Source organism: Monodelphis domestica, chromosome 1 (genome assembly GCF_027887165.1).
Source record: "Monodelphis domestica isolate mMonDom1 chromosome 1, mMonDom1.pri, whole genome shotgun sequence".
NCBI classification, from domain to species: Eukaryota; Metazoa; Chordata; class Mammalia; order Didelphimorphia; family Didelphidae; genus Monodelphis; species Monodelphis domestica.
This window is the reverse complement of record NC_077227.1, coordinates 439,232,370-439,304,458: the sequence shown is the minus strand read 5'-3', so window position 1 is coordinate 439,304,458 and position 72,089 is coordinate 439,232,370. Positions and strand designations below refer to the sequence as shown.

The following is a 72,089-nucleotide window of genomic DNA, read 5'->3' as shown; positions in this document are numbered from 1 at the left end:
GGAAAAGCACAACTTTATAGCAAACAAACATAGTCAACCAAAACAAATCCACACATTTTTTTCCATGTCTAAATATGTATAATCATTCTCTACCTTGAGTCCATCAACTCTGTCAAGAGGTAAGTAGCATATTTCACCAAAAAGTCTCTGAAGTTATGGTTGGTCATTGTATTGATGCAAATTCTTAAATCTTTCAAAGTTTGTCTTTATAATGTTGTTGTTACTATATAAATTATTTTCTTGGTTCTTCTTAATTCACTTTGTATTCATAGTAGTCTTCCTAGGATTCTCTAAAACTACCCCCTTATTATTTTCTTATAGTACACTACTGTTCCATCATATTAATGTCATACTTTGCTTGGTCCCTCTCCAATTAATAGGCAACCCTTAGTCCTTTGATATAACAAAAATAATTCTTATAATTTTTTTTATTTACATAGGAATCTTTTTCCTCTTTCTTTGACTCTTTTCAGGTAGAAGGCTAGAAGTAATATAGTTGAGTCAAAGGATCCATACAGTTTGGTGACTTTGGGGGAACATACCCAAATTGCTTTTCAGAATAGTTTGATCAGTTCACATCCCCACCAACAATGTGCCAGGGTGCTTGACTTCCTGAAAATCCTCCAACAACTGACATTTCCTTTTCTGTCATCTCTAAAATCTGATAGGTATGAGGTAGAACCTGAGTTGTTTTAGTTTGCATTTCCCTAATTATTAATGATTTATCGATTTTAATAGCTATTCATAGTTTTTATTTTTTCCTTTTAAAACTTCTATCTTATTTATTGAGGAATAACTCATTCTTATATATATGTGTGTGTGTCATATGTGTGTGTGTATGAATTAGTTTATCATCTATCTTAGATACCAGACTTTTATCACAAAAACTTATTGAAAAGACTTTCCTCCAGGTAACTGTGTCTCTTCTTATTTTAACTGCTTTGATTTCATTTGTGTAAAACTTTTTCAATTTTATGTATTCAAAATTTTCCATTTTGTCTTCTATAATCCTTTTTATCCCTTTTTTGATCATGAATCATAATCTAACCATAGTTTCAACAGGCATTCTATTCCTTGCTCCTCCAATTTGCTTAATTTCCTAGTTTCTTTACACATCAATCCTCCCCTCTTAATGTTTGATCCAGCCATGTTGGACTAGCTCTTGTTCCACATGAATGGCATTCTCCACCTCCGTTCCCTTTTGCCCCTATGCAAAATATAGTCCCTTCTCTCTTCTGCCCTTTGGAGTGCTGAGAAATAGATGTTTACAGACCAGAAGCTACCTCATGATTTTGGGAGGTCAGGAATTCCAGAAATGGGGGGTGGTAGCTTGGCCAGAGGTGATTCTTGAAGCTACACAGCTTATTAAAGGAGGTGACAACCATTTACCTGATCTTTTTTGCAGCTGGAACAATTCAGAAAGCCGAAAATATGCCCTGGCTAGCCAGAAACTCTGACTTAGATTAGATGTTCAGACAGCACAGATTGAAAGGAAAGTGAAATCTGTTCAATCGTCTCACAAGTCTCCTGGGAATCTTTCCTGCCTCCCTGGAGAACAGAGTAAAAGGGATGGGTTACAGATTATGTTTTAAGTATGTGCTTAAGCATGTTTTTATTAAGTCTCTGCTCAAATGCCACCTTCAATAAGAAACCTTTGCTGTTCCTTCCAGGTGCTAATGTACTCCCTCTCAAAATCAACTTGCATTTATTTCTATTATAATATGTGTATATTTACATATGTTTGTGTCCTCTCATCCATTAGAACTCTAGCTCCTTAAGGGGAGTGCCCGTTTCACTTATGTCTTCCTATTTTCAGTGCCTGGCACAGTTCCAGGTCAAACTCCTCTTATATGCACAAGAGATCCAATTCTATCCGGTCTCCTCCAAAAGATTGTCCTTGCCCTTCTCCCTCACCTATTTTCAGTCTTTCCCCATCTACTATCTTCTTCCCTACTGCCTCTAACTATGCTCATGTCTCCCTCATTATCAAAAAATATTTCCTTGATCCCCACCATCATCCCATATGTTTCCTGCCTTTTGTGGCTAAACTCCTTGAAAAGTGTAAGGATGATATTAGAAAATAAGTACTGTTTTATTAGTTTAGGGATAAGAAGTAAAGTGGCTGCTTGAGACAAGAACTGGAGTTTGAAGCAGAGCTGAGAGAGTATGCTAATTTTAGATGTGACAGTTATAACTTTTTCTATGTCAATTACTCTCTCTGGCTGTTGGCAGAGATACATTCACTCAGAGACTCTCTTTCAGGGCTGGAGGAGGTAACATCTTTACCTTTCTCTCTCTGTCTAAGGAAAAGATCTGAAGGAGCTCACAGTTTTCCTTTACCAACTTGGGAAACACTATTGAATACGTATTGTGGTTTTTATAGATTGTTTACCTCTGAGCTGACCAAAGGAAAACCTGGTCTTGTTGAGACTCAACCAGTTAGCCTTTACTATTTTATAATTTGAAGGCAAAGTTAAGATTTATAAGGATAATAGCAATAATTTTTATTTAGATAGTATAAATTTGAGTTAATCAGATCAGGGAGGATTAATGTAGCCTGTGAAACACAGGAGAAGCAGTTCCTTGAAGAACCTGTGAGTTTATTTGGATGGATTTAGAATCCCTTAGAAATAGAAATCCTTAACACAGGATCTAGATGAACACAACTACAAAACACTTTCCACACAACTAAAACTAGACTTGAACAATTGGAAGAACATTAACTGCTCATGGGTAGGACGAGCCAATATAATAAAAATGACCATCCTACCCAAACTCATCTATCTATCTAGTGCCAAACCATGGAACTTCCAAAAAATTTTTTTACTGATTTAGAAAAAACCATAACAAAGTTCATTTGGAAGAACAAAAGATCAAGGATATCCAGGGAAATAATGAAAAAAATACAAAGGAAGGGGGTCTTGCAGTCCCAGATCTCAGACTATATTATAAAGCAGCGGTCATCAAAACAATTTGGTACTGGCTAAGAGACAGAAAGGAGGATCAGTAGAATAGACTGGGGGCAAGCAACCTCAACAATACAGTATATGACAAACCCAAAGATCCCAGCTTTTGGGACAAAAATCCACTATTTCATAAAAACTGCTGGGAAAATTGGAGGACAGTGTGGGAAAGATTAGGTTTAGATCAACACCTCACACCCTACACCAAGATAAATTCAAAATGGGAATGACTTGAACATAAAGAAGGAAACTATAAGAAAATTAGGTGAACACAGAATAGCATACATGTCAGACCTTTGGGAAGGGAAAGACTTCAAAACCAAGCAAGACATAGAAAGAGTTACAAAATGCAAAATAAATAATCTGGAATACATCAAATTAAAAAGTTTTTGTACAAACAAAACCAATGTAACCAAAATCAGAAGGGTAGCAACAAATTGGGAAACAATCTTCATAAAAACCTCTGACAAAGGTTTAATTACTCAAATTTACAAAGAACTAAATCAATTGTACAAAAAAATCAAGCCATTCTCCAATTGACAAATGGGCAAGGGACATGAACAGGCAGTTCTCAGCCAAAGAAATCAAAACTATTAATAAGCACATGAAAAAGTGCTCTACATCTCTTATAATCAGAGAGATGCAAATCAAAACAACTCTGAGGTATCACCTCACACCTAGCAGATTGGCTAACATGACAGGTATGGAAAGTAATGAATGCTGGAGGGGATGTGGCAAAGTGGGGACATTAATTCATTGCTGGTGGAGTTGTGAATTGATCCAGCCATTCTGGAGGGCAATTTCGAACTATGCCCAAAGGGTGATAAAAGACTGTCTGCCCTTTGACCCAGCTATAGCACTGCTGGGTTTGTACCCCAAAGAGATAAAAAGGAAAAAGACTTGTACAAGAATATTCATAGCTTTGCTCTTTGTGGTGGCCAAAAATTGGAAAACAAGGGGATGCCCATCAATTGGGGAATGGCTGAACAAATTGTGGTATATGTTGGTGATGGAATACTATTGTGCTAAAAGGAATAATAAAGTAGAGGAATTCCATGGAGACTGGAACAACCTCCAGAAAGTGATGCAGAGCGAAAGGAGCAGAACCAGGAAAACATTGTACACAGAGACTGATACATTGTGGTACAATCGAAGGTGATGGACTTCTCCATTAGGGACAATGCAATGTCCCCGAACAATCTGCAGGGATCTAAAAAATACTATCCACAAGCAGAGGATAAACTGTGGGAGTAAAAACACCAATGAAAAGCAACTGCTTGACTACAGGGGTTGAGGGGACATGACTGAGGAGAGACTCTAAATGAACACTCTAATGCAAATACCAACAACAGGGAAATGGGTTTGAATCAAGAACACATGTGATACCCAGTGGAATCGTGCATCGGCTATGGGAGAGGGAAAGGTGGTGGGAGGGGGGGAGGGGAGGAAAAGAAAATGATCTTTGTTTCCAGTGAATAATGTTTGGAAATGACCAAATAAAATAATGTTTAAAATTAAAATAAATAAATAAATAAATAATAAAAGAAAAAGAAATAGAAATCCTTTATTTATCCATATATATTTAAATAAATACTTTATTTTTATAAGTCTCTTTAGCATCCTTGCACCTGGCCCTGAAGGGAAGTTCACATTTGAGCTTTGATTCATCACTGAGGTTACTTTTGATTATCTCTATCAAAAGTATCCAAACAGTTTTGAAAAGTTTTGAACCTATATTAAACAGTTTTTCTATTTTATGTAACTCGCCAAATTTATTTTTACAAAAGACTATCTATAACTAGTTATTCCACCACCTTTCTCCCTACTTTCTTCTTAAATTTCTATAGCCTAGCTTACGACCTCATCATTCCATCAAAACTACTTTTTCCAGAGTTAACAAATGACCTCTTAATTACCAGATCTAATGGCCTTTTTCAGTCTTCATCTTTGACTTCTCTGCAACCTTTGACACTTTAGACACCTACTTCTCCTTGAAATTGTCTACTAGTTCTTAGTATTTCTAAGACATAAATCTATTCTGGTTCTCCTTTCTTCCGTTTATTCCTTCCTAGTCTCCTTTGTTGGATCTTTCTCCACGTCACATTGACCAAAGATGATTGTCCCACTGGCCATACTTCTTTTTTCTCTATATACTTTTTCATTTAGTGGTCTCATTAGCTCTAATGGATTTAAATATCACCTATATGCTGATTATTATCAAATATATCTATCCAGCTCTAACCTGTGTTCTAACCTTCAGACTTGTATTTTCAACTGCCTAGTATAAGAATTTAAGTTTAGGTTTTATGCTAAATATGAGAATTCTAAAATAATAATGTGGTTGCCCATTTAAAAATATTACAGCTTGCCAAAATGACTTTTAGCAGCTTTATTTACAAAGAGGTGGAAAGAATGAAAGTAGAAAAATGTAGTCAAAGAGACAGAAAGTACTGCCTAGCTACCAATACCCTGAGTTTAATCCTAATGTCTCCAGACAGCAAATGAAAATCCAAAAGTGAATCTCACCAGAATCCAAAGTCCTAATTAGGAAGCCAAAATCTGAAGAGCCAGGAAGAATCCTCCTAGAAACTTCAATGCACACAATGCTAAGACCACCAGGAATCTGACCAGAACTCAGGCTGAAGGGAGTGTCCCACCTAAGCGCCAATGAGCAGAGAGGGTCTCCTCACCAAAGAACTAAGGAAAGAATCATTCACTCACCACCTCAAACGAATGCAGCATCCAGAGAAAGAGTCTCCTCCAGTCTGGCTCACCGACACAGAGTCTGAAATTGAATCCTCCAGTTGGTCTTTATAAAGCAGTTTTCTCAGTCACTGTCTGTCGCTACCCCACTTTACGGGAACCAATCACAGGTTTTCAATTTGCCTTGAACTGTCCAAGGTGTGGGGGGGGGGGGGGGGACATTGGCCTCTGGAGTTGTCACCCACTCTAGCAAGTGATTTGTGAACACTCATACTTAGTGACTAGTAAGATACTAAGTAGGGATACTTACGTTTTTGATAGATTAACTTAAAAGTTGCTGATTGATAGACAAAGAGAGTTTGATTCACTCTTCACACTACTGATCATCTTGACTTGGAAGAACCATAGACATCTTAAACTCAACATAAATATAACTGAATTCATTTTACTCAGCAAGCCCTCCTCTCTTCCTAATTTCCCTATAGTAAAGTACCACCACCTCTTTAGTCACCCAAGTTGTCATCCTTGATTCCTTACTCTCTCTCACCTATATTGATATGAACCCTAAAAGGAGTTCACTCTCCTTCCTTCAAAGCAACTAATTTCAATTTTGGATAATTTGAATTCAGGGATTTTCAAACAGGGGCCATGAATATTTTTTTGTTAAATTTTGATAGCTCCATTTCAAGATATTTGACATCCTTTTGTGTAATTGTCATAAAATTCTAGTTTTATAAAAGTTAAGAAACTTGCAACCTCCCAGAATCCAGGAAGTGAACTATTTGAAGAAGGTACCATGAAAAGACCTGAAGAAAACTCCACAGCATCAGAAGATCCAGAATGAACCACGGAGTATAATTGATTGCACTGTGGGGGGTTGTCAACATTTATTTTGTATGTATACTCATATGCCAAAAGGAACTGCTCCCTAACTGGCTTTTTGTCAATGCACCTCTCAACCATTAGTTTCCTTTTCTTTCCCTTTTATCCCCAAATTATTGTAATTTATAAGTTGGTTATGTTTACATGATCCATTAGGGATACTAGTCTCCCAAAGGATCTCAGGGGTGATTATGTAATTAAAATCTGTTACCCTAAAAATTATGATCCCCAACAAAACTACGATTCCCAGCACTCTTTTCATTTCCTTTCATTTACATGCTGATGTAGACAGGATATAAATTTGCTATAGATTCGCCTCTTGCTCTCTTTCCTTCCTGTTGAGGCTTTGGTGGAGCAGGGATTTTTTTTTAAGCAGGTAAAAAAAACTTAGTCACATGGTTCTATTTTGTCAGATCATAAACTTTATAAAAATAATACCTGAAATATTGCACATTAATTTAAATCCTACATTTTTATATTAGTAGGTATTTTATCCATTTAAACTATTATTATGAGAAGGGGTGTATAGTGTCAGACTACCAAAGTTGAGGAGTAGGGTCCATCACACATAAAAAAAAAAGTTAAGATCCTCTGCTCTAACCTCTGTTAAGAAATTTCTCCTTTTTTAGGCTGAAATCTGCCTCTGCATCTTCCCCCTGGTTCCTAGTTCTACACTTTGAGGTCAAGTAGAAGTTATTCTCTCTTCTACTTGAGAATCCTTTAAAAACTCTGAGAGAGCTATCATGTCATGAAGTCTGTTCTTTACTAGGCCAAACATCCTAGGCTCCTTCAACATCCTGGTATTGCATACTATCCAGGCCCCCTCCCAACTTTTCCCCTTTTCTATGGATGTTCTCTAACTTAACAATAACCCTCCTAAATGCAGTGTCCAAAGCTGAAGATGACACAAGATGTGGTCTGATTAAGGCAGAAAATGATGGCTATCAGCTCTGTTCTGGGCACTGGGGCCCTCTTTATGCAAACTGGAATTGCATGAGATTTTTTTTTGGCTGTCACATCACATTGTTGACCCATATTAATCCAATGATTAATTAACTCAATGAACAAACCCTTGTTGATATTTTACTACGTGCTGAGCTAGGCAATTGATCTTAGAATCCACTAAACCCCAAGATCTTTTTGAGACACATTATTATCTAGCCCAGGTCACATGGTGAGAGAAATATTACTTTTAAGAAGTCACATCAATCTTTGTTCTCTTCCCATTAGAGTCTTTGATAAAGGTTGGTTTGAGGATGGAGAGCAATGATGGCGATGGAGATTGTGTTGTGAAAAAGGCCTCTCTCCTCCCCAGAAGCCCAAATCTGCTTCAACCCCTGTCCCTCTCTTACTGCAACCTAGGAAGGTCCAGCCACAGACTTCAGCCAGAGAGCCGTTTGGGGAGGGAAATCAAGGTGGAGATAGCTTGGGCAAACATTCTATTAAAAATGAGTATTTGAGTATATCTGCAGGGCATGAGGAATATGACTTTGACCTGTAGGAAATCAAAAGAGAGAAGGGAAATCCAGAGGTAATATTTTTCTGCCTGTTATGCTTTCACTAAAGGCTACAGAGGACTCATAGCCATGTAGGAGCAGTAAAAAGTAATCCCATTTGTCCACAGCTTTCATGGGCCAGGAACTTAGGCCATTAGCCAATGTACCTGAAAGCTGCTCCATCAAAACAGAAGATGGGGGAGGGGAGAGCAACTGGGTGGCTCAGTAGTTTGAGAGTCAGACCTAGAGATGGGAGGTCTTGGGTTCAAATTTGACCCCAGACACTTCCTAGCTGTTTGACCCTGGGCAAGTCACTTAACCCCCATTGCCTAGTCATCACCACTCTTCTGCCTTGGAACCAATACCTAGTATTGATTCTAAGATGAAAAGTAAAGGTTAAAAATATATATATAGATAGATAGATATAGATATATATATATAAACACATGGGTTCCTAATGCCCCAAGTAGTATGGCACATTTTTTTTAACCCTTACCTTCTGTCTTAGAGTCAATACTGTGTATTGGTTATAAGGCAGAAGAGAAGTAAGCACTAGCCAATGGGGGTCAAGTGACTTGTCCAGGGTCACACAGTTAGAAAGGGTTTGAGGTCAAATTTGAACCCAGGGCCTCCCATCTCTAGGCCTGGCCACTGATTGAGCCACCCAGGTGCCCCTGGTATGGCACATTCTAAAAAAAAAATGGCAACCAAATGATAAAGAACATGTATACATATGTGAATGTACTATTCACATATAGCTAGAATGCTGAATTTGTTATCAGGAAGATCTTTCCTCAAATGCTAATTAGTTGTTTGAAACTGGGCAAGTCACTTAATCTATCTGTTTCAGTTTTCTTGTCTATAATATGGGCATAATAATGATAGTATCTAACTCCCCCCTTGTTAAAAGGATTAAATGATGTAATATTTGCAAATCTTAAAATGCTATTCAAATGCTCACTTTTATTAATACATGAATATGGTATGCTATATTTTATATCCTGAATAAAAATTATTTTTTATTTATAGTACCTAGAATAATTTTAGGGTCCTGCAAATGTTTTGATATAAGGTGAGCTAGAATTGTAGATCCTTCCCCTTCTGGTTTCTCATTTGAATAACTATAGGTAATCTTGTTACTTACCCACTATCCCTCTCTTTCTCCTCACCTGGAATATAAGCCATCAGAGATCATACCCCCTTCCCTGGAGGAACTTAATTTGCTCAGTTTTGGAACTAAGATGTCTTCTTCAGCTAGCCACCCTGACATCCTATTATCTGTCCTTACTCTGTGTCCATACCAAGCCCTGCACTGCTGTGTCCAACTCCCTCACCCACCCACCCATCATTCTTTACCTCTTTTGGGGGGAATAGTAATCAAATCAATACTTTTATTTCTGGAAAGGGCAAGTGCCCTATATTAACTCCATTCATCATCATCTTGACTCCCTAAACCAAAACTCCTTTTTCTGAAATCCATAGGTAATGTTTCCACTCCATCTCCCACTGGAATTTGAGCGCCATCAAAATAGTTTAGCACATAGAAAGCACATAAATTTTTTCCCCAATCATTTGGAATATTGTCTCATTTTTAGTCATAATTTCCTCTTTTCCAGCAGAAACAAGACAAGATGAAGATGTGATTTTTCTGTCTTTGTAGACTAAATCAAAAAAGTTTCCTAGTATTCCTAAGGGAATATGTAATGAAAATTTAGAAAACTATTTGGTTTTTCCTTTATCTTATAAAAATTAAAGGTAAAAAGAAAATGTTTTTTGTCATGCCATTTTGCTTGCCTGGTGTTGTGGGTCTGCAGGTCAAGTAAGTTGTCTAATATTTTCAGAACTTATGTTTTTGTTCTATAAATAAGGGTCTACTAATGTAACTTGTAGGGCTTACAATTTTTTTAACTGAGAGGGAGCCAGAAATGTCAAAAATGTTGGAATATTTGCCCTTCTCCCTCCTTTTCCATTTGAGTAACTAGAGAATATAAAACCATACCAAAAACTATGCATAGTAATTAATAAAGTTCATTTCTTTTATTGTCATAGCTATAGGAACCACCAGAGACTGCCTTATTTCTGTTCGTGGAAAGACTCTTTGCCTCCTCTTACCTAAGGATTACAACAATATTTGCCACTGTGTTTCCATTTTGGGGTGCTTTTTTCCCTCAATAATATCCTTATTATTTTGGTTTCTATGAGCTCTGGTAAGAACAACATGTTGATATCAAAGAACACAAAATGATGAATGATAAATATAGTGCCCCCATTGACAAAAAAAAGAATAAATATTGATGTTGTTATAATAGTATAGATTATGGACCAGTGGGTATGTTAATGTATTGAGGCTTGAAAAATGAAGTGACTTGCTCTAGCTCATATAGCCATTAAAAACCAAAGCCGGGGCACTGAACTCAGGTCTCCTGACTCTAAGTCTAGGATTATTTATTTCCCCTATGTCCCCCCAACAGTATGGTATAGTAGAAAGGAAATGAAAAGGGATTTGGCAGTAGGGGAGGGAAAAGGAGGAAGGAAGAAATCATTGTGGTTTCAGTATTAAGCAGAGTGAAGTGAGAAAAAGATTTCCAAATTGGGTAAAACTATAACTACCTAGAAATGATTTCACTTCATCTAGCCCTGCCTGACGATTTACCCAGAAATAGTCTTAGCACATTCTAATGGCGTGAGATTCACAAAATCATAGAATGTGGAAGACACTGGAAATTTCTTTAGAAACCATCTCTCTTGGTGGGAGGTCCTAGGTTCAAATATGGCCTCAAAGACTTCCTAGCTATATGTCCCTGGGCAAATCACTTAATCCCTATTGCCTAGCTCTTAACACTCTGCTGCCATGGAATTAATATATGGGAAAGAAAGAAATAAGGAAGGAGAAAGAAAGAAAGAAAGAAAGAAAGAAAGAAAGAAAGAAAGAAAGAAAGAAAGAAAGAAAGAAAGAAAGAAAGAAAGAAAGAAAGAAAGAAAGAAAGAAAGAAAGAAAGAAAGAAAGAAAGAAAGAAAGAAAGAAAGAAAGAAAGAAAGAAAGAAAGAAAGAAAGAAAGAAAGAAAGAGAGAGAGAAAGAAAGAAAGAAAAAAGAAAGAAAGAAGAAAGAAAGAAAAAAGAGAGAGAGAAAAAAGAAAGAGAGAGAGTGAGAGAGAAAGAGAAAGAGAGAGAAGGAGAGGAGAGAAAGGGAGAAATGGAGGGAGAGAGGAAGGAAGGAAGGAAGGAAGGAAGGAAGCAAGGAAGGAACAAAACAAAAGAGAAGAAAGAAAGCAATCATTACCCTCATTTTACAGATGGGAAAACTGAATCCCAACAGAGCAACCTACCCAAGATCATAGAGACAGAGTTTCCAGGAGCCTTGTAAAGCTGTAATTTGTATTCTTTTAGGAAAGGAAGTGAAGAGGAAGAGGAAGCATAACCTGCCTTCCCTTCTAATCACTGGTTCTAATACCCCACAGTTAGCAGGTTTGGGGGTTTCTGAGCTGGTTCTCCATTGGCATTATCAGGATTAATTTTACACTTTTTTAGGACATAGCTGAAGAATTTTTTTTGGCCCCTAGATCCTAAAGAAATTTTTCTACAAAAAAAGTTTTCTCACAAAGGGGTAAAAGAAGATGGGGAGACTTCATTTTTTCCAAAGCTTGTGGTTGAGGCTGACTCATCCCCTGACTTTTCTGAAGTCATGAGATTTTGCTCCTTAATTTGGATCTGACACCAGCCCCTATACTAAGGTCAGCTTCCAACCTACAGACTATCCTTTCCCAGCATGTAGTGAGGGTTAACATACTTGTTATCATTTTAAGTAGATACTGATAGCCTCCAGCCAATAGTTCATCAAGCCCTAGCCCCCTTTAAAAAACATCCTGTTCATTATACCTTAGAGGATTCCATCAGGAATTTAAACACTGCAGAAGTTGCTAGGGCAGAAATTATACTTAAACCTCTTGGTTAATCTCTAGATCAGATAAGTCTAGTTTTAGTTTTCTAGATCCACTCCTTGAAGCAGCTCCTATTCTCTAGCCCTCTCTCCTAATACAGAGGAACAATGACATCAAATCACCACTTATATGGCACTGTTATCATCTCACATTAAGCATCATTCAAGACTACTAGTCCTGCTTCCAGGCCAGCCCTTGCAGCAATCATCTGGGGAGGTGTCTCCTGTGAAAAAGGGGGTGGCCATCCCCACCAGCTCCTAACCAACTGCCCCTCATGGGGCAAATGATCCAGCTTAACTGAAGCAACAGGATACCCTGAGGGGTGATGGGAGAGAGTATGTGCCAGGCAAGTCAAACCACCACCATCTTGTCCATCACCTCCTCTCGAACTTTGATAGAGACAAACCAGTACCCTAAACCCAAGAGTCTTTGGAATAATGATGCTTCCAGCCCAGTGCCCTGAGCTATCATCCCTGGAAAATGTGGAGATACAGCCTGGCAACTGCTCCTGCAGGTGCTTCAATCACAGCTACTGAAGACCCTAGGGGGGCAGGGGGTGGGGAATCAAAATTCTTGGCACCACAGTACTTGGCACTGTCAAATGATTCTACATCAGAAAATGAAATCATTTCATCCATGGAAATGACATTATAGAAAAGACATCACCATCTGCTTTGCTTATGCACACTAAGGAATATGGGACTTTTCCATCTGATTTACAACTGAAACGTTTCATGTGTGTTGTGTCTCCCATTAGAATATGAGCTTCTTGAGAGCAAGAACTGTCTTATTTTTCTATTTGTGTCCCCAGGGATTAACAAAGTAAGCACTTAATAGACGCTTCATTTATTCTTTCATTCAAGGTTTAGCTTAAATCCTATGAAGTCGTCCCTGACTAGTCCCAAATGAATTAATTCTTTGTTTCCTCCAAACTCCTATAGCACTTATTGGCTATACCCATCATTTGGCACTTAGAATTGACACTGCCTGGTATTTTAGGTACTTTCACACGGAATTAAAATGTGTTTATTTCTTGATCTCCCAAATAGAAAGAAGGTTCACTCTTGAGAGATGGTGCCCACAGGCATGGTCTGATCACAGAGAAGCTTCTGTACCTTTTTCTTTTTTTAAACCCTTACCTTCTGCCTTAGAATCAATACTATGTATTGGTTCCAAGGCAGAAGAGTTAGGCAATGGGGGTTAAGTGACTTGTCCAGGGTCACACAGCTAAGAAGTGTCTGAGGCCAAATTTGAACCAAGGATCTCCTGTCTCTAGGCCTGGCTCTCAATCCACTGAGCCACCCATTTGCCCCCCTCCCCAATTATCTGCTTTGATGGAGCAGCTTTCAGGTACATTGGCCAGTGGCCTAAATTCCTGGTCCATGAAAGCTGTGGACAAATGGGATTACTTTTTACTGCTCCTACATGGCTATGTAGCCTTAATGAAAGTATAACCCTCCACAGACTCTAGCTATTTAGTCCCAAGTCACATGATCCTTTTTCTGGGTCCTTGTTTCCTCATTCGTAAAATTATGGAGTTGACCACAGGGGTGGCTAAGGTCCATCCCAGCTCTAAGTCTATGATCCTATGATACCAAGATGCACAGGCCTTGCTCTCAAGGATTGTATGATCTAATGTAGTTGGGGAATGTTACATAAATGCAAAGGAAATTCTAAATATTCTAGGTCCTAGGAATGACAAATTTGGAGGGAAGAAGAGGGGAAATTCCTTTTCTCATCTACCCTTTTATTCAACTCCTTTTCTTCCTCTGCCCTGTCTATGCCAAAAGCCCATGGGGAGCAGAGACATCACAGAATAACAGAAAGAGACTTAGATATGGAGTCAAGAGGGTCTAAGCTATAATTAAGCCTCTGTTATGATCTTGGGCAAGTCATTTAAACTCCTGGACCTCAGTTTCATCACCTGTAAAAAGGTAAGGAGGGATTGGCAAGAGGAAATAGGGCACAATAGGAGAAATTTGAAGACAGAAGACCAGGGTTCAAATTCTGCTTCTTTCCTTCCTTTTTTTTGCTTACTAACAACATAATTTCCTTGGTTTCAGTTTCCTCATCTGCAATAAGAGGAGGTAAGACTAGATGACCTCGGGAGTCCCTTCCAACTTGAAACATCTTATCCTGTAATTAGATGAATCCCTAAATCCTATTAATCCTATGATTTATCTCTTCTTATTGTGGGGGGATTGAGGTGAACCCCTGGCGTTCAGGAAGGGTGTCTTTTGCAAGGATTCAAGACTCTGAAACTTAGTTTAAAAATAAAAAAGGGAAATTTATTAATTTAAAAGGGAATGTTAAATCTGGCTAGGAGGACAGCATAGGTGAAAGACTGCCTCGTAGGTGGAACAGCATAGATGGAAAGCTGCTCCCAGATAACATGCTTTCTGGTGTCTTTATACTCTTTACAACAGTGAAGACGAGACTTAGAGTGGTGTGCACCGAGGCCTGGGCAAGGGGGGTTTGGTCATCTGACAGGGGTCTGCCTGAAGACTTAGGGAGTGACCCTCATAGTTCAGGGGACATGGCCAGTAGATGTCTTGGATACAACCTGATGGTATCAAGGCATAGCCTGGAGGTATATCTCTGTTCATCTAAAGGACAAGGAAGGAGGATAATGCTCTCAGGGTCTTATAGGAGTTATCAGATGTTTCCGGTAAGGAGTCACAAGGATAGAAGGGAGCAAAGGAATTTCCCTGGTTAGAGTTTGCCTGAAACACTTCTATAGTTTTGGGAGTACAATGCCCATGCCATTCTGAGCCCTAAAAGGGTTCCCTGAGTGTGACTGTATATTGCACCTGACACTTTTATCATCAAGGCAGAAGATTTCTCTTATTTGTAGTAAGAAGACAGGTTTCCACAGGAATCACTGGGGAGGGGGAAATCAGAGGATGAGCTCAGAAAGTGTTGTAGACAACTTATAGGGGAGGCAGAGACAGAGACAAGAGTGAAAGAGAGTGTGAGGTGTGGAAGATAGAGGTCAATTGGGAAGCCAAAACAGAAAACTATTGTATTTTGAAATGTCAAAAGTGGCTGTCTCCAATTTTGCAAAAGAATCTACATGCGTCACCCTACTATTGAAATGCAAGAAGATTGCACTTGCCCCGCCCCCTTTCTCTGGGTTCTCAGCCCCGCCCCTGGGGGAGGGGTGAAGAAAGGCTTTGATGGGATGTTTATTGGAGATAAACATGTAAAAACTACTCCTCTGGCAAAATCTCCTAGGTAGATTGCCTTTGGGATTTTAAAGGCAAGATAAGCGAAATTAAAGGTGTTTGATTTGAGGAACTTTAAGCCCAGACGAGGGGAGAAAGCCAGGTAACTCCCCAAGATTGCATCCCCGAACCCAATAGCCGAACTTTCCCCAGCATTATCATGAGCTTCAGGTCCTCTTGGCCCCGCCCCCTCCGGCCCCCGGCAGGTCCTACGTATCTATTGGATTATCCTCCCTGAAGTGGGAGTAGCGAGCGAGGGTGGAGCTCAGACTGACCACGGGGGGAGGCTCTGATTGGCTAGGAAGCGAGGACGAAACCCGGGTGGGTGGAATGTTAGGGAATCTGAACGTTCCATCCCGGGACTGTCAGGCCCGGAGCTGGGGCTGTTCCTGACGTCGCACTTCCCTCTCTCCGGCCTGTCCTGGTTGGACCCAACCCAGGACCAACACTGGTCAGTTGCAATCCAGACGAGATCCTGCAGGGATAAGGTAAAAAGCCCCCATCACTAACCTGGGCTCAGGCCACTTACAATGCTCCCCTAGGGTGTTACCCCACGTCAGCCTTCTTGGCCCCCTTCCTATGCCACGGATGCACTGCCACCCAATATTGGGTGCTGCTGAACTCACGTGTGGTTCTGTATCTCAGCTGGGCCCCCCCCCCCCAGATCCACCCTGACCCTTGTCTCCTGACTCCCCAGACCCCTGCCCCTACTCTGTTTGCTCTTCCCTGGCCTCTTGACCTCACTTTTGTCCCTTGTTCCCCATCTTGTACTCCCCCCACCACCACTACCCCACACACCCAAACTTCTGTCTAGCTTCTCCTCAGGTTGAGCTATACTGGCTTTTAAAATCTGCCCCTTTTTAATCTCCCCACCCCTCACTTCTCCATTTCTGCTTCCTATCATCTCATCCTTCCATCTTTATGAGCTTGGAGTCATCTTTGACTCTATCTCTTGCCAAGTCTATTGATTCTGCTCCAATAATAGTTTTCCCATTAGCTCTTCCTCACCAATGTCACTGCAGACATCCTCATTCAGACTCATCTCTTCTGGACTCTTCTAATAGCCTCCCTGTTCATCTTCCTGTCTTGTCTATCTCCTCTCTAATTCATCCCTCACACATTGTCAGATTAAGCCTCTTAATGGACTATCATAATCATGTCACTTGCCTTCCCAGGAAACTTCAGTGGCTCCCCATTGTCCATGGAATAGAGATATAATATAAATATAAATGCCTGACATTCAAGGCCCCCTACAAGCAGACTCCAACCTACCTGCCTAGCTTTGTCTTATACTAATTCCTTTTCACATAATCCAGGTTCCAGCCAATTTAGGTTCCTCTATGTTCCTCTTCTTTTTCTGATTCATGTCAAGGGCCCTTGCTAATACCATCCTAAATAGTAATTCCTGGAACATATTTTTCTGATTTCTGTCATAAGATCTCTCCCTTACTTTCAAATCTCTCTGCAGATATAATCTTCTCTATGAAGGCTTCAGTGAGATGAAAATTCTTTCCCTCACCATAAAGTTTTCATCACATTTTCCCTAAACTTCTCCTTTACATTATCAGAATGATTTGGGTTCTTGTCTTCTCCTACACAAATACATTAGATTGCAAACTCCTTGAGAGCAAATTGGGTTGTAATGATTGTACTCCAGTGTCTGTGGTACAATGTATAGTATCCAAATATAGTGTACTATATTTGAAATAAGATGACTTGGGCCTGTACCTTATTAACCATGTGAAACATACTTTTATCCTTTTAGATGCCTCAGTTTATTCACCTGTAAGGACAGGTCTACAAGGACCCTTCCAAATCTAATTCCTCTGACTTTAAGTACTCAATAGGCACTTTGTAAATGCTTGACTTTACTTGGGTCAGGCCTGGATCCCAGGGAACTAACTCTCTTCTAGCTAGAGGTTAGCCTCAAAGAGATAATGAGAACTGGGAAAAGCTAGTAGAGTGGAGTCTCCAGTCTTGCAAGCTTAGACCAGAGTGTGGGGCCAGGTGACATGAGAACAAGGCCGCCTTCAAAGTCTGGAGGCAGGCTGAGAAGAGGAATAGAGGAATCAGGTTTTGGATCAAGAAACTCACCTCTCTGTCTAGTAAATGGCCCTTTGGTGAAGGAAAGTTGTAGGCTTTAGGGCAAAACCATCTGAAAACAATAGCTTTACTTTGGTCCTGGATTAGTAATCTGTTCAGTAGGAATGCAGTTTCAGTCAATGTGGGGTGTAGAAGTGGCTTTAAAATCCCATGCATTCTGATCATAGGGTGGTTAAATACAAATTCTTTCTAGACTTCAGAACCATGTGAATCTAGGACCAAAGGGGCCTTTTCTTTATTCTCTTCACCTCCGGGGTAGTATCTAAAAAGTAATTCCTACTCAGGTAGTAGTGAGTGTAAGGTTACAGCACCAACAATTTATAGCATCTTGTCCTTGGCCCCTAAGATCTCAAAACACTTTGTAATCTTTTCTTCCCTTATGAGTCAATGATGCTGTAACCTGTCTGATGAATCAAATATTTTCTGATAACATAATAAGGCTCCTGTCTACCCTGCCGTGCTCAGGCACCTTCTACTCATCTGCCCAAAACCAAACCTATACATTTTAGAGCCCAAGTGGAATAACCTTGTCATATAGCAATTAATAGGACAGACTCACTTTGCAGGTGATAACCTCTTCGAAGGTAGACACGCATTTCATCATTGTTCTCATATTTTTAGTTCTTAGTACAGTGTCTGGTATGTAGTAGATGCCTAATAAATGCCTGTTGACTGATGGATGACAATGCTCAATGAGGAAGCATGGACGGTATAGCAGAAGTTAGGGTTTTTCCCAGAGAAATCAAACTCAGGGCCCTTATAGGGTAAATCCCCACCTGTTAGCACTGAGCACAAGGTCACCGGAGGCATGATAGTTGTCTTCAAATATTCGAAGGGCTGTCATTTGAGGACAGAACTAAGTAATGGATGGAAGTTACAAAGGGAAAACTGTGGCTTGATGTAAGGGAAAGCCTCCCCACAGTTTGAATCATCCACAGATACAGTAAGCAGCCTCAAAAGTAATGGGTTACCCCTCCCTAGAGGTCATTAAGCCAAAGCTTGATGACCACTTGTCCTTTTTCTTGGAGAAGGGATTCTTGTTTAGATATGGGTTAGATCAGATGATTCCTGAGACCCTTTACATGTCTGAAGTTGTAGTATTTTGTGGTCCTTTGATATGACAGGCTGACCACTGCCATGTGGAGGATGGACAAGTTCTTAATAGATGAAGTCCTAACTCTATTCCCTCATCTCCTGGGAGGGATGGAGGGAAAAGATAAAATTATCTCAATGGGGGACAGTGGAAAGCCCCTGACATTGGATATCAGAAGTTTTGAGTTATAGTTTCTGCCCAGTTCACTATAATTCCCTGTGACATTGGGCAGGTTGATTCTCTTTTTAAATTTACCTCAATTTCTTTATCTGTAAAACGAGATGGTTGAACTACACAATCTCAAAAGTCCTTTCCAGCCCTGTGATCTTCTTTAAACAAATGGAGACGCTGAGCCAGGAAAGTGAGGAACTCTTGTGTTCATTGAGATCTGTACATCTCCAGGCCACTGACCCACTTCTCAGGCACAGAACACAATTATTCATTGATAGTCACAGTTGACATTTGCTTCACACTTTTTAAAAGCGAGGGGTACTGGGATCACAGAGTTGGAAGGGACCTTAAAGACCAGCTAGTCTAACCCCTTCATTTTATATATTAAGAAATTGGGACTTAGAGAAGAGACATGGCTGGCTCAAGGTCCCACCAATGGCAAATGCCAGATTCAAGATTTGAACCCAGTTTCTCCAATGCCAAGCCCAAAATTCTTATGACCCATGTTACTTCCCCTAGATCCAGGTTGTTGCTGATTGATTGGGATATACTGAGTTAACTTCTATTGATGCTTTTCTTCTTTAGAAGTAAACAAAAGGTATTTTCCCCCTCTCATTCCAGGTGTCTTCCTCCCAAGACCCAGGTCCCAGCTGCTTCTTTCCCAGTGACTACTGCTCACTAGCCACACCTAAAATTCAGATCCAAACTGAGTGTCTGTGTGTTTTCAAAGAGAGTTGGTTCCAGCTGTTCCCACTGGCTGGCTATCTAAAGGCTTGTGATTTCCTTTTGGGCTCCAACAGCCAGGGAAGTTAGTTGTATCCTGCTGGCCTCTGGAATTGCATTGTGTTCTACACGTCAGCCCTCCAGGACTGCCAAGACCTTGTGATTTGGGTCCTGTTCTCTGAGTAAATATGACCTGCCCTGCCAACTGTCCTCCATGAGCTGGTTCTGGCATTGCATGGAAAGAACACTGAGGGAAAGAAGCTGGGACGGGGCCATGTAAGGGTACAGCAAGTATGATCTTGTTAACAGGCCAAGGGGAAAAAGGAATGTAGCCTAGTATTCAAGGATTTATTCTTTCAGAACCACCAGGTCCAAGTGGAAAGTAGTTGTAAATGTTCCCTGGCCCTAGGAGAAGACCTGAGGATTGAACTCTGTACTTAGGGCAGGGGATCCAAATCTTTGTGGCTATCTGGTGAAGCCTATGAAACTCCTTTTGAGAATAATATTTTTAAAGGCATAAAACAAAATAAACAGAATTGAAAAGATAACCAAACATAAATAAAGGTGTAACCTTTTTTTTTCCCCCAACTAAGTTCACAGGACCCTTGAAATCTGTCCAAGGACTTCAGGTTAACATCCCTTGTCTGGGGGAAGGGGAAAGTTGAGATCTTATTGGTATAGAGAATTCCCTTTCCCAATCCAAATGGGAATTTAGTCTTATAATGCTATTTGGGGTACTAGGACAGTAAGTGCCTTGCCCAGGGTCACACAGCCAGTATGTATCAGAGACAAGAATTGAATCTAGGACTGCCCAATACAGGAAGGGCAGCTAAGTAGTGCAGTGGATAGGGTGCCAGAGTCAAGTAGACTCATCTACCATGAGTTCAAATCTCTGGGCAAGTTACTTAACCCTGGTTACCTCAGTTTTTTTTTTTTCCATCTGTAAAATCAACTAGAGAAGGAAATGGCAAACCACTCCATAACTTTGCCAAGAATACTCCAAATGGGATCATGATGAGTCAGACATGACTAAAATGACTGAATAACAACAAACTTACTAATTCAGAGATCAGATCTCTACCCACAGAACCATAGTACACAGGTATCATTATCTCCATTTTACAGATGAAGAAACCAAAGCTCAGGGAGGCTTTTGATCATGCAACTTTTAAATGTCAGAGAAAATATTTGAACACCAGGCATGATATAGTGGTAGTGTACTTTTGATCTCAGATGAGTCACTACCCTCTCTGGGGCAAATGATCTCTATGGTTCTACTTGCTAGACTCTATCCCAGCTTTCTTGATACTAAATCCAGATTCGTATTTCACACATCACACATTGCCTGTTTTGAGAAAATAAAAAATGGAAGATGTGTTTCCTGCCCTCCATCTAGTAAGGGAAGTAAGATATATATAGAGGTAAGGAATCCTAGGCAGAAGATGCTAATACAGTTGATGTGGGAAGAGTGCTAGATTTCAAGTCAGAGGCCCAAGCTCTCTTGCCTTGCATGACTTTGGACAAGTTACTTCCTATGTCTCCAAGGACCCTTCTAGTTCTAAATCCTATAAATCTGTAAGATGCTTAATTGTTTAAGCAGCAATTAAGTGTCCATCCCTGTGCTAAATGCTCTGATAGATACAAGAGACATATGAGGCATGATTCCTTTCCCCTTGCAGTTTAGAATCTAGTAACAGAGATAACACGTGTGTGTATATGTATAATAATAGGGGACCAACCAAAATGGATTAAAATGAAATCCTAAATTGGGTGGCACACACACACAATTTGTCATAATCAGTAAAGGCTAAAGTGATGAGGGAAAGTTTCCGGGATTAGATCAGGCAGAACTTTGAGGGATGAGTAGGATTTGGGTAAGTGAAGGGGTTCAAGCAGGAAAAATAATGGGAACAAAGGCATGTTTGTGAGTTAGAGGGGAAACTGACCTAGGTAGATCAGTGATTCAACAAGCATTTATCAAGTGTTTATTATGTGCTACCCTAAGTGTTAGGAAAATGAAGGAAGGAAAAAATAGGTCCTGGCTCTCAAGGAGCCCAGATTCTATCTGGGGAGACAATGCAAATTATTGTGTATGTTTAAGATAAATGCCCCATCAATGGAAAATAATCTTGGAAAGAAGGGACTAACCCCTGGGGCCACTGGAAAGATCTCCTGAAAGTAGGTAGGATTTGAGGCCCTAGAGGCTCTCCCCTAGGGAAGTCATGGGAAATAATAGTAACTTAGATACATAGGATAGCCCAGGTCAGAAAGAGTCATAAAACTCATGCTGAAGGGTTTCACCTATATCTCGTTCCTTCAACAGTCATCATATTTAAAGCCTTCGTTCCTTCCTTCTTTCCTCCTTCCTCCCTCCCTTCTTTCCTTCTTCCTTCCTTCCTTCCTTCCTTCCTTCCTTCCTTCCTTCCTTCCTTCCTTCCTTCCTTCCTTCCTTCCTTCCTTCCTTCCTTCCTTCCTTCCTTCCTTCCTTCCTTCCTTCCTTCCTATAGCCATCAGAGTAAGGACAGTTCCTCCTTAGAATCAGAAAGCATTTAGTGATAAAAAAAATCCAATGAGCATTGAGTAAAACTCCCATTTTTGTTAAAGTGAAGTTGGGACATAGCATTGGCATAGTGGATTCAGAAGTGGATTTGGAGTTAGAAAGACTCGCATTTGAATCCTATCTCAGATACTTCCTAGGTATGTGGCCCTAGGCAGATTACCCTCTGAACCTCAGTTTCTTCTTCTATTAAACAGAGATAATAATACCTGCCTCACATCAATACTGTGAGAATCAAGTTGGTTAATAATATAAAAAGCACTTATGAGATAATAATGTAAAGTACTTTATAAAACATAAAGTACTATATAAATGTCAACTATTATTATAATGAGAGATTAGGGATAGAGATGCCATTTTCTGGGTTTGTTGTTGTTGTTGTTGTTGTTGTTTCCAAAAGGAGGGAAGCACAAATACCCTACCAAAAAAAGAGAGGGAGTTGACTAGTTTCAAGAAGTAGCTATAAAAATTCCCTTCAGTCTCAGAGGAGGGTCTATGATATTACTCACTACATATGACTGATATGAGCAGTATTAGGCGTGGTAGAAAGAACATAGAATTTGGGAAATCAGAGGATGAGAGTTCAATAAGGGTCTTATTGTGTGTTGATACCAGACAATTCAACTTATCTCTCTCAGCCTCAGTTCCCTCATCTATAAATAAAATGAGAGGATTTTATTCAATGTTTACTGGATTTCCTTCAGTCTCTAAATGCATTCTAGTCCTAAAAAGGAGCTGTTTCCACTCTGATGGCTAAAGGAGGGAAGAAAGGAAGAAGGAAGAAAGGAGGGAGGGAAGAGAAGGGAGGTTAGGGAGAAGGGGAAGGTAGGAAAGGAGGAGAAAGGGAGGAAAGGAGGGAGAAAAGGAGAAATCAAGCATTTATTAAGCAGCTACCATGGACCAAGCACAATGCCAAACACTTTACAAATATTATCTCTGTAAAATTCCTTTTGGCTACTGCCTGGGGAGGCTGGTCTTTGTTGATGACTATTGGTATTTCCAAATCACCTTTCCTGTGGGAAGTCCTTTTGTGGATGGAAGCACAGAGGCACCTAAGGCTCCTCAAGAAATTCCCATCCTTCCTAATGTTTATTTTGCCCCTTTCTTATTCACTCACCTTTGGGGCTAGATATGTCATGACCATACCTTGCTTCATCAACTTTGGCCCTGTATTATACTGCCATTGAAAATTAATTTCCAGGTGGTTATAATTGTTGTTTTTAATGGTGCTTATTTAATGTCCATGAGGGGATTTTTTTCTCCATTCCAAACTTTTTCCCTCACAGGAAAGGAAGATAAGAAAATGCCCAGATGTTGCCATCTCAGCAGATGGCCTCTTTCCCCCTAACAGCCTAAGAAAAGTGACATGAAGAAAGGCTAGAAAGAGCAATATTATTATTTTCCATCCCATGGCAATCAGACCCCAAATTAAGTGGTGACTTTTTAATTTGCTCTCTGCTTTTCCATCCCTAAATGATAGCGTTTTACTTCACTGGTAAGGAAAAATGAAAGCTCTCCATTTTCCCAGACTGTACTGTATTTACCAGGAAGACAAAAAATCTTCATAACACAGTGAGATCCACTGAGAAAATCAGAGCATAGCTTTAAATGAGGGTAATCCCAAAATCATGAGTGTGAAATTGGATTCTGATTTGGGGAACAGAACTGGTGAGTCTCTGGTATAGGTAGCTTCCAATAGGTCCCTTGAATGATTCCTAGATGAGTTCCTTCCTCTTCAGAGGAACAGAGCAAGAGCTGGGTCTGAAAGGGAACACTTGGAACTCAGGGAAGTGTTCACTTCTGCCTCTGTCAACCCTTTGGCCCCTGGTGTTTCCTTTTCCTGGAGTTTCTTTTCTTCCTTTAAGCTATTCTAAGCATCATGCATATAAGAGAGTCACTTAGACCTGAAGGAAAGGAAAACTTCAGGTCACAAATAGCTTATCCCAGAATCATGGAATATCAGGTTGAGAAGGGGACCTCAGACATGAATAGGAATCACCTCTATGGCTTCCCTGTTGTCTCCACTTGAATACCTCTATTGACAAGGTACTCACTCCCTCTTGAGATAGCTCTCTCACTTTGTATAAGTTAGGAGAACCTGAACATAAAGCCCTTTTAGCAGATTGGGTTCACCCTGAGTTGGGGCAATAGAATAGGAATGGCATTTTTGAGGGCAGCAAACTCAAATTATTGAAAGAAAGAAAGAAAGGCCTGTTAGGGAGTGAGACATCCCTATCTGTCTTCTGATGTCTACATGAGGCACAAAATGTGTGCAAATGACTCAACTGGACATAGTGGGATATATTCTGCTCTTGTTGATGTTGTATCCACCTCTTTGTGACCCCAATTGAGGTTTTCTTGGCAAAGATACTAGAGTGGTTTGCCATTGCCTTCTCCAGCTCATTTTACAAATGAGGAAACTGAAGCAAACATGATTAAATGATTTGCCCAGGGTCACACTATTAGTGTCCAAGGCCAGATTTGAATTCACCTCTTCCTAATTCCAGGCCTACTACTCTTTCCACTGTGCCACTTAGCTTCCCAGTATAGTACATTGGCTCATTGCTAATTAGCATGGTGCCTTACACAGAGGGTATACTGCTTTAATGTTCCTTGATGAATTATCTATCTAACTTAGAAGTCTCCCTGATTTTCTTGGTGTCTTTCCCAACACTGTCTCCTTGAACTCACTTATGTCATCACCATTCAGAAAGCACTTGGCCAAGATTTAAAATGGGCACTGGATAATCAATCAACAGTACTGAAGACACCTGGTCACATTGAATGAGCTATTTACTTGATATCTCCCATCTCCACCTAGACACTGGAACTTCTTTTCTAATTCCCTTCTTTGCCTGATGCTCCCTTACCTATATATAAATGCTTCCTTCTTTCCTACCAACAGGAGTGGCACCCAGTACTAATACCTCCATCCTTGCATTCAGAATTCCTATGTGCGTGGCCTTCTCTGATTCAAAGGTAAGATCCTTGAGGGTACCATTTTGTTTGATTGCATTTGTGCTTAGTATAGTGCCTGGCACATAGTTGCTACATCTGTGTAGCAATCTGTATCTATTCTGTACTGGAATAAAGTGGAATAATATATAAGCTAAGATTGTAGTGTGGCACAGGGGATAGGTGGCTAACCTTGGTGCCAGGAAGACTTGAGTTAAATCCTCTCTCTGACACACGATGGCCATATGACCCTGGGCACATCATTGAACCTCTCCATGCCCCAGATAACGGACTAAGACTATAATTGCTAAGCAGTTCCTGATTCAAATTGAAAAAAAGAATTTCCTTTCAGGAAGTTCTTTATTCAAATTAATTCACAGAATCAGACAAAGAAAGTTAAGTCAGATGCTTAACTCTAGGAGTCTTTTGCTTGTTCTCAAATTTGGTTTTATCCAGCATTGTTCAAGTAAGTAGGTTTTACCTGAGGGATTTTGAAATCTGTATACAGAGATTTTTTTTATGGTATTTGACCCATATAATTAACCATACACTTCTCCCCATGCCTTGCCCCCTCCCCCACTATTCAAGGCACAGAGTTCTGGTCCTTTAGTCAGTGATTTAAAAAAAAAACAGTGTCTACATGGTCCTTCCTGGCTGCTGTTCTGTGAGGCACAAGGAGACTTCAAAACCTTTTCAGAGGGATTAACAAGCCTGCCAAGGAATTGGATTGAATGTTATGATCCTCTCACCCTTTCCCCTCTACCCCAGATCTAGTCAGCAACTGCATACTCATTTTCTTCTGTCTCATTGTTTGTTCTGACTCATTATCTCGCTCCTGTCTGGTTTTTCTGCCCTTTGTATCAGGCATCTTCCCCCTCTTCTGTATAACATCCAGCTGGAGGCTAGTCTAACTATCAATAGCATCTCCTTGTCACCAGTGTCATCTGGGCAGGAGCTCAGTGGGTGCAGGGTCTCACCTTTTGCTGAGGACTCTACAGCCATCCTTGGAAAGTCAAACATTCTATCAGAGCTGTCAGACTTGTCAGGTCTCATTCTATGAGGCTAGATCAGAACTGGACATCTGCATGTGTGTGAGATACTCTATTTCAAGTTCTGAAGATTTGGGCACACTTAGGAGCTAAGGCACAGAAAAACACTTTGAAAAGTATAAGGTGATACATGATTTTAAGAGATTTTAATATTCTCATCTTTGTTCATAGGAGAAAATGAAGGTTACAGCTTAAAATTTTTTTAAAAGTTCTTTCAGGGGGAAGTTGGATAGCTCAGTAGGTTGAGAGTCAGGCCTAGAGATAGGAGGTCCTGGATTCAAATTTGGCCTCAGTCATTTCCTATGTGACTCTGTGCAAGTCACTTAACCCCCATTGCCTAGCCCTTACCACTCTTTTGCCTTGAAACCAATACATAGTATTGATTTTAAGGTGGAAGGTAAGGTTAAAAAAAAAACACTTTCAATTAACCAACTACTTTCAATCAACTAACCAACTAACCAGTTGATATTTATGAAGCATCTACTATGTGCCAGACACTAGTAAATACTCCTCTGCAGTATAACACATACACACACATATAAATTCATAGATTTACAACTAGAAAGAACCTTAGAATTTATTTAACCCAGTTTCCTCATTTTACAGTTGAAGAAACTGAGGCCCAGGTAAAGTAAAGAGTCATATAGGTAAAAAGTCATAGTTTGAATTTGGGGTGTCTTGACTCTTAAACTAGGACTCTTGACACTAATCTATACTGCCTTTTTCTATGTGAATCTCCTCTGATTTGGTAGCAGCCTGGGATCCAGATGGCCAATAATGGGGGAACCCATGGTGGGCACAAATAATCCAATTTGCTTAAGGCATATCTGTATTTTTGGCATTTGACTATGTAGATGCCAAAAACGAGTGACTTTTAGAAAAAGCAGTAGAAATAGCATCTGCATGAACTCTATCTGTAGGTAGGAAGTAGAGATCAAGGCCATAACCCAGGGGTCATGTCCTCCTCCATCAGGGAGCATATCTCTTCCCCTCCTTCCTCAGAACCTTGACTCACTCACTGCTCAATGGCCAGAGAACATCTTGTGGCTTGTGTCAGGCTAGAGATTGTGTATATGTGTGCTTGAGAAGAGGAGGGGGGAAGTTCACCTGCTTCCTCTTCAAAGATCGGAACTGAGTCATGCATGGTGGGTGAAGCTTGAGTAAAACACATTTCTCTTCATTTCCTCTCCAGCCCTAGCTTCTGAGAATGCAGAAGCCATGTCTGTTCTCACCCAAATTAGGCAAGTAGGCCAGTGATAGCATGGTTTCTATCTTCTCTCTGTGTCTCTCTCCCCCTTCCTCTCTCTCTTTGTATCTCTGTCTCTGTCTCTCTCCTCTCTCTGTCTCTCTTTCTTTGTCTCTCTCTGTCTCTCTCTACCTCCCTTTCTCTCCCTTTTTCACTCTCTCTCACTAATTCTCTCCCTCTTTCTCTTTTTCTCCCTTTGTCTCCCTCCCTCTCTCTTTATCCCCCCCAACAAATATATTGACTTATTTAACCCCTCTAAAATTTTTACATGTCAACAAGAATTTAGATAACTCCCAAGTGACAAAGCTACCCTAACTTCAAGATATTTAAAACCATCTCTCATGAGCTCCCACGGATATGTTTACACTTACTAGTGTTAGGGTCCTGGTTGTTGCCCACCACCAGGGAAGACCAGTAAACAGTACAATCAGGCAAAAGGGTCATTATTGAGCTGGTGCGCACCAGGGGAGCTCAGCACAGGAGTTCCAACTGTAGCTCGCGAATGTAGAGGTTTAAATACCCATCAGCATGTATGACCCGTAAGTCCTTATCTGGTACATACTATTGTTGGAACCTTGGCATGTTTATGTTTTCTGCTGGGGGTCTGCTTGACCCCTAACCTAAGTTCTTATCTGGTACATACTGCTACTGGGACCTTGACATGTTTATATATGCTTATGGATGTTCTGTTGGGGGTCTGCTCAGGTTTCCCTCACTAGTTAGCTGGAGGACATAATTCAAATCAAAGGCCTTTAAGAATATATCAGTCAGTCACACATTTTTTAAAGTGACTACTATGCTACCTGCTGGAGATACTAAGGAAAGTGAAAGACAGTCCCTGTCCTCAAGGAGCTCACAATCTAAAGAGAGAGTCACTGAACAACAAGCGACATACAGGTTAATATGGAAATAATCATCAGAGGGAAGGCACTAGAATTTGGGGAATCTGGGAAAGGCTTCCTGGAGAAGATGAGATTTTAGCTGAGAAATGAAGAAAGTAAGGAAAATTAGGAGACAGAGATGAGGAGGGAGGTTATTCCAGGTATGAGGGTCAACCAGTGAAAATTCTCAGAGTCAAGAGGTAGGGTAAGAAAGTAACAGTGTTCTCCCATGGACACTTTCTTCCACAGGTATAAATCCCATCAGCCCCCAGAGTAGCCTTGTAAGGAATAACATGACTTGAACACCCAAGTGGAAAAGCAGCTCCAAGGGGGAAAGTCTGGTCAAAGAGCTGTTGATGACCATCTTGCTGATCCCACTGTGTCTTTTATGGTTTGAGGACTCTGCCAGGTGTGCAGAGATCAACCCGTACATGTGGATATGGCATGTAGTGTCTGCCAGCTATTGCTCCCTGCTGGTCTCTAGTGGTTGCTGCTCAGCATTGCTCTGCCAAGCTCTGGGCCATGGAAGGCCACTTCTCCTTGAGCTGTTCTCTTGTCTGCTTTCTACCCTGTTGGCTTAAAGCACAGAGGCTTTTATTTATTTATTTATTTGTTTGTTTGTTTTGGCTATAGCTCTTTTAGAAAGCAAAACATCAATATATCCATTTATTGGACTAAACTTCGTGGCCTTTCTCCCATAACAAAGGGTACATAGGTCTCTTTCAAGAGAGCCTTGGCCAAAATAGGAATTTCCTTCCTCCAGGAAAATTCGTTGATCTAGTTACCAAGTTCTTTAGAGCATATATTAGTCTTAGAGAACTAGTTCATTGCTTTCACGTCCCATTTTTTTCCTCTCTAAGGGGAAGTTAACTCCTATCAAAATCCTCACTCTTGTTTAGGGTTAGAAATACCTTGGGGCTCCCTCCTTAATTTCTGATTTGGGATCGTGTACCCCCAAACCTAGCTAGGACTAGTACTATACCTGGTGTCAAGAGGACCTATGTTAAAATCCTGCCTCAAGACACTTATTACCTGTGTAACTCCAGGCAAGTCCCTTAATCTTTGTTTGTTTCCTCAATTATAAAATGGGGCTGAAACTACCGTATAAGTCACAGGATTATAAGGACAGCTAAGTGGTACAGGGAATAGAATACTGGGCTTGGAATCAGGAAGACTCACCTTCACAAGTTCAAATCTGACCTCAGATTCTTCCTTGCTATGTGACCTTGGGCAAGCCACTTAACCCTGTTTGCCTCCATTTCCTCATCTATAACATGAGCTGAAGAAGAAAATGGCAAATTTGCCATAAAAATCCCAAATGGGGTCACAAAGAATCAGACACAACTAAACAACAGCCCAGGGTTATTATGCCTTGCATGTAGTAGATACTTAATAAATACTTGTTTCCTTCCTTCCTTCTTTCCTTTCTCCCTCTCTCCCTCCCTTCCTTTCCTCCTTCCCTCCTTCCCTCCTTCCCTCCTTCCTTCCTTCCTTCCTTCCTTCCTTCCTTCCTTCCTTCCTTCCTTCCTTCCTTCCTTCCTTCCTTCCTTCCTTCCTTCCTTCCTTCTTTCCTTCCTTCTTTCCTTCCTTCCTTCCTTCCTTCCTTCCTTCCTTCCTTCCTTCCTTCCTTCCTTCCTTCCTTCCTTCCTTCCTTCCTTCCTTCTTTCCTTCCTTCTTTCCTTCCTTCCTTCCTTCCTTCCTTCCTTCCTTCCTTCTTTCCTTCCTTCTTTCCTTCCTTCCTTCCTTCCTTCCTTCCTTCCTTCCTTCCTTCCTTCCTTCCTTCCTTCCTTCCTTCCTTCCTTCCTTCCTTCCTTCCTTCCTTCTTTCCTTCCTTCTTTCCTTCCTTCCTTCCTTCCTTCCTTCCTTCCTTCCTTCCTTCCTTCCTTCCTTCCTTCCTTCCTTCCTTCCTTCTTTCCTTCCTTCCCTCCCCTCATCCCTTCCTTCCTTCCTTCCTTCCCTCCCCTCATCCCTTCCTTCCTTCCTTCTTTCCTTCCTTCCCTCCCCTCATCCCTTCCTTCCTTCCTTCCTTCCCTCCCCTCATCCCTTCCTTGCTTCCTTTCAACCTCATTTCAAGAGACTATGCCGGGAATGTCACAGTACTTTCTAGGTCTCACCCCATGTAGCTTTTTGGGAATTATTTAAAAGAAGTTGAGTAGGCACTTAAAAGCTAGGGCCAGAGGGTCATTTCCTTTCTAGCTGCATTCTGACCTTTTAATATGTTTTTTTTTGTAGCCCATTAAAAATAATTTAATTTAAATTAAAAAAAAAAACTTTTCCAGGCATTAAGCCCACTCTACATTTTGACAAGTTGGAAACCCACCCCCTGGTAGAATAAGCTGTCAGTATGGGTAAGAAAGCATTTGCTGCTGCCCCCAGGGAGCTCACCTCCCACTTTCAAAAGAAATCTCTAAGAAAGTGAGGTTTGCTCTACAGAATTTTGCTTTACAGCCAACTTGTTTCAAATTCATCTGTTCTTTATGTCACAGGATACCTGAGGTGTAAATTAGTTCTTTCTAGAACATAACTGGTTCCCAAAGATCCTTTCCCAGATTGAAATGTTAGCGAACTGGCTGTGGCTGATAGTCTTGGCAATGAAAATCCAAATGGGGAGTCTGCAGAGCCTGAGGTATTTGGGGGTGGGGGCGGGGAGTGGGATCCAAGAGGAAAAATAGCTCTTTGATAGAATATGGAGAGTAGGGATAGTTTCATTTTTTTTTATTTTTGTCTTTCCATCCCCCCAGCATCTAGTGCATTAACCAAGGCAGAGTAGTTATTTAATGAATGCTTGATGATTGACTATTTGATGGATGTAATATAGTAGAAAAAGCACTAGAGTTGGAATCAGAAGACAGTAGATTTAAATCTTGATTCCCTTATAATATATACATACATACTAGCTGCAAAGCCTCTGAGAAATTACTTTCTATCTTTGAATGTCTTTTAGCATGAAACTACTAGCCTTACTAGGTTGTTTTGAGTAAAACACTTTTTGTGCTTTTAAAACCCTTACTTTCTGTCTTAGAATCAGTAGTATTGGGGGTTGCTGGGTAACTCAGTGGATTGAGAGCCAGGCCCAGAGATGAGAAGTCCTGGGTTCAAATTTAGCTTCAGATACTTCCTAGCTGTGTGACCTTGGGCAAGTCACTTGACCCCCATTGCCTAGCCCTTACCACTCTTCTGCCTTGGAACCAATATATAGTACTGATTCCAAGATGGAATTTAAGGGTTTTTAACAACAACAACAAAAAAGAATCAATAGTATTGATTCCAAGACAGAAGAAAGGTAAGGGCTGGCAATTGGAGTTAAGGGTTATGTAGCTTAGAAGTTTCTGAATTCAGATTTTAACCCAGGATCTCCATCTGGTGAACTACTTAGCTGCCCTTAATAAAACACATTGTAATCCTTAAATTGCTGTATAAACATGAATTATTAGGTTACTTTTTACTATGAATTTAACAAGCATCAACCTTTCATAACAAATATCATACAAAGAACACAGAGGATTCCATGTAAAACTGAATTTCTATTATATACAGTTTTTAATTAATTATGTAAGGGAGGGTCCCAGTTTTGAGTGACATCCTATGCTGGAACACCCTCTATTATGTTTAGTGTGGTCGTACCAGAACTACTTCCCTGTATCCCTTTCTGAACTTCATTCTGCTCTTCATATTTTAAAATTCTTTATTGATGTTTTTTCTTCCTTTTTTCTGCATTACTATCATTACTCACCCACTCCTACCACAGTCCCTCCCATCTCCCCCACAAAACTTTTGTGTGTAAGTGTAGTCTAGAAAAACAAATTTGCACATTGACAGTGACTGAAAATATATCTCATGCTTAACTTCTAGTCCATCATCTCTGCCAAGGCAGGAAGCATGCCTTATCATTTTTGAGCCATCATGGGCCATTGCATTGATCACAGAGCTTAAGTCTTTCAAAGTTATTTTCTTTTACATTCTTGAAATCATTGTATAAGTTGTTCTGCTGACCTCATTCCTAAAAAATTCATGCAAATTTTTCCAGGCTGAATTAGTCTCTTTTGTCATTTCTTATGGCACAATAATTTTGTGTTACTTTTATGTGCCATAATTTGCTTAGCCATTATGAAATGCATGGCTATCCACTTTGTTTCCAGTTCTTTGCTATACCAAGAAGTGTTGCTAAAGATATTTTGGTACATGTGGGTCCTTTCCTTCTGTCTTTAACCATTTTGGTGCATATGCCTAGTAGTGCTATTGTTGGTTCAAAGGTATACACAATTTAGTTATTTTGGGGTGGAGGGGAAATTTCATCCCAAAATGATTTCCAGAATGATTGGACCAACCCACAGATCCATCAAGAGTGAAGCCAATTCTCCTGCAAGATTAGTGTGCCTGTCCTCTCACATTCTTCCTCCAATCAACATTTTCCTTTTTTATCTACTTTGCCTATAATGTTACTTCTTATTTCAGTCATTTAATATCTCTATGATCTCATCAATGTGGGTACTTCCTCCAGCTGTGCTAATTGTGACCCATCCTCAGCTCTCTATCCTCCATAACTCTTGTTCATATTTCCCTATAAATTCTTCATTATTGGGGGCAGGGGAGAAGGGAAGGAGCCCTCAATTGCAAGGAGACCATTCTTCAGGTCTCTTAGCATTACATGGGTACCATTTGTACTGACCTATCCTTGTGTCAGCCCTTGTTCTTGCTAAGTAACCTGCATATACTTTTTTCCAATCATATGTGTTCTGTATACTATCTTTTACATAACTTCTTGCATCACTGGCAACAGGTTGCAGTCTATTTACACCCACTATATATCTCCTTTTTACCCTCTCCATCTCCAGCATTTTTTATCTTTCAGAGACTGAGGTATTCCATGATTCACATCTATCATCAGAAAAAAATATTGGTATTAAAAAGTTGATTTTATTTCATAGAGCATCTTGGGATTATTGAAAGCATTTTGTAATTTCCCAAATGCAATCTAGCCTGTTTCTTCTCTTCAGTTTTGGTCCTAGCTAATTACCCGTCTGCAGTGTCTTTCCACGATATATATCCTGATGGACTAATTCTATGGATAGTCCATCCAACTGCATATCATAATCTGGACAATAGGCATTCTTCACCCTCTTGTTTTTTTCTGAATCCATTAAAGTACCTCTGGAGCACATTTAAAAAGGCTCTGGAGTGTATTGGGGTCTGATGCAATTAGCACAATACCAGTTCCAATTATCTCCTCTATGCAGATGTCTCCCAGTCCTGTATATCCAACCCTAGTCTCTCTCCTGACCTCTAGACCCAGTTGACCAGCTGCTTGCCATACAAGTCCAACTAGAAGTCTTGTAAGCACCTAAAATTCTGTGTCCAAGATCATAAAGGCTATATTATTATTATTATTATCTTCCCATACCTAAACTCACCCCCATCCACCACCATTTTCAGTCACCTGGGTTCAAAAACTTAGAGTGATTCTCTAGTGTTCCTTGCCCACCTTATACAATCATTATCTTTTCCCCTGCATTTTCTCTTCTAAATTTCCCATTTTCTGTTGTTGTTCAGTCATTTCAGTTGTGTCTGACTCTTCAGGACCTCGTTTTGGGCAAATACTGGAGTGGTTTGCTATTTCTTTCTCCAGTTTATTTTACAGATGAAACTGAGGCAAATAGTTTTAAGTGACTTGCCCAGGGTCACATAGCTAGTATGTTTTTAAGGCTGGATTTGGACTCATATAGATGAGTATTCTTGATTTCACACCCAGCACTCTATCCCTTTCCCTTCCTACCCAGCTTCTAATCTTGGCATGATCACCAACTCCTCATTCTCCCAAATACCATATATCCACATTCCTTCACTTGCATCTGAGTCCTCCTTGTCCATACAGCTTCTGCCTTAGATCAAGACCTCCCTACCACTCCCCTAGATTATTGCAGTGGTCACACATTTCTCACATTTCCATCCATCCTCCACTCTGCTGTAAAAGTAATTTTCATTAAGCACAGATCTGTCTATATCACTTGGTCAACTCTAAAGGCTCTCTATGGTCTCTAGAAACTCTTCTGTTTGACTTTCAAAACCATACCCAACCTTTCTTTCCAGCCTCATTAGATTTTATTCACCTTCCTATCCTCTGGGATCCAACCAAATTGACCTCCACTCTCCATTTCTCACACATAACATTCAGTCTCTCATATCTGGTCCTTTGCTCTGCCCCCTCACATGTCAGAGATGTGCTATTTGTCCACCTTTGCCTCACAGAGTCCCCTTTTTCCCCCTTTAAGTTACAGGTTAAACACCATCTTCTACATGAAAGCTTTCCTTTATCCCCTCAACTGGTAGTGCCCCATCCCTAACTACCTCATATTTAAATGGAAATGAAGAATAACTTCTAAATGTTCATCTCCAGAGAATGAACTGAGAAGTAGAAACATGAAAGAGATAATCTTTATATTTTGCCAGATCATGCCTTCTATGGTATGAAGGAGGGGCCAAATAAATAAATAAATAGAAAGATAAATAAATAACTATATAAAGACCCCAAAAAATGGATGACTGTGATAGGATGTCCCCTCTGGTCTCCTTACTGATTTCCCTGACTTCCACCTTCTACAGAAAGTCTTCCTTAACGCCTTTTATTTTGAGCGCTTTCACTCTGTTAACAGTTTCCATTTCTATAGCTTATTTTGTGTATATAAATATATATTTCTTTTTTCATATTGCCTCTTTCATAAAATAGTAAGCTCCTTGAAGGCAGGAATTGTTTTTTGCCTCTTTTTGTATTGCTAGCACTTAGTACAGTGCCTGGCACATAGCAGATGACTATTAAATGTTTTTGATTGATCATAGGTCAAGGACTTTAAGGGTATACAACAGTATCAGGTTAAAATAGTTAACTATAATATTAAGATTGCAAAGGGAGAAAAGCGAGGCCTGAGCAGGGGTGATGGACAGGGAAATCCAGTAGTGACTGGAGACTGAAGTGAGGATGGGTAATAGATTTGGGAGAAGTTCTGGATGGTGGGAGTATGCATTTGTGTGTGCTGAGATCAAGGATATGCTCCGCCTTTTGTGTGTGCCTGAGATATAATAAAGGTGCAGTTTATAGGCATTAGGGAGGTGGACAAACTGGGGAATCAAGGTATTTGGAAGAACATCCACATGTATATTGAAAGCCCTAAGCATAAGGTTGGAAACTGGGATGTGATTAAGATCATGAGCTTGGAGCTAAACATCTTAAAACTGAGACTGAATGACCTGTGCGCCAGTAGGTAACTGCCACCTGGATCTTGCCTGGGGAATTTAGTTGGAAAGAGTGAACCTCAATGCAGGAGAGGTTATTGAAAGATGGCTGCAGGGGATGGATCTGGAAGTCTCAGAAGGAGCTAAGAGTTTCTTTTCTATTTCCACGTGATTCAGTGTGTTGTGGGGGAGGAGAATCAGATAAGTTGAACTCAGTATTGGGAGAGGGTGACCAAACATTCAGTGTTCTTGGGAGGAGCCAAGTTTCCTTGATGGCAAAAAGATGGAAGGAGCTATGTGGAAGAAAGCTGATCCCAAGGGAGGTTTGTTAATTATGAAATGGAATTGCAGAGAATATAATGGGAGGGGATAGGGACAAGTAGGGGTAGGGGTGAGGTAGATGAGGGTGAGGAATCAGGATGTGTTATCAGGGGGAAAGGGCTGTTTTCCTGGGCAGCCTTCACCTTCCCCCTGATACCCACCCTAATCCCAGCAGCAAGAAAGGGTATGTTCTGAGGGGAATAGGGTGGAAGAGGGAAACCCACTTGGGTCAGTCCCAGTGGTCTAGTGACAGTGACTGGTCTGGTGGTTGTATGTGAATCTGCAGGTTTGGTGGGACTGTGGATATCATAGAGACCATAGATCCCACTGAAATACCGTATAAATAAATACTGATATTTGAAGGATTGTTAAACAGTTATTATCTCTGTGGCTTCATCTATCAAGAAATCTTGTATGAGCTTAATTTATGAGGGGAAACATCATACTGGAGGAGTGCCTATAAGACTAGATTTTTTTTTTACCAAGTTAAATGCTTTTTAAAGATTAACAAACAAGAAACAGTACTTTTGTTTTCTGTGCATCATTGGTGAACAGTGTAACCTTTCTGTGAATTGCAAAAGTGTAAAGATGTGGTCTGCTGGAGAAAATGGTATGAAAGCCTCTCTGTTTCCTTCTCATATTTTCCTCACTGGTACCTTCAATATGTGTGTATATTGTTCTTATAAAGGTTTTATAGAGAAGAAGAGTAGGTATACTTTAAAAGTGATTGTACTCTCTCTGAGATTTTTAAACAGAATGATATCATCTATGATTTTTCTTCCAATCATTTATCATCTTTTCTCTCAGCTATATTGAGGGTTTCTCAACCCCCCTCAAACAAGGTACCTTCAGCATATATGATTGGCCAAGTTGTTCTTCCTTTCTTTGGTGGCACTTCCTAATACAACACATTGGGGCCTGAAATGTTGCTGTTCCAAAGTGGTGGTACCATTTCCCTCAATGAAGACAATAGTTTATTATAAAAATGTTGACAGATATTCCATTTTTCATGTGTCTGTTCTCTAGTCCTTCTAGTTATATCCTTAAATGCTCTTAGGATGATCTGGCCTAATTAGGTCTCATCACAAGCTTTCTGCAATTTCCTTTTTCTTTCCACCATTACTTGATGTTTTATGATGTAATACAATGAATAAAAAGTTGAGAACAAATAGTCCTTGCTCTTTAAGTGTACAAAGGATATATCTGAAATGGTCCAGAATAGGGCTAAAAGTAAAGCCTTATACTTCTGAAGTTGATATTTTTTAACCCACATACAAGATGGAGGAGGCATCATTAGAAAGAAATTAATCTGAAAAATGATAGGACATTGAGTGAACCAAAAGCAAAATATAAGTCGATGGGATGTGTGGCCACCAGAAGGAAGAAAAAATGCTTGTGCCATCTTGGACTGCATGAAGAAAAACATTGTGTCCAAGACTAGAGAGATTATATTCACCGTGTACCCTGCCTTGGCCAGATCTCAGATGGAGCATAATGTTCTGGGTGGAAGGTAGGACATTGATAACAGTGAGGATCTCCCACCTCTCTCATGCCCTTGCTGCTTCTTTTTTCTACCCTCTCTGTCTCTATTGCATCAGCTCCAGTGTGTTCAGTTACCATCTCCATGAAGATGACTCTCAGCTGTCAATATCCAGCCCTAGACCAGCCCTCTTCTAGACTCTAGCTATGCCTGATTCATCCTGTATTCTACGACTTTGGGGCATCTCCTACCAAATGTCTCATAGGTATTTCAAACACTCCATGGCCAGAAGAGAATTTAGCATATTTTCTTTCAAATCCACTCTCCTCCTCCAAACTTCATTATTTCTATTGATCACTGTCCTTGTCACCTGGTTTTGGAAAGCTTAGCCTATTCTTCAGTTCTCAATAACAATGACAACACTTTAAAGTTTGTTTTATCTTCACAATACTTTGTGAGGTAGGTGCTATATTTATCTCCACTTTACAGGTGAAGAAACTGAGGCTGAAAGGTTAAGAGCCTTGCCCAGAATCATATAGCATCTAAGTGCCAGAGGCAGGATTTGCATTCAGGTGTTCTTGACTCCAAGCCCAAACCTCTATTCACTACACCACCTAGCTGCCTCATATCTAATATGATGGCAAATATATTGTTTAGTGTGTTCATAGAGCTATTATATGTTGATTTTTTTCTTTTTAGAAACCCTTACCTTCTGTCTTGGAATCAATACTGTGTATTGGCTCCAAGGCAGAAGAGCGGTAAGGGCTAGGCAATGGGGATCAAGTGACTTGTCCAGGGTCACACAGTGAGGAAGTGTCTGAGGCCAGTTTTGAACCAGGACCTCCCATCTCTAGGCCTGGATATCAATCCACTGAGCCACCCAGCTGCCCCCTATTTGTTGATTTTTAAAAAGCATTTGATTTAGTAGATCAAAATACAGAATTGAAAGCATTCCTAACAAGGTTTCTTCCATATCAAGTTTCTCCTTCCAGAGCATCTTTATTACTATCCTTCTCTCCAATCTCACTACCACCATTCTAGTTCAGTCCCCAATCACCCCTCTCCTGAATTGTTCCAATAGCCCCCCAATTGGATGTCCAGTTTTGAATCTCTCCTATTTCAAATCCATGCTTCCCACAGCTGCCAAAATAATTTTCCTAAAAACTCAAATCAGAGCATGGCAAAGTCTTGTTCAAGTGCATCTTCAGTGGTGTCCTAAATTCCTCATCTTGCTGTTAAAATATTTCTCAGTTTACCTGAGCATACCTTTCTAGGCTTATTGTACATGACTCCCTTCCACACACTCGATATTCCAGCCATACTGGTCTGTACTGTTCTCCAGATGTGACATGTCATCTTCTACTTCTACTTCTACTTCTACTTCATCCTTTCACCGATTGCTCTCCCCCTTTGCAGTATACTCCCTCCTCTCCTTTTGCCTCTTGGAATCCAACTCAATGCCCCCTCCTAGAGGAAGGCAATGTTGATTCCAAAGACACTGGTGCTTGCTCCCTCTTCAAATTTTTCAGCATATGCTTAGATGTTTACATGTTGTCCCCTCTCCCTCTACAAACATTTACAACTGGGAGAATGCCTGCTCTTAGCACAAGGCCTTGTGCACAGTAAGTACTTTATAAATGCTTGGCAAATTAGATGAATTAGAATCTCCAGAAGAGGGCAGCCAGGATGGTGAAGAACTTCAAGATTGGAGGAACTGGAGATGTTTAACTTGGAGAAAAGAACAATGAGGAAGGGAATGTGTGGGAAGAAAAGGGGAGGAAATAGGCTGGTTGCCTTCAAGTAACCAATGGGCTATCATGTTGAAGAAGAATAACTTTGTCCTGTTTGATCCAGAAGGACAGAACCAGGAGCAGAGTACATAAAGTTGACTCCTGTTGAGCTTTTAGTCCAGGTAAAGCTTTCTGTCTTTTTTCAGATGGATTGCTTTCTAACCATTCCTCTTCTGTCTTGTGCTTGGGTTCAGAAATATCAGCTTCACAAAAGTAAATCTTTACATTTAGCTCACTTAATTTAATCCCAAATATCTCCCCATGACATGTCAAGGGCAATGACTGTGTATGTGTGTGTGTCTTCTACTTATTACTAATTGTATTACCTCATAAAGCAGCAAATAAAGGTGAAGGGGAAAAATGAGTTTGCAGAAAGCTTGTCATAAGATCCAATTAGGCCAAATCACCCTAAGAAGAGATACATGAAAAACAGAATAGATCTGTCAGAAAGGTGGATTTAGGCTTGATGGAAAGAAAAGCTTCCCTAACAATTAAGGCTATCCAAATACTTAATGAACTGTCTTAGAAGGTAGTGAATCCCTTCTTGTGCAAAAGCTGGATCACCACCTTTTATAAGTAGGATTCTTTTTCAGATATAGATTAGACCAATTGTCCTTTAAAAAAAAAAGCACATTTATAATTTTTTAACATTCATTTGAAAAAAAATTTAAGTTCCAAATTCCCTCCTTCCCCATCTATTGAGAAGGCAAACATTGTGATATCAATTATACATATGAAATCATGCAAAACATTTATGTTAACCATATTGCAAAAATAAAGTAAAATAATTATGCTTCAGTCTGCACTCAGACTCCATCACTTCTCTCTCTAGAAGTGAATAACATTTTTCATCATGAATCCTATGGATCAAAATCTATTATTGGTCAGAGCAGCTAAGTTATTCACAGTTGATGATCATTATAATATTGCTGTTACTATGTATGATATTCTGTTTCTGTTCATTTCATTTCACAAAAGTTTATGTAAGTCTTCCCAGGTTTGTTTGTTTTTTCTGAAACCATCCAAAGAAAAATAACAGAATTCATTTGGAAGAACAAAGGGTCAAGAATATCAAAGAAATCAATGAAAAAATGTGAAGGAAGGTTATTTCTTATAGCACAACAGTATTTCATCAAAATCCTACAACAGCATGTGTTCAGCCATTTCCCAACTGGTGGGCATTCTCTTCAATTTCCAATTCTTTGCCACCACAAAAGGAGTTGCTATGAATATTTTTTTGTGTATAAAATATATATATACATATATGTAACTTTCCCTTTTCTTTGATATCTTTGGGATTCAGATCCAGTAGTAGTATTGCTAAGTCAAAGGATATGCATAATTTTATAGCCCTTGGCACTTAACTTCAAATTGTGATCAAGAATGTTTGGACTAGTTCACAACTCTATCAGCAGCACAGTTAGGCCCCAGTTTTTCCATATCCCATCTAGCATCTGTTATTTTACTTTTCCATCATGTTAGCCAATCTGAAAGGTATAAGATGTTACTTGAGAATTGTTTTGATTTGCACTTTTTTAGTCAGTATTGATTTAGAGCATTCTTTTCATGTGAATATTGATGGTTTTGATTGCTTCTCCTGAAATCATTTGACCATTTATCAGCTGGGGAATGATTCTTAGTTTTGTAAATTTAGCTCAGTTCCCTATATATTTGGAAAATGAGGTCTGTATTAGAGAAACTTACTATAAAATTTTTCTTCCCAATTTCCTGTTTTCCTTCTAATTTTGGCTGCATTAATTTTGTTTGTAAAAAAAAAAAAGCTTTTAATTTTCATCCATTTTACTTCCCATGATTCTCTCCATCTCTTGTTTGGTCATTAACACTTCCTTTATCCATAGATCTGACAAGCACATTTTTCCATGTACCCTTTATTTATTTATGATATCACCCTTTATATTGAAATAATTTATCCATGTCAACCTTATTTTGGTATATACAGTATGAAATGTTGATCTATATCTAATTTCTGCCAAACTGCTTTCTAAGCAATTTTTGTCAAATGGCAAGTTCTTACCCCTCAAAGCTTGAATCTTGGACTAGATTATTAAGGTCATTTTCTACTGTGTATTGTGTACCTAATCTAGTTCACTGACCCACCACTCTTTCTTAGTTGGTGCCAGATTGTTTTGGTGAGTACCATTTTGTAATAGAGTTTTAAATCTGGTACTGCTAGTGCCATCTTCCTTCATTTTTTTTCATTGATTTCCTTGATATGCTTGACCTCTTGTTAATCCATATTAATTTTGCTATAATTTTTTTCTGTCTATAAAATAATTCTTTCTTTGGTAGTTTGACTGATATATGGCACTGAAAGCATAAATTAATTTAGATACAATTATCATTTTTGTTATATTGCCTTGGTTTACCTATGAACAATAAATATTTCTCTAGATGTTAAAATCTTTATTTGTCTAAAATGTATTTTGTAATTATATCCATAGAGTTCCTGGGTTTGTCTTGGCAGGCAGACTCCCAATAATTTTATATTGGCTATAGTTATCTTAAATGGAATTTCTCTATCTCTTGCTGCTGGACTTTGTTGGTAATATAGAAATGCTCACGATTTATGTGAGTTTATTTTATATCCTGCAACTTTGCTAAAGTTGATAATCATTTCAATTGTATGGCTTTTGGTGTCTTTTGTCATTCTGCATCTCCAACATTGAAGGGGATACATTCAGCCAACAAGAATTTATACCCCTCCCCCATACCAAAGTGGGGATATTAGAATCCACCTTGCTCCCTATTGCCCCTTCCAGACTCTCTTTTCCACTACCACTCAATAACTCTTCTCCTAGGCAGTCCATACAATCTATATTTATCACCATTCAATGTCGACTATGTGCCAGGCACAGAGGATACCAAAAAAAAAATGGCCAAAAAAAATTGATCTCTTCCCTCAAGGAGCTCACATTCTAATGGACAAGATAACATGAAAATAAACCATATGCATTCAAATACCTGTATAAAGTGTATACAGAAGAAGAGGGCATTAATGCCACATGGGATTTATAATCTTGTTGGAAAGACAAACCTAACTCACATGAAACGGTTAAATATATGCTGAATGAGGAAGTGAACGAATGAATGAATCAATCAATCAATCAACTTGGGTATCATTCTTGCTTCCACACTTTTACATCATTGTGTTCTCTACCTTGCATAAAGATTTGACAGTAGGTGCTTAATAAGTAACTGATGAATGTATTAGGTGCCTCCTGGGGAGTCATATGGTACCACCGTGCCAGCATTATTTATAGAAAGCATCCTGAAAGTGGTAGCTCAAAACGTCATGCTGGTACCTAATACCTGACACATGATAGGTATTCAATAAATGCTTGTTGAACCCATGGGTTGATTGCATTGAGCCTGTCAAGGGACCTAGATTATTCTTGCAATACTGACTCACTTTTTTCTCATTTTTCCCACCCTATGCCTAGTGAGGATTGAGAAGATGGTGGACCATCTGGTGAATACTGAGATCAACAGCCAGAGAATCGCAGCTGTGGAGAGTTGTTTTGGCACCTCGGGGCAGCCATTGGCATTACCAGGTCGGGTGCTCCTTGGTGAGGGCATCCTAACTAAAGAGTGCCGCAAAAAAGCCAAGCCCCGAATCTTCTTCCTCTTCAATGATATTCTGGTCTATGGCAGCATCGTGATCAACAAGCGCAAGTATAGCAGCCAGCACATCATCCCCCTGGAGGAGGTGACACTGGAGACCCTCCCAGACACCTGGCACGCCAAGAATCGCTGGATGATCAAGACATCCAAGAAATCCTTTGTGGTGTCAGCCGCCTCCCTGACTGAGCGTGAAGAGTGGATCCGCCACATTGAGGAGTGTGTGAGGCGCCAGCTGCGGGCCACAGGACGCCCCCCTACCACGGAGCATGCTGCGCCCTGGATACCAGACAAAGCCACGGACATCTGCATGCGCTGCACCCAGACCAAGTTCTCCGCCCTCACCCGCCGCCATCACTGCCGAAAGTGCGGCTTCGTAGTCTGTGGTGACTGCTCGCGGGAACGTTTCCTTATGCCCCGCCTCTCTCCCAAGCCCCTTCGGGTCTGTGGTCTTTGCTATCGGGAGCTGGCCGCCGAGAAGCAGAAAGAAGAGGAGGGGGAAGAGGAATTGGAAGGGCAGACGCAACCCCAGCAGGACCTTGCTCACTCCCCCGGAACAACCTATGGTGTATCCAGTGGGGAGGATGAAAGCGACAAGTCAGATGAGGACAAGGATGGGGGCTCCTCTGGTTCCTGGCCTATGGGGCTGGAGTTCTATGCCACTGGGGTTAAATGGTCATCCTTCCACAGCTAACCTTTGCCCAAAAACCATTTGGGGACTAGTTTAAAGGGGACATGACTACCCTGAAGAGTTTCTTTCCCCCCCCCAAACATATGCAGTCTGGTTGTCTCCATTTGTTCAGCCTTCCTTGGTGAGGACTTGGAAATTGGATGCCATAAGACAGGTTAAAATAGATTCTAAATTCATCCACAGAGCCCCATTGTGTTGCTTGAGAGGCAAGGAGTGAGCAATGGATAAAAAAAAGGCCATATTCTTAATACTCTTGGCACTCCCCGTGCCCATCCTTTAAGAGTTTTGCTCCTTTTAATCAAGATCTTCACAGTTGGATAGGAAAACCAGGGTGTGTTGGGAGATCCCCACCCCTGCCACCTGGGTCTGGCTGAAGCCTCAGCCTCTCATCCAGCTGAGCCAGTGGAGCATTATGCAAAAGACTTTCAGAACCTCTGGCTGAGGAAGGCTCAGAGGAGACCATGAAGGAGAGCAAGTATCTGCATCTACATCCAAGAGAACCAACTGTCCCAAAAACAACCCAGTTCTGTTTAGGCTCCTACTGTAGATCTCAGCATTGGTTACTTAGGTTCCTGATTCCTTCAGTCTGAGTTCTCTGCCTCCCCCAGCAATGTCACTGCTGCAAGGGTTGCTTCTTAGTGTGTAGGAACTGATGGGAAATATTTCCTCCTGCCCAGGGACCATGTTGGAAGGGCCCCAAGAACCTTAGTGATACATGAATCCAGATGCCCATAGATTTCAGAGATACTACTTGATTAGAAAACCAATAACCTAAAGACACCTTGGTCCATCCTTGGGTGTACATCTGAACCTGATGATGGTCTCTCCAGCCCTAAAAGTAATATTGCACTAGAAAAAAATCTTATTATTTATAAAAGGGTAGGGGTAGCCCTATGGCATCTTGGAGGAGCTGAGAGGGAAGCAGGATTAATTTTGCCCATGACTGTGGTACTTCCTAAATGTTCTATCAACCCAAATGTACAAAATTCACAATAATCATACTGAATCTCATACCTCCATCCAAGTTTCATCTTTTCCTTCCATAATATACCACCAGTCTGGGGTGGATGGTATAGGGGAGAGGTGGGAAGAAGGGGGAGTGAGAAGGAAAGGGCCAAGAGTGGGGGCCACGTGTACTAAAAAAGGCATGATAGGGAGGGAGATGCTTATAAGGCATTGACGCAAATGTAGAGACATACTTGTCAGTTGAACCAGAAATCTGTTTTCCTTGGCTTGTCTCCTTTGAAGGAAAGATCTCCATCCCTTTCCTAAGCTCAGCAAGTACTGTTCTCCTGGCTGAATTCGGTAAAACTGTCTTATTTGGTTTAAACTGTCAAATTGATGAGTTGAAAGAAGGAAAATTTCTCAGCATCGTTTTCAGCTGAATGCTATTTTATTTTAAAAACCATACTTTGATATATTCTCTTGGCTTGGAAGAAATAGTCTCAAAGGTCCTGGAATGGATGTTTCTGGCCATTTAGTTTTGGGAATCTTACCCCTGTTCTTTCCCTCTTGTCTACATTGGCTCAGACAAATAACTGGTCTTGCCCAAGGGTGGAGAAGGCACAGGGAAGACAACCCTGTCTAACCACCACCACCACAATCTCCCCTTGCTATAAGTGAAACCAGGTCCCCCTGGGTGAGTGGGGAGATGAATGAAATTTCACCTTTATAGATTCATTCTTTGGGTTAAGCATTGTCCTCTTCCTCTTAAAAACTGAGCTATTGGAGCAGCTAGGTGACTGAATAGATAGAGAGCCAGACTTGAAGATGTGAGATCCTTCATTCAAATTTGGCCTCAGACACTAGCTATGTGACCCTGAGCAAGTCACTTAACCCCCATGGCCTAGGCCTTACCACTCTTTAGCCTTTGAATCAATACTTAGTATTGATTCTAAGATGTAAAACAGTGATTCAAAAAGAAATCAGCTATCCTTGAGAGGAATGAAATATTTAGTCCCCAAAAGCTCAGTGTGAATGAGTTAATAAGATTGCTTTTCTCCTTGGCTACAAAGGGAATGAATCTTAATTTAAAAATAATTTAAGGGGGTCTCAGAAGAAGGGTAAAGAAAAACAGACATAAAATTGAGGCAACTGTTGTCTTTAACATTCCTCACACTCTCACCATTTGAGAGCCTATTGGGGGCTTAATCTTTGTTAAGGATCCTCTTTAGGTCTCTTTTTCTTTTAACATGGATTATCTCTCTTGTCTAGATTGGTAGTTCTAACTAGCCTGGATGGTTTATTATTGGGACAGTGAGCAGAGGAGGGGAGAGAAGGCATAAAGAAGGGGATTGGACAAATGCGACATGGCCCAGGGATTGCTTCATCACCTTTAAAAAAAAATAAAAAGGCAACAGTTCTCAAAGCTTTTTTTTTCTCTTCCCTCCCTTAGAAATACAGCATTAAGTCCTTTCCCTTATAGCCTGAGGTCAAAGTGGAACTTGTCCCCAACCTCCAACATGTGACTTTTGAGGAAATATCTTGTCCTGGGGACCCCAATATGCCTTTTCCTCAGAACCAAGTCCAGTGCTTCCCCCAGAGTAACTAGGGCCTCAAGTGTGAGTGGGAAGTTTCTGTGGTAACAGCTGCCTCAGCAACTTCTTTCAGGAGCCAAATTCCATTTGGGACTCAAAAACCTCCAAATGGGGATAAAGGTTTCAGGGTTTGGGAAACTCACAAGACAGAGGGCCTGGTTTGGCAAACAAATAAGGCCTGTGGGTTGGATGGCGTTCCACATGGCTCCACAGATAGCCACTTGGACTCCCTATCCAGCTATATTTCACTCTCCTTCTGTTTCTCTCTCTTTTTCTTTCCATCTCTCTCTTTTTTTTCCTATCCCCCTTCCCCAGCTCTCTCCCCTTCTCCTCTCTTGTCCCAAAACTGTGGACCACCATGACTGCTCTGGGTCTTCCTACTACTACTCTCTCTTGGTTCTTCCCCTACCTGCCTAGCTGCTCCTCAGTCTCTTTAGAGTTTAGATGGATCTTTCTTCACGTCCTGCTCTCTAATTGTGGATGTGCTCTAAGACTCTACCCTGAGCCCCTTCTCCCTATAGCCTCCCTCTGGGTGATTAGTAAGTCTCATTCACTATCTCTATATGGATGATTCCCAGATTAATATATACAGGCTTAGTGTTTCTCCTAAACTCCCATTAAACACCTCAACTTCAACCTATACAAAATAGAACTCATTTTCTTCCCCCTCTCCCCAAACTCATCCCGTTTCCTAATTTCTCTAATTTCCTTAAGAGCAGCACTGTCCTCCTTGGTAGTGTCTTAGTGTGCAAAAAGCAGTAATATAATAAATCCAAAAAGATATATTAGCGCCAGGCTGAAGGGGTTTAAATGGCAAGCAAAGGAGTTTCTATATTTAATCCTAGAGATAACAGGGAGCCACTGCAGTTCATTGAGTAAGGAAGTGGCATGGTTCACATATGCTCTTTGGCAGTCATGTGAAGGATGGGTTGTAAATGCTTCCAAAGAGGAGAACAATTAGGCAAGGAAACCATTTAGGAGACCACTGCAGTTATCCAGAAGAGAGGTGATAAGGGTTGTATGAGTGGAGGGAAGGTAATAGGAGTGAGGTTTAACAAGTAAAATTGACAAGACTTGACACTGATTGGATGTGTGGGTTAAACAAGAGTGAGGAATCAGGAATGATGCTGAAGTTAGGACCCTGAAAAAAAATGGTGATGGTTCCCTGAAAAGAAATCTAAATGTTAAGAAGAGGGAAAGAGATAACGAGTTCTTTTGGACATGTTAATTTTGAAATACCTATGGAACTCCAATCGTAAATATTATTAGCCAGGGAGTATAAAAAGACTAGAGCTTAGGAGAAAGAACTAGGGTTGCCTATATAGATCCGAGAATCACCTTTTTAGTGATGAGAATTAAACTTTTAGAAGCTGAAAATCACCTAGAACGGGAGTTGTTGACCTGGTGTCTATGGTTTGTGTGTGTGTCATACATAATGAAGTTTCAATGTAACCGGGTTCCTTTGTAATCCCACGTATTTTATTTTGTGTATCTGAAAACATTCTGAGAAGGGATCCTTCAGCTTTGTAAGATTGCCAAAGGAGTCACAAAAGAGAAACCCTGATCCAAAGATAGAGACAACCCTGGACAGTCTTGGGTTGCCCCCACATTTAGAGGGCAGGCTATAGATGATCAGGCAAAGAAACCAGAAAATCAAGAGAGACTTGTGCAATTAAAAACTCAGGAGAGGGAGAAGATAGGTAGCTTGGTGGACAAAGAGTGAGTGGATATGGAGGCTTAGAGATGGGAAGTCCTGGGTTCATATCTGGTCTCAGACATTTCCTAACTGGGTGACCCCTAATGCCCATTGCCTAGTCCTTACTGTTCTTCTACCTTGAAACCAATACTCAAAATTGATTCTAAGAAGGTAGGTAAAAGTTTAAACAAAACAAAAAACAAAAAACAACTCAGGAGAGTATCCAAGAAGAGGGTTCATTGACTTGTCAAATATTTCTGTTTCTACATCTTGTTAGTTCTGCCTCCACAGCATCTCTCCATCTCTGTTCCCTTCTCTCCATTCTTGTGGTCAGGTCCTTGGTAAGTCCCTAATTGCCCCTAACCTAGACAATTGCAATAGCCAACCCACCACTATTCTGAACTCCCCTCAACTGCTGAAGTGCCATTCCTGAAGTGTATAATGTGCCAATTTCCTAACTCTGCTTCCAAAGAGTAGAGGGGGCTCCCTATTGCCCCTAGGATAAAATACAAACTCCTCTGCTTGGCAATTAAAGCCCTTTGCACTGTGACTCCAGACTGCCTTCACAGTCTTATTATGCATGACTCCCATTTCATAAACTTTAGATTCCAGCCCAAACTGTCACCTGGTTATCTCCTACACAGTTCCCCTTCTCTATCCCTTTGTATATACTGTCCCCATGTTTGGAGGCCATTCCAACTCTTAGGACACTAAGTCTTCATGAAAGTTCAGCTCAGATGCTACCTCAAACACAAGACCTTTTCTAATCCCCCAACCCCAAGGACCTCTTCCCTGCCAAAGTTCCCTTAACTTTTGTACGTATTTGATATTTTCAAACAATTTCACCTTTTGTATTACAACTAGATTATAATTATTGTATTACAGATACATATTTTGTGTTTATAAAATATCTATTTGTGTTGTTTCCTCCAAAAGCCAAGCCTCCCTTGAAGGCAAGGACTCTTTGGGTTTTGTATTGTATCTCATGTGCCTGGCATGTAGTAAGTCCTTGAGAAATAGGTGTTGATCTCACTCTTTTCCCTCTTCTAGGCTCTTCTCTCCCTTCCTTTCCCTTTCCCTCTGTTATTCTTTTTTTCTCCTCTTTCCTCTTACCTCTTGTCACATTTCTTCTTCCCTCCTCCTTTCCCTAGGATGAAATGGATAAGTGTGATGGTACTTACCATTCTGCTACCCCTAATAATTGTACACTGTGGTTGATAAAGTCACTCCCTGTATCCTCCCCCTACCCAGGGTTGGAAATAGCCTCAAGGAAGGAATTCTGTTGTACTGACCCTTGCTCTGAAGAATGACCAATAATTCTCCTGGAGAGAGGTACTCCAGAATTTAGGGAGGCCAATGTAGGCAGACTTTCTTTTATGCTATAGGGATGCATAAAGTTATCTCTGAATTTTGTTGAACTGAGTTTTGTTGAACTCTTTGACAAATCACTACTGCATACACTTGTAAAGCAAAGACCACTCCCCACGCCATACACCAACCTCATTTATCTTAAAGCAAATTCCATAAGAAAAAGTCTATATATAAATTAAATGGGACCTACCTCTATTTTGTGTTATTGTTGTTCTGCTAGAGATGGGGAAAGGTCTAGATTTACTGATTAATTGCATCTCTCCTTACTCATGGTCCCAGGGTCCCTGGGATGGAGCAGAAGGTCTCATTGCCATCCCCAAAAGCTGACTTGCTCTACCTGAAAGTCTAAAGGACCAACTTTTCCCTTGGCACCTTGAAGTTGCCCATGGTTAGAAAGGACAGCTGGGAGACAACAGGAGAAAGATTGTAGGTCTGGAGCTAGAAGGGACGTTAAGGGCCATCTAGTCCAATAGCCTCTCATTTTTACAGAGAAAAAAACTGAGACCCAGGCAAGTAAACTGACTTGCCTAAGATGACACAGATAATGAACATCACACATAAGATTTGAATCCAGATTCTCTGAATTGAAAACTAGTGCTATTTTCACTGTGCTAGGCTAGTGGCTGAGCTAATATGCTATGAGGCAATATGAGACTACAGAATACTGAAATTGGGTTCAGAGGATCGGGGCTCAAATTTTGACCCTGCTACTTATTAGCTGTGTGTGAGTGTGTGTGTGTGCGCGTGCGCGTGTGCGTGTGCGCGCGCTCGTGCGCATATACATATGTGTATGTGTGTGGTGGGGTAGTCACTTCACTTTATGCCTCAGTTTCCTCCTTTATAGAGTGAAGGGGTTAGAGTAAATGATCTATAAAGTCTCATTCCAGCTCTGAATTCTTTGATCCTCTGATGAGAAGTTGCAAACCAAAGGGGCAGGCAAGCCAGCAGTCTTGCCTGGCCTCATTGGGAATGTGGAATGGGAACAACTAATTCCTGGGCCTCTGTTTCTCGAAGATCCTTTTCCGCTGAAGTCTGCGGTCGTTGCTTCTCGAGGAATCTTGCAGATGGAACTTGGAGGGATAATTTGGGAAACATCTGCAATCGTTTCTGCCTGATGGTGCATGGGGCATCTGGAGGACAGCAAGCATCAAAGTCCCCATTCTCAGGGATAGGCTCCCCTTGTAACATCCTGCCCCTGTTCCCTTAAGAAGCTTTCTAATGATGTCCAACTGACCCCCTTTTTCTAAATGTGAAGATGGCAATAGAAAAACACCACCCACATTGGGAATAGCTGGAGAATTCTGCTAGGGTTGTGAATTTCTTCAGGTTAACCTTTGCTTTCCTCCCTCTCCTCTTTCCCCCTCATTTCTCCATGTCAGGGGAGATTAATATTCTTTTTTAAAAAAAGAAAGTGCTTGAGGTTTGGAAGAAATAATCTTTTTTATGTGGGGGTGGGAAGCCGCCAACTGTAATTTCCATGTGCAGCTCCATTGGTTGTGGCCGCTTCAGGTTTCCAAAACCACTGGCCCCTGTGCAGAGAACAGTAGGAACTGTCTCATCCTGTGGATGTTTCCAGCCACAGGACTTTGTTCCCTCCACAAAACACGAGGGAAGCAAAGGCTGGTGGTGATGATTCTGCCAGGAGTTGATTTGACTTGCAGACTTTAGGTCCCCAAAGAAATAAGCTCCTGTCTCCACGGGAATGTTCTGGCTAGGTTTTCAGAGGAAAATGAGTAAATCTTAAACTACCTCACAGAATCCTAGAATGTTAGAATTGGCAGGGACTCATGGTACCCTCGTGACCAAACCTCTCATTGTTACAGAAGAAGAAACTGAGGCTTGAAGAACGTGACACATTCAAGGTGAATCCTAGGATCATTTTTTCAAAATGGGAAGGAATTTCCAAGGCCATCTGGTCTGTTCCCTCCTTTGACAGATTGAAGCCCAGAAAAGTTACATTATTTGCCCAAGATCACATAAGTGACCTTGAAACCTCAAAGATGAGATTTCAGCTAAAATCCTATCATTCCAGAGCTTGTGTTCTTTCCTTTATTCTTTCCCGTGAAAGCAGGTTCATAGTGCTTTTTTAAGTGAGTTGGACCTTTGAGGATATCTAATCCAACCCCTTTATTTTCAGTGGATAACTGAAGGTCATAAAAGTCAATTGTCTGGTTTAAGATTACACACAGTTAAGATTACAAACAGTAGGGGCAAGAACTGTAGCATAAGTAGCAGGAAATCATGCCTCCTAAGAACTCTCTCGAATATCATCAGATTCATCCATTTTGAAGAGTTGGACTTTTCATATGTCAAGTCCTCATGAAACAAAACTCACTAAGACCATTTGTAAAGTTTAGGTAACTTCTTTGGAATTATATATACCAAGCCTGGTGTTCCAAGTCTTCAGGCACCATAGGGGAATCACTAAAATGTAATTCATTGAATCAGCCATAGAACCTGGTATCCCTGGGTTCCCAGGTCCAAAAGAAATCAGGTGAGGGATCCTAGAGTATTTGATTGCCTCTTTCCATAGACTCATAGTATGTAGAGCTAGGAAGATCTTAGAACATTATTTCTTTCTCTGTCCAACTTACAATAAATATACTAAATCATTTCCCAACTATTTCAATGGAGCCTGTGTTTTCTGGTCTTCCCATATGGAACTGAGGACTGTGGATCAAGTTGTAGGGACAGGTATCCTGATTGGATGTCCATGGGCCTGTCTGTAATCTCCAGGGCTGTTTTATGTTCCCAGAGCAGTCATGCAAATAGCATTTCTGGGCCCAATGCCTCCAGTTCCTAGAGCTGCATGGAAACAGTTCACTCACTACTCTCTTCCCAATGCCACAGGGAGTTGTGTGGGAGATCTGAAGTGAGGCCTCCAAACAGGGGTGTCATTGTTACTAAACAGCCCTCCCTGCTGTCTCCCCGCTGAGTGATCCCCTCCAGCAGAGAAGCACAAAGGCCCCAGACACTGGCCAGCACTTCCAGGAAAGATTACCCAGACACATGTTTCCTGTTCTAGGAAACAATCCGGCCTGGCCTCCATTTGTAGATGAGAGGGTTGCTGTCACGAGATGAGCAACCCTGGGTAATGAAATCCCTGTGCCTGGTGCTTCTGAGAGCCTTAGAGACTCCAAATCACAGAATCATAGATTCTCCCAGTTGCAAGAGAAGACAGAGGCCATCTAGACCAACCCATACCTGAACAAGCATTTCCTTTGCCTACACATCCATCAAATAGTCAAGACCCCCCCCCCCAAAGACTTCCAGGGAGAGAATACCCACTTACTCCTTTGATTCCAAGCTAGTTGCCTGTTTTTATTTAATATATAATGTGATCAAGTCCCTAAGCCAATTCTTGTTGCACCTAGCTGAAATGCCTTGATTGAACTGACTGAATAGAGATGCAGGTGCTGTTCTAGTTCAGAGTTTCCATGAATTGATATGGCTGGATTACTTTTTAGCTGCCAAAGGTTTTAGAGTATAGACTTGTCAATCATTTTAAGTGTGGTGGAATGGAGTGATTTAATGGATTCATCTCCTACTCTTCTTCTAATATTGCCTCTGGAAAGAGAGTGTCAATGGATTGCTCTATAGTTCCACTCATTATCTTTGTGACTTCTTAGACCATGTAACTCCTTTCCTTGGCCACCATTTTCCAACCAGTATTGATGAGAATCGAAGCTCATTTAGGTCATGAAATGTCTCCCTTTTGGATTTATATCCCCATTATATGGCACATTCTTGGAATAGCAGTAAACATTTAGTAAATACTTTGAGATGAATTAATTCAGTCAGTTATTCCTCTCTCTTTATCCCCTCCACTTTCCTAATGGAAACTCCATTGTGAGCAGAGTGGGCACAGTGGTAAAAGAGGCTCATATGTGCATGTATGCTAGAATATATGATTGGGAATTTATATAACAATATGTGAGGGAGGGGTGGATGAATAAATGGCTGGGTTCAGCTGAATCCTGTCAGATTGGGCCAGACTAGGAACAGAGTAGGAACCCAGAGACCAAAATGAGTAAACAACAATGGAGTTTTAGGACCTGCGGAGTCATCAGGTCAAGTAGCTGATGGAGGGAAGTACTAACATACTTCAACATATGTAGAGGGTTAGCCTTGAGGGTTGGCCAAGGCCCTTCTTTCTGGGTCATGTTCACAAAGTAGGTCACTGCCTTCACTCCCCTTTCCCCCACTCACTAACCCACTCCAGCATTCAAATGGTGACCCTGAACCTATTTCCCACCACACACCTCACTACAGGATGTGTGTTTCGGCTGCTAGGGCCATCACTGCCTCTGCTGCACTAGATGAAGGAGTCAGTGACATGTAAGGAAGTGGCTTCTCTGGGTCAGCTTGAGACTGGGTCATGAAGGAACTCTTGAACTGCATGTAAGCACATTTCCTCAGCCAACCTCCCCTCCTTGACCTTGATCTCCCCTCCCTGCTCCACTACATATAAACACCTGTAATTGTCCTTTGCAGACAAGTATGAATCTCTGGACCTTATTCGATCACAGCACTATAAAATGGGGCTAATAGTTTTGACATCTCTTACTCTAGGATCATGGGTACATCATAGGTGGAAGGAAATTTAACAGATCATCTCGGCCAATCTATTCGTTTTAGAAATGAAAGCACTGAAACTCAAAGAAGGGAAGGGATTTGCCTATGGTCACAGAGAGAATAAACAGCTGACCTGGGATTTGGACCCAAGTCTTAACCCTAAATCCAATGCTCTTTCTACTATCCTGTATTGCAAAAGCCCTTAGCAAAGTTAAAAAGCATTCATCACACATTTTTGAAGCACCTACTAGGGTAGAAGCTGTGGGAGATAGTTCCAAGATAAGATATGGCCCCTACCTCATAGAGCTTGCAGCATGAAATTAGCATTTTGGGGACTACCTAGCTCCAATAAACAAACCTCCACCTGAGCCTACCCAAGGAACAGAGCAGCAACACTGGGTTTGGTGCAAGGATCAAAGCTCCTTTTCTTCAGGGGAGGTCTGATTCTGCTGATAGTGGCAACACAGGCAGGCACGAGAGGAGAAGGAAGGAACATGTCTCTTTATTCAGCTCTTGTCCATGTGGGTGACAGATTTCCACCACATCTGATCAGAGCCTCTCTCCTTGGACAGAGCGCCCCAGCCCAGGCTTAAGCATATGTTTCTCCAAGAGCTGTTTCTGCTGAAGTTTGCTGTCTTCACTCCTCACTTGCAGAATTTCACAGATGTTTACCAAATTATCCACAGGTTATATCTACAACCATTTCTAAGAGGGACAGAGGAGCAGGCAATATGCCTCATATCCTAGTTCTTCCTTTGACTTGAATGTCTCCCTTAAAGAGAGAGGATGCCTCTTTATTCCCCTACTTTAAAAAATATGCAGATAGATATATGTGTCCATATAAACAATGTGTGCATATGTATATGGTATAGTGTAAAGAGTATGAACTGGGAGGTAGAAAGCCCAGGGTCTAGTCTTCACTCTGTCACTAACTCTATACGACCTAGGCAAGTCATTTCTCCCTTGCTGGACCTCAGTTTCTCTCTATACAAAATAAAAGAGTTGAGTTGAATGCTTCACATTCAATGTTCTGTGTTCTCCCTTGCTGCAAGATAACATTATCCCCTCTTTCCAAATATGAGCACAAAATGGCTGGAATATGCAACTTCTTGGTGATAAGAAAGTCTTTTGGTAGCAAACACAAAGCCTGCATTTAAACTGTATGTCTTGTCCAGATAATTATTGTTACTGGTTAATTCTTTTTAAAATAGTGTCCTTGAGATGAAGAAATCTGGGCCACGGTGGGCTATTTTAACTGTTTTGGCATCTTAACAAATTTTGGAAAAATCTATATGCTTAAATGACCAGATTTTCAAAGAAGGAAACGCAAAAGATTCTTGAATTAGCTTGACTCACTGAGGCCTCTCTTGCAGAAGCTCCCAGATCATTCTCAAGGGCTATTCCACAGACCTGACATCTACTGAACAGAAGGTCAGGTCTCATTTTGATCCAATTCAACAAAATACTTCCTTGCCACTAAGGTAGTAGTATCTACTCTTAGCAGCATGAGAAGGAAGCAAGAACAACATATACCAAAGTAAATAAAGACAAAATAATTTGGAGAGAAAACACTTACAGCTGAAGGTCAAGGTGAGAGGAGATCAGGGAAAGTCTGTGTATAAAAATCATCTGAGTTCAACCTCTAAGGGTGCTGAGGGTTCCATTTTTCTCCTATCTCTTCTAGGAATTTACCTTTCCAGTGATTTTCTCTCTCTCTAATTTTCAGTTTCCCCATATCCATTGACTCCTTCCCTATTATAGATTTTCTTTGTCCTTAAAAAATAAAAATTGATCCTATTACCCCTTTAAACTTTTATCCTTTATCTCCCATCCTTTCCATAACAAAACTCCTAAGAAATAGTTATCTGTGATCATATCCTCAATATTGCCTTTTTAACTCATTGTCCAACCCATGTAATCTGGCTTGTAACTCCATTACTCAAAAACTTCTCTCTATAAGGTTATCAATGATCTCTCTTTTTTTTGTAACAAATAGATACCATGTAAATACAGATCTCTCTCTCTCTCTCTCTCTCTCTCTATATATATATATATATATATATATATATATATATCTGTTTCCAAGCAAAAGAAATCCCTACATTGGACATGTCCAAAAAATATCTATATCTTAATCTATACTCTAAGCACATCAACTGTCAGAGGATGGGTAACATGTTTTTATCCTGACTCCTCTGGAATCATGTATTACATTGACCTTTCAAAGTTGTTTTGTCTTTACAATATTGTTTTTATTGTATAAATTATTCTAGTTCTGCTCACATCACTCTTACCAATTCATACAAATTTTCTCAGGTTTCTCTTAAACTATGCCCTTTCTCTCCCCCCCCAAAAAATTACATGTAAACATTTTTAAACATTTTTTAGAATTGTCAGTTCCAAATTCTCTCCCTCCTCTTGTCCCCTCATTGAGAAGGCATAGTTTATACATATGCATCCATGGAAAACATGTTTCCATTTTACTCATGTGAAAGAAAACACAGACTTCCCCCAAAAATAAAAAAGGTTTTGAAAGTATGCTTTGATGTGCATTCAGATTCTTTCTCTGGAGGTGTATAGCATTTTTTATAATGAGTACCTCCAAATGGTCTTGGATCATTGTGTTGCTGAGAGCAGCTAAGTCATTAGCAGTTAATAATAGTATAATATTGCTTTTACTGTATACAATTTTCTCTTGGTTCTTTTCACTTCGTTTTTTATTAGTGCGTCTTTTCAGGTTATTCTGAAATCATCCACTTGTCATTTTTTTCCTTAATACACAAAACAAAACAACTTCAATAAGTATCAATTCCAAGACAGAAGAATAATAAGGGTAAAGCAGTTGGATTTGAGTGACTTGCCCAGGGTCACACTGCTAGGAAGTGTCTGAGGTCAGATGAACCCATAATCTCCCATTTTCAGACCTAGTGCTCTATCCCCTGAACCACCTACCTGCCCCTGTCAATTCTTATTAAAACAGTATTTTCTCACAATTATAGACCACAATTTGTTCATCCAATCCTCAAAAGGTGTTCCCTCAATTTCTAGTTCTTTGCCACCACAAAAAAAATGCTGTTATAAATATTTTTGCATAAATAGATCCTTTTCCTTTTCCTTTTTTAAAAAAGTCTTTCAGTTTTCTAGTAATGCTATTGCTGGGTCAAAGGGTATAATTTTTGGATGTAATTTCAAATTATTCTCCAGAATGACTGGATCAGTTCACAACTCCACTAACACTGTATTAGGGTCCCAGTTTTCCGGAATTTGTCATTTTTCCTTTTCTGTTATATTAGCCAATCTAATAGGTGTGAGGTAGTACCTCAGAGTTGTCTTAATTTGCATTTCTCTAATCAGAGTTTAGAATATTTTTTGTATGACTATAGATAACTTTAATGTCTCCTGTTCATATCCTTTGACCATTTATCATTTGGAGAATGCCTTGTAGTCTTCTAAATTTGACTTAGTTCTCTAGAAGGTTGAAAAATAAAGCCTTTACCAGAGAAACTTGCTATAAATCCCCCCACCTCAGTTTTCTGCTTTTCTTCTAATCTTGGCTGCATTGGTTTTTGTGTAAAATCTTTTCAATTTCATATAATTGAAATGATTCATTATACTTCCTATGATCTTCTCTATTTCTTGTTCAGTCATAAATTCTTTGTTTAACTATAGGTCTAACAATTAAAATATTTCATGTTCCCCTAATTTGCTTACAATATCACCCTTTATGTCTATATTGCCTAACCATTTTGACCTTACCTTGGTATACTGTGTGAGATGTTGGTCTATATTTAGTTTCTGCCAAACTGTTTTGTAGTTTTCCCAGCAGCTGGGATCTTTGAGTTTATCAGACATCAGATTACTATAGTCATTTACTGTTGTATATTATGTACCTAATCTACTCCTCTAATCCACCACTCTGTTTCTTAGCCAGTACCAGATTGTTTTAATGATTACCACTTTGAATCAAAATTTGAGATTTGGTTGAGAGGGCTAATCCATCCTCCTTCACATTTTTTTCTTTGATTCCCTCAAAAGTATTGACCTTTTGTTTTTCCAGGTAGATTTTATTATTATTTTTCCTAGCTCTAGAAAACAACTTTTTAGCAGCTTGTTATGGCACTGAATTAATAATCTAGATAGAATTGTCATTGATATTAAATTGGAGGGGGTAGCTGGGTAGCTCAGTGGATTGAGAGCTAGGCCTAGAGCAAGGAGGTCCTAGGTTCAAATGTGGCCTCAGATACTTCCCAGCTGTGTGACCCTGGGCAAGTCACTTAACCCCTATTGCCTAGCCCTTACCACTATTCTGCCATTGAGCCAATACACAGTATTGACTCTAAGATGGAAGGTAAGGGTTTTAAAAAAAGATATTAAATTGTCTCAGCCTACACCTGAGCAATTAATATTTTCCCACTTACTTAGATGTGACTTTATTTGTGAGAAAATTGTTTTGTAATTGTGATCACATAGATCTTGGGTTTGTCTTAGCAGGTAGTTTCCCAAGTATTTTATATTGTCTGCAGTTATTTTAAATGGAATTTTCCTTTCTGTCTCTTGCTGCTGAATTTTGTTAGTAACATATAGAAATGCTAATGATTTACATGGATTTATTTTGTATCATGCAACTTTGCTAAAGTTGTTAATTATTTCAGTTATTTTTCAGTTGATTCTCTAGGATTCTCTAAATATACTATCATATCATCTGCAAAGAATAATAGTTTTTTCCCTCATTGCCTATTCTAATTCCTTTTTTCTCCCTTTTCTTATTTGCTACAGCTAGCTTTTGCAGAATAATAGTGGTGATAATGAGCATCCTCATTTCACCTTTGATCTTATTGGAAAGACTTTCAACTTATTTCCATTACAGATAATGTTTACTGATAGTTTTATATTTATACTACCTAGCAGTTTAAGGAAAGCTTCGTTTATTCTTAGGCTTTCTAGTGTTTTTAATAGGAATGAGTATTGTGGCAAAAGCTTTTTCTGCATCTATTGAGATAATCATGTGATTTCTATTGTTTTGTTATTGATATTGTCAATTATGCTAATACTGAAGCAGCCCTGCATTCCTGCTATAAATACCACAGGGACATAGAGTATGATCTTTGCAATATATTGCTGTAATCTCTTTACTAGTATTTTATTTAAAATTTGTGCATCAATACTTCTTAGGGAAACAGGTCTATAATTTCCTTTCTCTGTTTTTGCTTTTCCTGGTTTAGATGTTAGCACCATGTTTGTGTCATAAAAGGAATTTGGTAAGACTTCTTCTTTGCCTATTTTCCTAAATAGTTTATATAGTCTTAGAATTAATTGTTCTTTAAGTATTTGGTAGAATTCCTTTACGAATTCATCTAATTTTGGTGATTTTTTTTTATTGATGGCTTGTTCAATTTATTTTTCAAAGACAGGATTATTTGAGTATTATATTTCCTCTTCTGTTAATCTGGGAAAGTTATGCTTTTATAAACATTCATCTATTTCACTTAGATTATCAGATTTATTGGCAAAATTGGGCAAAATGGCTCCTAAAAAAATTTGCTTCAATTGCCTCTTCACTGGTTGTGAATTTACCCTTCACATTTTTGATTCTGACCATGTAGTTTGCCTCTTTCTTTTTAAAAATCAAATTAAACAATGGTTTATTTGTTTATTGTTTTTTCCCTGCTAAAGCCAGCTTCTAGTTTTAGTTATTGGTTCAATAGTTTTCTTATTTTCAATTTTATTAATCTCTCCTTTGATTTTCAGGAGTTCCAATTTGATATTTAATTGGGGATTTTAATTTTTTCTGCTCTAAAATTTTTTATATGGATTTTTAAACTTTTTTCTGCCCAATTCATTGATCTGTTCTTTCTCTATTTGATCAATGTAAGCATTTAGAGTTATACATTTTCCCACAAGAATTGTGTTGGCTACATCCTATAAATTATGGCATGTTGTCTCATTGATATTATTATCTTTATTGAGAGTATTGACTATTTCTTGATTTATTCTTTGACCCATTCATTCTTTAGGATTAGATTATTTGGTTTCAAATTAATTTTTTTTAAACCCTTACCTTCCCGTCTTGGAATCAATACTATGTATTGGTTCCAAGGAAGAAGAGTGGTAAAGGCTAGGCAATGGGGGTTAAGTGACTTCCCCAGGGTCACACAGCTGGGAAGTGTCTGAGGCCACATTTGAACCCAGGACCTCCCATCTTTAGGCCTGGCTCTCAATCCACTGGGCTACCCAGCTGCCCCCACAATTAATTTTTAATATGTTTCTACAGCCTTTTGTTAAATATAATTTAAAGCATTATGATCTAAAAATGATGTATTTAATATTTCTGCTTTTCTGCACTTGGTTGTGAGGTTTTTGTGACTTAATATATGGTCAGTTTTTATGTAGGTGCTACAAACCATTGAGAAAATGTATAGTCCCTTCTATTCCCGTTCAATTTTCTGTAGAGGTTTATCATATCTGATTTTTCTAAAATTCAATTCATTTCTTTAACTTCTTTCCTGGCTTTTTTTTTTTTTTGGCTAAATTTATCTAGTTCTGAGAGGAAAGTTGAGGTTTGTCACAAGTAAAATTTTTCTGCCTATTTTCTCCTATAACTCATTTAACTTTTCCTTTAAGAATTTGGATGCTATAACATTTGGTACACATGGTTAGTATTGATATTACTTCACCATCTATTATACTTTATAGCAAAAAATATAATAATTTTAGCAAAATGAAGTTTCCCTGCTTGTTTCTTTAAAATAAATCTATTTTTGCTTTTGCTTTCTTTGAGATCATAATTTCTATCCTGCTTTTTTTTTTTACTTCAGCTAAAACATAATTGATTCTGCTCCAGTCCTTTATTTTTACTCTGTATGTCTCTCTGTTTCAAGTGTCTCTTGTAAACAACATATTGTAGAATTCTCTTTTTTAATTAATTTTAATGAGTGACTTCATCCCATTCATAGTTATGATTACTGTGTATTTCCCTTCATCCTGCTCCCCCCCCCCTTATCTTTCTCTCTTTCTCTTTTCAGCCTATCCCTCTTCAAAAGTGTTTTGCTTCTGACCGTCACTTACCTCAATCTTTCCTGCCTCTATCAGTCCTCCCCTCTCTTATTCCCTTCCCCTTCTACTTCCCTGTAGGGTAAGATAGATTTCTATACCCAACTGAATCTGTATTCCTTCTTTTAATTCCAATTTCAATGAGAGTAAGGATCAAATATCACCCACCTTCTGCTCTTCTTCCCCTCCACTGCAAAAATTATTTTGTGCCTCATTTATGTGGGATAATTTACCCCATTCTACTTCTCCCTTCTCCTCCCAATGTATTCCCTTTTCTCACCTCTCAATTTTATTTTTTTGGGGGAAATTATCCCATCAAGTCAACTCATGCCCATGTCCTTTATCCATGTACACTTTCTCAGTGACCTCTTCAATATCGAAGCATCCAAACTCTATGCAAACAACTTCCAGATTCATATACCTAGTCCCAGTCTCTCTTAAGTTTCAGTCCTACATCACCCACTGTTTATCCTAGACATCTCCAACTAGAGTTCCAAAAGACATTCCAAACTCAATATGTCCAAAACATAAATTATCTTCTCCCCCCCATCACCCACTGCCACCACTTATCTCTAATTCCATTTGTAAGGAAACACCATTGTTCCAGCCCCAACCCCCCACCCCCAGGTCTACAATCTCAGAACCCACCTAGAATCCTCTCTCTTCCTTAACCTTTGCATCCCATACTTTGCTAAGACTTATCAATTCTGCCCCTAAGTCTTACATCTGACCCTTTCTCATACCACAGCTACCATCCTATTTAGGTTCTCATCACCTCTAATCTGTACTACTGCAGTAGCCTTGTAATAGATTACAGTTTCCATTCTCTTTCTCACCTCCACTCTATTCTTCATTCAGTTGCCAAATTGATAAAGCAAAGTTCTAACAATGTTACTTCCCTGCCCAAGAAGCTTCAATGGTTCCCATTTGTCTTTAGGATAAAATCAAAACCATTCAACAACATAATTCTACCACAGTCCATCCTTCCTACACTTTATTTTCTGGCCAGCCCAGTTGGCTAGCTATTCTACTTACACAACATTCCCTCTATCACTCTTGTCTCTACATAGATCCCAATGGCTGAAATGCTCACTCATCTGACGTTCACTTTCTAGAATCTCTAGCTTCCTATGAAACTCAGTTCAAGTACTGTCGCCTACAGGTTGTCTATCCTGATCCTCCTCAGTTAATAGTGCCCTTCCCTTCTAGAAATTAATTTGCATATTTAGTTTTCTATGTGACCTTTATTTCTCCTCAATAGAATGCAAGTTCTTTAAGGACAAGAAATGTTTCATTTTTGTCTGTGAATCTCCAGTACCTAACTGAGTACCTAGCATGGGATGGGGGAGTGGGAGGGGGAGATAGAGACAGAGACAGAAAGACACAAAGAAAGGAAAAAAATAAAGACAACATTCCATACTTAAGTGATGATCTTTTCAAAGGGATTGGGCTAGATAGGAGATGAAATGTTGAGTTCTGAAAATAAGCAAGAGGCCAATTTGACCTGGAAGGATAGTAGGAATGAAGGTGATTAATATGAAATAAGTCTGGAAAGATAGATAGGAGGCAGATTGTGGAAGGCTTTAAATGTGAAGCTTAGGAAGTTGTATTTTAACCTAAAGGCAACAGGGAGTATCTTAGGATTTTTAAGCAGTGGAATGACATAGCCAGACTTGTGCTTTGGGGAGAGTATTTGGCAACTGTGTGAAGAAAGAATTAGAAAAGGGAGAGATTAGAAGCAAGAAGCCCAGTTTTTGTAATTATCTCTCGGAGAAGTGTTCGGTGCTTGAACTAAGATATTAACTATGCAAAAAGAGAGAAGCACAAAATATTGTGGAAATTGAATCAATAGGATTTGATGATTCTTTGGATATGGTCTTAAAGAGAGATGGAGAGGGAGAAGTCATAAGGTTGAACTTGTGAACTTGGATGCCTAGAACAATAGTGATACCCTTTTAGAAATACGATGGTTTGGAGGAGAAGTTTTAAGAAGACACAGTTCCATTTTGGGTATATTGATTTGGAAATGACGATGGAAAATACCAATGGACATCTCCAGTAGTCAGTTGGTAAGTTTGGACTGAAGTTCAGCAGACTGATTCAAACTCAATATATCGATTATGGGATCTTCTTTGTATCTACAGATACCATTATTTCTACTTCAGAACCAAGACCGAGTTGAGGTCATAGCCAGTCAATCCATTGGGATTAGTGAATCACTAACCTAGCCTTTACCCTCAGCTTACCCACCTTCCATCACCTAAGCACTGGACTAGTCAAGCTGGGGTAGCCTACCTAAAAAAAGAAAAGATCAGCAGACTCCATTAAACTACCTGTGTGACCTTGAACAATTCACTTTTAGCCCAAGGAGAGTTCCCTAGAGCTCCAACAAATTAAGTGACTTAATTAAGCCAAAGACACACAGTCAATATATGTGAGAGAAAACTTGAACCCAATATCTTCCCAACTCCAAAGTCATTTGTCCATCCATTCTTTAATTGCCTCTAGCTAACATTTAAATTATGCTTTAAAAGGGCTGAAACACTACATATATTCTCTCATTAGATCCTCACCCCCACTCTGGAAATAGGTGCTATTATTATTCTAATTTTACAGATAAGAAAACTGAGACTGAAAAAAAGCCTCAGCTAGTATCTGAGACTGGATCTGAACTCAGGTCTTCCTGACTGAAAGTCTAGCACTCTTATGCCATCTAAATGCCTTGGCCCAAGTAGAATAGTTTGTTTGGTTTTTTTTCCAGACTTGTAGGGGTGGTAAGTGGCATGCTCCCTGTTTCTCTCCTTAGACATTAGCAAAGGACTGTTCCCCAAATATCTAGGGAGAGAAACAAAGAGCATCACATCTATCACCCCGACATCTCTGAGGGCTTCACCTTTCATCTAACACGAGCATATGGAAGACATAGAGTCCCCCAGTATAAGAAAATGACCAGGAAATAGAATTTCTATGGAATCTCTCAGCCGCAACAACTGTGCTTTAAACGTGACTTCCCTCCCATTCCCCACATCAGCATGCTGTGGTTTGGAAACTGAGGGTGGCTCCTTGTGTCTTTGCCCACAGATACATACACATGGAAACTTTATGCTGCTCAAAAACCACTGACATCCTCTAAATGCCAGAGCAACTTGGTCTGGTTCCTAATCACCATATGAGTCGTTTGTAGACCTACCAAACTCTCCCAAGGAAATTTGGCAACCATGAGACTATTTCCGCAGTGGTTATATGGTCACAAGGCTGGCGTCCAGACCCCAGTTTGTTGAGTCTCATTCCTGAGGTTTGTTTCCAAGGCCAGTACTGAGGGTGGTTAATTCAGAAGCATAAGAACCCCTGAGTTTCCCAGTGGAAAAGCAATGGGATTCCTCTGTCTCACTCACCTGAAGGGTGTCACTGTAAAGGTGGCAAAGAACAGAAGACCTGGGATCCAGTCTTGGTTTCCTCATGCCCTTCTATCAAATGAAAATAATACCTGCCCTTCTTAAAATATGATTCATAAGGAGAAGCTAGCCTTCTTAATAGATTGAGAGTCAGGCTTAGAGACAGGAGATCCTGGATTCAAATCTTACCTCAGATACTTCCTAACTGTGGGACCCTGGGCAAATCACTTAGCCCCCTTTGCCTTGGAACCAATACACAGTATTGGTTTTTGGACAGAAGGTGAGGGTTTAATAAAAGAGAGATATGATTTTTAAGAGATTAAGAGATAGAAAAGCCCTTTTCAGTTGCCTAGTTCAAGCCCTTTTTTATATATAGATAAATGGAATTCCAGAGAAGTGACTTAAGTGATCACAATTCTAGAGCCAAAAAGAACCTCTTGAGGCCATTAAGTATGGTCTCTTCATTTAATAACTGAAGAAACTCAGTCCCAGAGTGACTAGTCACATGGATAGTAAGAGGGTAGTTAAAGGAGAAATTCAAACCCAGGTCCTCCTGTGACTCCAGAACCAGTGTTCATATAAAGACATATATCTGCCCTGAGCCCATCACCTCCCCATCAGGAGGTGGGTTGCATGTTTTACCATGTGTCCTTTGGACTTGTCATTAGCTTTTGTGTTAATCAGAATTCCTTAGTCTTTCAAAGTTGTTTATCTTCACAATATTGCTGTTCTTTGTTCAAAATGTTCTCTTGGTTCTGAATATTTCCTTTTGTATCAGTTCATACCAATCTTCCTAGGTTTCTCTGAAACTATCTTCTTTATTATTTCTTATAGGACAATCATTTCATCATTTTCATATAGTATGACTTATTCTGCCATTCTCCAATTAATGGCCCCCTTTCCTCAGTTTCCAATTATTCACCATTGGGCTCTATTCCTCTTTATTTGATCTTTTAAAACTATAGACCCGGTAGCAATTTCCCTTGGCCAATGGGTATATACAACTTACTATTGTGAACTTTAGATTACTCCACCCTACTTAGTCTAACAAAATCAGGAATGTCTACACCCATACTTAAGGATTAAGTATATAGGAGGATGACCTATGATAGACATGTGCTAGCAAATGACAAATCAGGAACAGCTGACAGACCCCTGGGCTGTCCTAAGTCAAGCTTAAGCTACCATTGGTACAGGTGAGATGCAGGAAAGTGATGTAAAACTGTCTATATATTTTGTGTCACTTTCTCTCTCTGGCCTCTTTTGCAGCAGAGAGGTGGCTGGCAGTAGCTTGCTGAGCGTCTTGGCATCTTGGTGGGGTGGCAGCTATTGTCCAGTTTAGCAGTGAGTTTCCCTTGATACCATACTGGAGGAAGCCTAGTAACCTAGTTCAGATGAGACATCTTCCCTGAGCTCTCTAGGAGTTAAGGCTGATTTTTCCTCCTTTACCTTCCAAACACTATCCACTTAGAAGCCTCTAATCTTCTTCAGAAACCTTGTGGTAGAGGACTTTGAACACCCCCTGACATAGGCCAGGCAGGTGAAATCCTATACCCTTTCCCTCTCTCTCTCTCCTTGATCTCTTCCCTCTATATTGATTAAACCACCATAGATTTCCAAACTGACTTGGGTATTTTATTTGGGATATCCCCTGGCAACCAAAATTCAAATTTAGATTAAGTCACCACCCTAAATTATCCTTACACTATCTTTGGGGGAATAGTTTCAAATTGTTTTCCAGAATGGCTGGACTAGTTCACATCTTCTTCAACAATACATTAATGCACTTGTTTTTCCACAGTCCCTCTAATATTTGTCATTTTCCTTTTTTTTCCCTTTTTTGGCAACTTTGTTAATCTGATAGGTTACTGCCTCATTTTATAGTTAAGGAAACTGAGCCTAAGGGAGAGTAAGTAACTAAAGTTAAGCCTAAGGTTACACAGATAGTAGAGAACAGAGCTGGGGTTTAAATTCAGGTACTCTGATGTAGATAAAATAAGATCATATACTTCAGAAAGTATAAAGTACTCTTCAAAAATCAGGGGTTATTATCATTATTAATACTTAATTGTCATTATTATAGCCTGACAGACTGGGATTATGGCCTTTTAATACATTAGTCATAATAATAGCTAACATATAAAGTGTTTCTTTTGTGCCTGGCACTATATTAGGTGCTTTATGATTATTTCCTCATTTGATCCTCACAACAACCCGGGGAAATAGGTGCTATTATTACTCCTATTTTACAGTTAAGAAAACTAAGAGACAGGGGCTAAGTAACTTGCCTGGGATTATGCAGATAGAAAGTGTAAGACATCATATTTGAACTCAGGTCTTCTTGATTCCAGGACTAATATTATGGGTCCTTAGCTGCCCCTATATCCCCTAGCTACCTCTGGATGTTGGGCTATGATCCCCAAACAGAGGGAACTATCAGATAATTTTTTTCCTACAACAAAGGAATAACCCATCAACAAAATTTATTAAGTTCTTATTATTTAAGCAGAGATGAACAGGGAGATCAGTCTAGACATGGGGGACAGCCAGAGAAAATACCCAGAGCTGAGAGATGGAGGAGTATCTTCTTTGAGGAATGGTCAAGAGGCCAATGTCATTCAATTGAAGAGTACCATTCATGAGTAAGTTGTAAGAAGATTGGAAAGATAGGGTGGGCTAGTTTATAAAGGACTTTGAATGCCAAACAGAGCAGTTTGTATTTGCTTCTGGAAGCAGCAGGAAGCCACAATAGTTTATTGAGTAGGGGAGTGAGGAGAGATATAGTGGGAGATCAGTCTACACCTTAGGAAAAACACATTAGTGGCCAAATGGAGGCTGGACTGGAGTGGGGAGAGACTTGAGGCAGACCCACCTGCTACCCACAGGTTATTGCAAGAATCAAGGCGTGAAGGGTTGAGGACCTGAACCAGAGTGGTGACAGTGTCAGAGGAGTTAAAGGAGGCATATTCAAGTGATGTTGCAAAGGTGAAATCAAGAGGCCTTGAGATAGCTTGAATATGTGGGGTGAGAGACAGTAAGGTGTCCAAGATAACTCCAGGATATGAGCCTGAAGGACTGAGATGGCATGACCCTCAATAGTAACAGGGAAATTGAGTGAGGAACCCCCCAAGAATAGATACACCTCTCCAAAGAGCTTTAGAAAATTCCCAGAACCCCATTGATGGAGGACCTCTAAAGGAAGCACCTTGGAGAGATCATATAGCATGTGTGGGCATCATAGCTGGGGTATGTAACTGGTTTCAGTCTCCTAACCGACTGGTGAGAGCAGAGGAGGTTCTGTGATACGCTGCTAAAGCATTCAAAAAGGCCATTTGGCTTGGACTCTTTCCTTTCTTTGCCTTAATGCTCTTCGGAGAGTTCAATGACTCTTATGCAGCTTCTGTTGGGTGAACTGATAGACAACAACTCTCCTAGGTCAAGTGAGAATCAACTTGTGCACCAAAGTACTGTATCTAATTTATTTTTTGAGGGGGGGGATGCCTGGAGACAAGAACCAAATATTTTGTAAAATATGTTAGCCACAGGGAAGATGTAGAGATAAATTCATCCTGTTCTGATAGAATAAAATAATCCTGCAGCCATTACCACCCTGTGGCCTTGGTACCTTTATTTGACCTTCATTCTGTTATTCATCACTTTATGTGAAGTTCTCCCAGCTAGATTTCAGATTTCTGAAGGGCAGAAACTAGGGCTTAATTGCTTATGCTAGAGGAGAAATGATGTGCTCAAAGTGCCTGCATATATTTTGACCCAAAATATGAATGCCTTTTCTCACTAATTATTAAAAGCAACAACTGGGTCACTCCAACATGTTAACATTCTTCCTAATATATGATTTCCTGAACTGAATAAACCCTGGAGATATCATCTCACCAGGGTAGAGTACAGTGGGGACTATCAGAGCTTGCTAGTTCTGAACACTATGCCTCCCAATGAGCACATAAGCTTTCTTTTGTTTCTTTTTTTTTAAACCCTTACCTTCAGTCTTAGAATCAATACCTCACATTGGTTCCAAGGCAGAAGAGTGGTAAGGGCTAGACAGTGGGGGTCAAGTGACTTGCCCAGGGTCACACAGCTAGGAAGTGACTGAGGTCAAATTTGAACCCAGGGACCTCCCATTTCTGGACCTGACTCTCAATCCACTGAACCACCTAGCTACCCTCACATTAGCTTTCTTAACAGTTTCAATACCATGACACTGTGGGAGAAGGTGAGAGGGATGTTAACACCATTTGGGGATCGTCCGTGAGTTTATAACTTAGTTAGTGGTACTCTAAGCCACTAAGATATTTGCCCAATGATCAATGAGTGAATATACTATTAGAGAAATTGAATCATATCCATCTTGCCATTCCTGTAATAAAAATTAAAAAAAAAAATGAAAAACAGAAGGAAACGTGTGTATGGGAAAGGGGAGGTGGAATTTGATTCCTTGCCCCCCAGGGTCCATCTCAGTTAATGTAATCACAGAAAGAAAACAAGAGATAGTAGAGGAAATGAAGTATTAATATGTTGGCAGAGTATACTGTTCATGTTGTTAATACCTTGATATCCCTTTACCAAGTGTGGAAAAGTTTCTCTGATTAAATTGGAAGGAGAACTTGGTATTGGTTGGCTGAAGATCAGCCATGCCACTGGTGGCCTTTAAAAAGCTATGTCTGACAACTCTCAGACATTCAAAGAAGCAAGTAGCTTGGTAGGGTTGTGTGTGACCCTTGAACCTCCTCCAAAAGTCAGCAGAGGTGGGGAAGGGAATGTTCTCTTAGCCATTGCATCCTATAACCAAGCTACTTTCCCAATGGAAGTCATTGAAACTAAGAGGGAGCAAAGTTATACATTTTCAAGGGAGAAACAGGCACAGAGAGATGGCATTCAGGAACTAGCTTCATGGAGATTGACCTTTGGAAGCAGAGAAAAGAACCAATCATGGATTTAAATTGATTCTGGCATTGGCAGCTTACCTACAAAAAGGAAAAGATCCAGAGAACATAGTCAAATGACTCCCAGAAGAGATACTATGCCCAGAGATGCATGCTATTCTTACCATGCAATCTTAGTAACTGTCTTTACTTTAAGATAACTATATCTTCCAGATGACTCTTAAAGGTAAACTCGAGAAATCCTGAAGAAAGCATATGATTTATCACTTCTTTATATGGGTATATGATTTGGGGTTTTGGTTTTAAAAGATTACTCTATTACAAAAATGAATAATATGGAAATAGGATTTGAGTGATTATATATATATACATATATATGCATATATATATGAAACCCAGTGAAATTGCATATCAATTCTTGGAGAAGGAAAGTGAATAGGTGAGGGAGGTAAGAATCATGTAACCATGGTAAAAAAATTTTTTTTAAATTAAAAAAGAAAAGGGCAGAGGAGGGGAAAAAAAGGTAAACTCACCAATATGGTCTTGAAACCTACAGTTTTTAGTGCATAGATCAATAGAGCATCTTTGAGTCCAAGGCAGAAATTATCTTGACCCTTATGCCCATCATGACCTAACCTGTAAATTTGTGTTTGATGGCTTGGAGAGGTGACCCAGAGTGGATACTACAGAAATTATAGCTTTGGGAGACCTGAGTTGTCTTGGTCCTATGTGTCTCCTATGTTTGTACCCTACTACCAGTATATATATAAAAGTATGCATTCTTCCTATTGGCACTGTGCGCATTTGTGGGAAGGTACATCCCATAATAGGTACTCCTTGGAAAGGCAAATAAAAGGGATGGTTTTATTATTTATCCAAAGGCAAAAAGAAATAACATTTTGTGGGATACTTGGTAATTTCATATTATAGTGCTCATGATAAGTATTTACAAAAAAGATCAATATGAAAATTACTAGAACTAATACACTAACATCTATGGCAGAAAGATGAAGAAGCAGAAAAATTCTGCAAAGAATTGTCTAAGACCTTCCAAGTTAAATTAGTATACACTATGACATTAAATTATTTCAATCAAATCTAGGAATCGAGAAAGTAAAAAATATGTTGGAAAATATGGATCTAAAATGAAAAATAAGAGAGGTCAAAGACATAAGCCACACAGAAGTCTCAAATATTCTTATCAGGAATAGTTTCTTCATATAAAAACAGAAGATCCTGCACACATGGCTAGTACTGGGGAAATCACAAAAATGGAATTGATATTAATAACTGATAACTACTCATTAGTGTGGAAGGTATTCCTGAATCAGTTGTCTGAATACAGACTGATCTATTAGGGCAAAGATCTAAATTAGTAAAACACTAACAGAAAAAAATAGAATGAGAAAAAATATGGGGTTGTAATTAAAACAATTTTAACCTGAGCTACCTAAAGAAGTTATTAATAATTAAAATTAAATATGGATGGAAGAAATAACTTAGAAACAATTTATCAGTATCATTAGGGGCAGCTAGGTGGATAGAATGCTGGTTCTGGAGTCCAGAAGACCTGAATTCAAATCTGACTTCAGACACTAGTTGTATGATTCGGAGCAGCTCACATAACCTTGTTTGCCCCATTTTCCTCACCTATGAAGATAATAACAACATGTGCCTCCCAGGAGTTGTAAAGATCAGATGAGATGATTGTAACAGTGCCTGGTACATAGCAAATGCTATAGAGGTATTTGCTCTTGTTACTATTATACATGTTTGATCTGGGTAAAACAGTGTCCACAATGAGGAAACCAAAAATCCTAAAAAGTTTCTTAGCCAGCAAACTCTTGACCTACTTAGTAAGCAGAGAGGTATAGCAACCAAGGGAAACACATATTTAAACATTTTGCAAAATCTTTTAAAAAATGTTACTAATATACTTTGTTTCAACACAGCCTTCATTTATTTTTAATGACTTTTTCTTTTCTTTTTTTTAAACTCTTGCCTTCTGCCTTAGGACAGAAGATTGGTAAGGACTAGGGTCACAGAGCTAAAAAATGTCTGAGGTCAGATTTGAACCCAGGACCTCCCATCTCTAGACTGGGCTCTCAATCCACTGAGCAACCCAGCTGCCTCCTTCATTTCTTAATATATTTCTTCCTCCTACCCAGAAAGCCATTCTTTGCAAAAGAGAAAGAAAGAAAGAAAGAAAGAAAGAAAGAAAGAAAGAAGAGAAAGAAAGAAAGAAAGAAAGAAAGAAAGAAAGAAAGAAAGAAAGAAAGAAAGAAAGAAAGAAAGAAAGAAAGAAAGAAAGAAAGAAAGAAAGAAAGAAAGAAAGAAAGAAAGAAAGAAAGAAAGAAAGAGAGAGAGAGAGAGAGAGAGAGAGAGAGAGAAGAGGGAGGGAGGGAGAGGAGGGAGGGAGGGAGGGAGGGAGGGAGGAAGGGAGGAAGGAAGGAAGGAAGGAAGGAAGGAAGGAAGGAAGGAAGGAAGGAAGGAAGGAAGGAAGGAAGGAAGGAAGGAAGGAAGGAAGGAAGGAAAAGAGAAAAATAATGAATGAATGAAAAAGAAAGGAAAAAAGGAAGGAGAGAGGAGAAGAGAGAAGAGAGCAAAAAAACAAGGGAAGGAAGGAAAGATGGAAAGAGAAGGAGGAAAAGGTAGAGGGAAAAATCAGTTCAACAAAACTAATCAATATGCCTAGAATTGTGCCTGACACATAATAGGCACTTAATAAATGTTAATTGATTGACTGACTAAATATATCAGCTGAGTCTGGCTCTATAAATAATAGTCCCATACTCCTTAATTCTTCAAGAGAGGAGACATTTGTAAAATGTTATGGAAAAAGATAACGGGAAAGTTGATGGTGGAAAATTATAAGTAGTATATCTCATAAAACAGAGAAGCCATGGTGTGTAAAACCTGTTTAAAGAAAAACTTAGTGAAACACTCAACTAAGCAAAGTCATCCCAAATGGATTTAAGGACAAAGCTAAAATTTGGTGAACAAATAGACCAAAAAAAAAAAGATTTGCAAAGTAAACACCACAGTACAGGAAAGCAGACCCAATATGGTACCAAAGGCAACAAAGACAGGAAAAGAAAATGGATCAGACCAATGAAAATCTGTGCTAGGGCCAACATACTTGTAAAAGTGTTGGGGGGTTTATTAAAGGGGTAACTGAAGGAAGGAATGATAGGAAAAGTGTATTTTAAAAATCAGACCTATTAATACTAACCAATATAAAACCATAAAAAACAATTTTAATTCTAACAAAAAAGCATAAAAAATCTATGAGACTTTGGTAAATGATATTCCATAGTAGACCATAACACATATTGAGTAAAAGCTATAGATTATGATTTTACTGTCATTATTTATTAACCATTAAAAATGTTTTTGATTCCATAGAATAAAATATTGCTATAAAGGTTTTC

The 72,089-nt window shown here is 39.8% G+C and overlaps 1 protein-coding gene across 2 annotated transcripts; it reads left to right on the top strand.

Annotated features, from left to right (window-relative positions):
- The first annotated feature begins 15,516 nt into the window (after positions 1-15,516).
- On the top strand, positions 15,517-48,932 carry PLEKHF1 (pleckstrin homology and FYVE domain containing 1). Of its 2 annotated transcripts, XM_007474802.3 has the most exons (3): positions 15,517-15,695; positions 24,760-24,833; positions 42,265-48,932. In XM_007474802.3, the coding sequence occupies exon 3, from the start codon at positions 42,279-42,281 to the stop codon at positions 43,134-43,136; it is 858 nt and encodes a 285-aa protein (XP_007474864.1). In that variant the 5' UTR covers positions 15,517-15,695; positions 24,760-24,833; positions 42,265-42,278; the 3' UTR covers positions 43,137-48,932. The 2 variants fall into 2 exon arrangements, with proteins under 2 accessions (XP_007474864.1, XP_007474863.1); XM_007474801.3 differs by lacking the exons at positions 15,517-15,695; positions 24,760-24,833 and adding an exon at positions 34,562-35,535.
- Positions 48,933-72,089: the final 23,157 nt, after the last annotated feature.

What these genes read in the sequence shown, in the direction of transcription:
- PLEKHF1 (XM_007474801.3), top strand. Translation starts at nt 35,496, where the DNA reads ATGGAAGGAGCTATGTGGAAGAAAGCTGATCCCAAGGGAG. An exon ending in GAAAGCTGATCCCAAGGGAG is followed by an intron (nt 35,536 to 42,264) that starts GTTTGTTAATTA and finishes CCCTATGCCTAG; the next exon opens with TGAGGATTGAGAAGATGGTG.